This window comes from Eleutherodactylus coqui, chromosome 7 (genome assembly GCF_035609145.1).
Source record: "Eleutherodactylus coqui strain aEleCoq1 chromosome 7, aEleCoq1.hap1, whole genome shotgun sequence".
Classification (NCBI taxonomy): domain Eukaryota; kingdom Metazoa; phylum Chordata; class Amphibia; order Anura; family Eleutherodactylidae; genus Eleutherodactylus; species Eleutherodactylus coqui.
Genome location: NC_089843.1, coordinates 44,135,041 through 44,207,129, shown reverse-complemented (window position 1 = coordinate 44,207,129; position 72,089 = coordinate 44,135,041). Strand labels below are relative to the sequence as shown.

Here is a 72,089-nt window from a genome sequence, read left to right as displayed (position 1 = left end):
AAATAGGAAAAGTTAATGGGTCCCAACTCGATTATTCAATTCTAGCACAAAAGAACTAGCGTCCAAATTTTATGTACGGAATCTAATTCTCTCACTTCTTGGTGTAATAGAAACTTGACATTTGGCACGAGCATTGATTGTGTCATAAATAGGAAAAGCTAATGGTTCTCAACTCGATTATTCAATTCTAAGCGCAAAAGAATTAGCGTCCAAATGTTACGTACGGAATGTAATTCTCTCACTTTCCCATGTCATAGAAGCGTGAAATTTGGGACGGGCATTGAGTATGTCATAAATAGGAAAAGCTAATGGGTCCTAACTCGATTGTTTAATTCTAAGCGCAAAAGAATTAGCGTCCAAATTTTACGTACTAAATCTAATTCTCTCACTTCCCGGTGTCATAGAAACTCGAAATTTGGCACGAGCATTGATTATGTCATAAATAGGAAAAGTTAATGGGTCCCAATTCGATTGTTCAATTCTATGTGCAAAAGACTTAGCGTCCAAATTATTTGTACGTAATCTAATTCTCTCACTTAAAATTTGGCATGAGCATTGATTATTATGTCATAAATAGGAAAAGTTAATGGGTCCCAACCCGATTATTCAATTCCAAGTGCAAAATAATTAGCGTCCAAATTTTACGTATGGAATGTAATTTTTTCTCTTTCCGGTGTCATAGAAACTTGAAATTTGGCACGAGCATTGATTATGTCATAAATTGGAAAAGTTAATGGGTCCCAACTCAATTATTGAATTCTAAGCGCAAAAGAATTAGCATCCAAATTTAATGTACGTAATCTAATTCTTTCACTTCCTGATGTCATTTTATATAAAGGAATCGTTGCATGGTTGCCTCCACGTGGTGTTTCCTGGGTAACGCAAAGAATCATGCAAAATGGTGAACATATTTTTTTCCCGGTATCTCTAAAGTAACCACGACTTCATAAGATTTTCCATGTGAACACCAGAAAAATACCAGTACCAAATTAACTCGGGCGAATCGGGTATATCAGCTAGTGTATAATATGTGGAAGTATATCTAGGAGTCTAATATTTTGGCATAAACCTTTGTGTCACAATTCAATAAGGATATGGAGCGAAAGTTCATTAGGGTAGTAGGGTCCTTTCCTAGTTTGGGGATACCTATAATAGTTGCTTGCAACATTTCAGCTGGTAGTTTGCCCTGTTGTATTGCAAGATTGAGTGCTGGGGTGAGAGCCACACAAAACAGTTTAAAATATTCAACTGAAAACCCGTTGGGGCCTGGTGCCTCATTGTTTTTTAAGGACCCTATTGTGTCCCAGACCTCCTTTTGAGTTATTGGGGTGTTTATGGACTCACTCTGTTCTAGTGTTAGTAAAGGAAGTTTCACTTTCTGTGGGAACTCTGCAATGTTTTCTGGAGTGGGTTGAAGGGTGGAGGGGTCTTCTATTAGATTGTATAAGTTATTATAGTAATGTCTAAATTGATCTGCCTTTTGGTCTGGATGAGCTTATTTAGGTTGCTTTACCATTGGAACTAAAAAAAAAAGGGGACTTTTATTTAATTTATTTTCTTTTTAACCATGTTCACCAGCAGATGCAATAGTTTGTTCAATAAACCATATAATGTGGATCAGGATTAGAGATGAGCGAGCACCAAAATGCTCGAGTGCTCGTTACTCGAGTCGAACTTCCCGCGATACTCAAGGGTTCGTTTTGAGTAACGAACCACATTGAAGTCAATGGGTGACCCGAGCATTTTTGTATAGGACCTATGCTCCGCTAAGGTTTTCATTTGTGAAAATCTGGGAAATTCAAGAAAGTGATGGAAATGACACAGAAACGGACAGGGCAGGCGAGGGGCTACATGTTGGGCTGCATCTCAAGTTCCCAGGTCCCACTATTAAGCCACAATAGCGGCAAGAGTGCCCCCACCCCCAACAATTTTTACTTCTGAAAAACCCTCATTAGCAAGGCATACCTATGCTAAGCACCACACTACCTCCAACAAAGCACAATCACTGCCTGCATGACACTCCGCTGCCACTTCTCCAGGGTAACATGCTGCCCAACCGCCCCTTTCAGTAATAGTAGCAGTCAAGACAGGCCCCAGTAACAATTCCGAAGCAGCAGTATAGGGGGAGCACAGTATTAGTTCCATTTCAGTAGTAGTAGCAGTCTGGACAGGCCCCAGTAACATATGACTAGCAGCAGTATAGGGGGAGCACAGTATTAGTTCCATTTCAGTAGTAGTAGCAGTCTGGACAGGCCCCAGTAACATATCGCTAGCAGCAGTATAGGGGGAGCACAGTCTTAGTTCCATTTCAGTAATAGTAGCAGTCAAGACAGGCCCCAGTAACATATCACTAGCAGCAGTATAGGGGGAGCACAGTATTAGTTCCATTTCAGTAATAGTAGCAGTCAAGACCGGCCCCAGTAACAATTCCGAAGCAGCAGTATAGGGGGAGCACAGTCTTAGTTCCATTTCAGTAGTAGTAGCAGTCTGGACAGGCCCCAGTAACATATCACTAGCAGCAGTATAGGGGGAGCACAATATTAGTTCCATTTCAGTAGTAGTAGCAGTCTGGACAGGCCACAGTAACATATCACTAGCAGCAGTATAGGGGGAGCACAGTATTTGTTCCATTTCAGTAGTAGTAGCAGTCTAGACAGGCCCCAGTAACATATCACTAGCAGTATAGGGGGAGCACAGTATTAGTTCCATTTCAGTAATAGTAGCAGTCAAGACAGGCCCTAGTAACAATTCCGAAGCAGCAGTATAGGGGGAGCACAGTATTAGTTCTATTTCAGTAGTAGTAGCAGTCAAGAAAGGCCACAGTAACATTCCCGTTGCAGCAGTTTAGGGAGATAACAGTCTCTTTCACATTTCAGTAGTTGCAGTATAGACAAGGCCCCAGTTATATTTATGTAGCAAAAGTGTAGGCCAAACCCACACACCTTGCTGTAGCATGAGTGCAGGCGAAGCCCATAAAAATTACTAGGATTACACTGTAGGCGAGGGCCCCAAAAAATTGGTGTACCAACAGTACTTATGTACCTCAGAAAAATTGCCCATGCCCAACCAAGAGGGCAGGTGAAACACATTAATCGCTTTGGTTAATGTGGCTTAATTTGTAACTAGGCCTGGAGGCAGCCCAGTTAAAATAAAAATTGGTTCAGGTGCAAGTTTCAACGCTTTAATGAGAATTGAAATGTATAAACATTGTTTACAAAAGTAATATGACTGAGCCTTGTGGGCCTAAGGAAAATTGCCCGTTCGGCGTGATTACGTCAGGTTTCAGGAGGAGGAGCAGGAGGAGGAGGATGAATATAATACACGGATTGATGAAGCTAAGAGGTCCCCGTTTTTGATGGTGATAGAGAACGATGCTTCCATCCGCGGGTGCAGCCTACGTATTGTTTAGGTACCGCTGCTGTCCACTGGTGGAGAAGAGAAGTCTGGGGAAATCCAGGCTTAGTTCATCTTTATGAGTGTAAGCCTGTCGGCACTGTCAGTTGACAGGCGGGTACGCTTATCCGTGATGATTCCCCCAGCCGCACTAAACACCCTCTCTGACAAGACGCTAGCCGCAGGGCAAGCAAGCACCTCCAGGGCATACAGCGCGAGTTCAGGCCACGTGTCCAGCTTTGACACTCAGTAGTTGTACGGAGCAGAGGCGTCACGGAGGACGGTCGTGCAATCGGCTGCATACTCCCTCACCAACCTTTTACAGTGCTCCCGTTGACTCAGCCTTGACTGGGGAGCGGTGACACAGTCTTGCTGGGGAGCCATAAAGCTGGCAAAGGCCTTGGAGAGTGTTCCCCTGCCTGCGCTGTACATGCTGCCTGATCTCCGCGCCTCCCCTGCTACCTGGCCCTCGGAACTGCGCCTTCTGCCACTAGCGGTGTCGGATGGGAATTTTACCATCAGTTTGTCCACCAGGATCCTGTGGTATAGCATCACTCTCGAACCCCTTTCCTCTTCGGGTATGAGAGTGGAAAGGTTCTCCTTATACCGTGGGTCGAGCAGTGTGTATACCCAGTAATCCGTAGTGGCCAGAATGCGTCTAACGCGAGGGTCACGAGAAAGGAAATCCTAACATGAAGTCAGGCATGTGTGCCAGGGTACCTGTACGCAACACATGGCTGTCCTCACTAGGAAGATCACTTTCAGGATCCTCCTCCTCCTCCTCCTACTTAGGCCACACACGCTGAAAGGATGACAGGCAAGCAGCATGGGTACCCTCAGCAGTGGGCCCGGCTATCTCTTCCCCCTGCTCCTCCTCAGGCTCCTCCCCCTCCACCTCCCCCTCAACGCGCTGAGATATAGACATGAGGGTGCTCTGACTATCCAGTGACATACTGTCTTCCCCCGCCTCCGTTTCCGAGTGCAAAGCGTCTGCCTTTATGCTTTGCAGGGAACTTCTCAAGAGGCATAGCAGAGGAATGGTGACGCTAATGATTGCAGCATCGCCGCTCACCATCTGGGTAGACTCCTCAAAGTTTCCAAGGACCTGGGAGATGTCTACCAACCAGGCTCACTCTTCTGTAAAGAATTGAGGAGGCTGACTCCCACTACGCCGCCCATGTTGGAGTTGGTATTCCACTATAGCTCTAAGCTGCTCATAGAGCCTGGCCAACATGGGGAGCGTAGAGTTCCACCGTGTTGGCACGTCGCACAGCAGTTGGCGCACTGGCAGATTAAACCGATGTTGCAGGGTCCGCATGGTGGCAGCGTCCGTGTTGGACTTGCGGAAATGTGCGCTGACCCGGCGCACCTTTCCGAGCAGGTCTGACAAGTGTGGGTAGCTTTTCAGAAACCGCTGAACCACCAAATTAAAGACGTGGGCCAGGCATGGCACGTGCGTGAGGCTGCTGAGCTGCAGAGCCGCCACCAGGTTACGGCCGTTGTCACACACGACCATGCCCGGTTGGAGGCTCAGCGGCGCAAGCCAGCAGTCGGTCTGCTCTTTCAGACCCTGCAGCAGTTTGTGGGCTGTGTGCCTCTTCTCTCCTAAGTAGTTACAGCACGGCCTGCTGACGCTTGCCCACCGCTGTGCTGCCACGCCGCGGGACAGCGACTGCTGGCGACGTGCTGCTGCTGACACATCTTGATTGCGAGACAGAGGTTGCGGAGGAGGAGGAGGGTGGTTTAGTGGAGGAAGCATACACCGCCGCAGATACCAGCACCGAGCTGGGGCCCGCAATTCTGGGGGTGGGTAGGACGTGAGCGGTCCCAGGCTCTGACTCGGTCCCAGCCTCCACTAAATTCACCCAATGTGCCGTCAGGGAGATATAGTGGCCCTGCCCGCCTGTGCTTGTCCACGTGTCCATTGTTAAGTGGACCTTGGCAGTAACCGCGTTGGTGAGGGCGCGTACAATGTTGCGGGAGATGTGGTCGTGCAGGGCTGGGACGGCACATCGGGAAAAGTAGTGGCGACTGGGAACCAAGTAGCGCAGTGCTCGTCTCGAGTAATGAGCATCTCGAGCACCCTAATACTCGAACGAGCATCAAGCTCGGACGAGTATGCTCGCTCATCTCTATCACAGTTGAAAATGAAATGTCAGTAGAGATGAGCGAGCACCAAAATGCTTGGGTGCTTCATCTTTTCGTAATGCTCGAGAGCTTGTTTCGAGAAACGAACCCTATTGAAGTCAATGGGCGACTCGAGCATTTTTGTATGGGACCGATGCTCCGCATAGGTGATGACTTGTGGAACACCAGAAAACATCAGAAAGTCATGGAAACACTACAACAACATATAGGGAAGGGCAGGGGTAGCATGCATGGCTGCATCTGAGGCTCCCAGGTCCCACTATTAAGCCAAAATGGGGGCAAGAGCCTGGCGGTCACCCCCCTAACAATTTACTTGGGACAAACCCTAATTAGCAAGGCACACGTGCTGGCACATCTTAGCTAAGCACCACACTACCTGCAACCAAGGACAATCACTGCCTGTGGGTGACACCGCTGCCTCTTTTCCTGGGTTATATGCTGGAATTGCTGTCCAACCCTCCACACGACCCTGCGCCCTGAGCGCACACAAAATTTTCCCTGCCCAGCATTCAGCTGGCCTCATGCCACACGCTCGCTTCATAGCCACACCACCCTCATGTCTATTTATAGGTGCGTACTGGATGTGGTGGAATCGGAGGCACACACTGCAGAGGGTTGGCAGGGCTAGGCAGCGACCCTCTTTGAACGTGTGGGCAACAGCCCACAATGCTGTTGAGAATTGATGATAAATTGATGTATGATCATCATTCCAATCCCATGCCACCACTGTCACAAAATTGCCAGAAGCCGCAAACGTGGGCATAAAGAGGACTCAGGTGCCAGCACTTCTACACATCTCCACAATGCAGCAATACTCTGTGTGGAAAGAAGATGAGCGGGCCCAGGGTCAGGCTCGGTTCCAGCCTCCACCTTGTGTGACCCAAAGTGCCACGAGTTACATAACAATCGGAAATGCATGTGTCCCCACACAATTCATTCTGTGTAGGTGTCAGATAGCAATGGGAAGTCTTTGAGTTCCTTAGGCTCACTTATGCTGTCAGTGCACAAAGATGGTATTACACAGGAAGAAATCAGAGTGCCCAAACATGGCAGAGTTTCACCCAGAGTTTTTCCAAAAGGCTGGAAAAATTAGTTGGATAACAGTATAGGCAAGGGCCTGAAAAATTGGTGTACCAAGAGTACACCTGAAAAATTGCCCAACCGCAAGATACTGCTCGCTGTTGCTTAATTTGTAACAGAGCCTGGAGGCAGCCCTGTGAAAAAATTGGTTTCTATTAAAGTATAAATACTTTTGAAACTTTGAAAAATTGTAAAAAAACTTTTAAACAGAGCCTTTTGGGCCACAGAAAAATTGGCAGTTCAGCGTCATGATATGCTGTTTTAGGAGGAGGAGGAGGAGTAATAATATCCGAGAGAGATTCAAATAGATGATACAAATGAATGAGTCTGTTTGTGTTATATCACCCACCAAATATGGTGTTAAAAGCTACAGATGAGCAGGCGGTATAACAGTCTTTATGGATGATCGATTGACACTGGTATTGGTGATACTTCTATGGTTAAAGTGTTGTACAATAGTGAGATTTATACTAGGCAACGTTTACATTCATCCTGATATGTCAATATTTGATCAAATATTCACGAACAATTAGACTGATCTGTGACAACATTGAGGTGGATAGTGATGAGCCAATTATGATATTTGGTGACTTTAATGTATAAAGATTTGAGAGAGCAGCACTCCAGGGATTTTCAATGAAATAAAAATCTTTATTGCCCCACAGAAACAACGTTTCAACTCTCTGCTGAGAGTCTTTGTCAAAGACAGGACTTGACAAAGACTCTCAGCAGAGAGTTGAAACGTTGTTTCTGTGGGGCAATAAAGATTTTTATTTCATTGAAAATCCCTGGAGTGCTGCTCTCTCAAATCTTTATGCTGTTTAAACGAAGGTCCAGGATCCAGGACCTTGAATTGAGCGTGCACTGGTTATGAGGACTGTCCTCCCTTTTATACCATAAGGTAAAGAGTGTGCTGTGATCCGTTCAACATTTTTGGATTGCTATTATTATGGTGACTTTAATGTAGATGTAATGTAGTCACTCCCAGCTGTATCCTTGTTGTATCCTAAGTTGTATGATAAAATCAGTATTACCATTATAACCATGGGGATGGTATCTGTACAAGTGAGCTATATGAAGTGTTAGCTTAATCAAGTGTTTCACGCAGTTAGAAATGGCAGTTTGACAGGGCAGGAGACAGGTAGGTCACCAACTCTGTCTGAATGCCTTGCGCTTCACAACTTTAATGCTGTCACCCATATCATCATCTTTGCTGTTAGCTTTAGAACCTGTTTCCAAAGCCTTCCTTCCTGACTTCCCCACTTCCTATCCTGTGAAATCCCAATCCTCATCTTAGGTAACTTTAACATCCCCACCAATGACCCCATCTCCCCATCTGCCTCTCAGCTTTTATCTCTCACCCCTTGCTGTTGGGGTCCTCCTGGGCTCAGTCCTTGGCCCCCTCCTCTTTTCCGTCTACACAACCCCTATTGGACAAACCATCAGGAGATGTGGCTTTCAATACCATCTCTATGCTGACGACATCCAGTTGTACACCTCCTCCCATGCCATCACAGCAACATTCCTCCAAAATGCCTGCAACTATGTCCTCTCTTTCTAAAACAGAACCTCTCAAAAACTGACCTACTGGTGTTTCCGCCCTCTGCTAACCGACCTCATACTGACATCTCCATCTCAGTGTGTGGCACACCCATTGCTTCCCTGCAGCACACCCGCTGTCTTGGGATTATTTTCGACTTCAATATGTCCTTTACTCTCGATATCCAATCTCTCACCTGAACATGTCAGCTGCACCTCAAGAACATCACAAGAATCTGCCCCTTTCTCACTGTAAACACGCTAAAAATGTGCACTTTTGCCCTATCTACTCCCGACTCAATTATTGCAACTCATTGCTAATCGGCCTTCCCTGTGCCAGACTCTTCCCCCTCCAATCCATCCTGAATGCGGAAACCAGGCTCATCTTCCTGTCTAGCTGCTACTTGGAAACCTCTGTCCTGTGCCAGTCACTGCACTGGCTACACGTCAAATATATAATTCAATTCACACTCACTACCTTCACCCATAAAGCTCTTCATAGCACCACACCACCCTACATTGCCTCCCTCATCTCAATCCACCACCCAGTCCGCACCCTCCGCTCAGCTAATGAAATTAGTGCCCCTTTACCTGTTGTATCACCCCATTATCTGTAGTATGTAAGTTCATTGGAGCAGGACCCTCACCCCCATTGTTTCTATCAATCAATTACTTCATGTAACAGTGGTTTTTGTATCTTTGTTTCTTGTATCTGTTCTCCTCTGTTTTGAAAGCGCTGAGGAATATGTTGGCGCTATATAAATCAAGATGATTATTAGATGCTAAATTACATTTACATTCTCTTAGCCTTAGGCATCGTTCAGACGAGTGCTGTTTTTGCACTGCTAAGCAGTGTGAAAACAGTGCTCCTGAAAATATTGCGTGAATGGGTGACTTAAAGCTCCCTGAAGTTGCCCATTCACACGATCCAAGGCGTATGCTTCGTGCTTTCAAGGCTCCAATCATAAGAGTCTATGGAAAACACACAGCACAGATAGGACATTTCCTATCTTTGCGCACACCTATATTTCAACAGTTTATTTGTTTATATTTTTTACAGCCCCAATATACGACTTGACCAGTAAGAGGCCTAGGCTGCAAGTACAATACTTTGCAATTGTTTAGTATTGCAGTATATTATGACTGTCAGCTTAATGCTGACAAGCTTCCTCTGGCAAGATCCAATCGATGTACAAGGGTAACAGATGTGTGAACTATTATTAAAATCCATGATAGCCCATCAGCACCTTGCAATCTCATTAAGGGATGCTGAAGGGTATGACAGTGCCTCTATCAAACCCCTTTGCTGCTGTAGTTCATACCTAATGGGATAAATGGCTGGGATCAGAGTTATCTCTCATTCCAGCCATTGTAGTTGTTTGTGAGCTGTAAAATGCATCTGATATCTGCTGCTGATTGTGCATGCTAAGCTCCCGAGCCCCTGCAATCAGTGTAGTGTACAGCATAGTATGTTGAGTCCCATCTGTCCATGACATAGTCAGGAAAAAAGTATTTAGTCAGATACCAATTGTACAAGTTCTCCCACTTAAAAAGATGAGAGAGGCCTGAAATTGACATGATAGGTAGACCTCAACTATGAGAGACAACATGAGAAAACACATCCAGAAAATCACATTGTCTGATTTTTAACAAATTTATTTGCAAATTATGCTGGAAAATAAGTATTTGGCCACCTACAAACAAGCAAGATTTCTGGGTCTCACAGACCTGTAACTTCTTCTTTAAGAGGCTCTTCTGTCCTCCACTCATTACCTGTAGTAATGGCTCTGTTTGAACTTGTTATCAGTATAAAAGACACCTGTCCACAACCTCAAGCAGTCACACTCCAAACTCCACTATGGTGAAGACCAAAGAGCTGTCGAAGGACACCAGAAACAAAATTGTAGCCCTGCACCAGACTGGGAAGACTGAATCTGCAATAGGCAAGCAGCTTGGTGTGAAGAAATCAACTTTGGGAGCAATAATTAGAAAATGGAATAGATACAAGACCACTGATAATCTCACTCGATCTGGGGCTGCACGCAAGATCTCACCCCGTGGGGTCAAAATCATCACAAGAACGGTGAGCAAAAATCCCAGAACCACACGGGGGAACATAGTGAATGACCTGCAGAGAGCTGGGACCAACGTAGCAAAGGCTACTATCAGTAACACACTATGCCGCCAGGGACTCAGATCCTGCAGTGCCAGACATGTTCCCCTGCTTAAGCCAGTACATGTCTGGGACTGACTGAAGTTTGGTAGAGAGCATTTGGATGATCCAGAAGAGTATTGGGAGAATGTCATATGGTCAGATGAAACCAAAGTAGATTTGTTTGGCAGAAACACAACTCGTCGTGTTTGGAGGAGAAAGAATGCTGAGTTGCATCCAAAGAACACCATACCTACTGTGAAGCATGGGGGTGGCAACATCATGCTTTGGGGCTGTTTTTCTGCAAAAGAAGCAGGACGACTGATCCATATACATGAAAGAATGAATGGGGCCATGCATCTTGAGATTTTGAGTGCAAAACTCCTTCCATCAGCAAGGGCACTGTAGATGAAATGTGGCTGGGTCTTTCAGCATGACAATGACCCCAAGCACACCGCCAGGGCAACGAAGGAGTGGCTTCGTAAGAAGCATTTAAAGGTCCTGGAGTGGCCCAGCCAGTCTCTGGATCTCAACCCCATAGAAAACCTTTGGAGGGAGTTGAAAGTCTGTGTTGCCCAGCAACAGCCCCAAAACATCCCTGCTTTTGAGGAGATTTGCATGGAGTAATAGGCCCACATACTAGCAACAGTGTGTGCCAACCTTGTGAGGACTTACAGAAAACGTTTGACCTCTGTCATTGCCAATAAAGGATATATAGCAAAGTATTGAGATGAACATTTGGTATTGACCAAATACTTATTTTCCACCATAATTTGCAAATAAATTCATTAAAAATCAGACAATGTGATTTTCTGGATGTGTTTTCTCATGTTGTCTCTCATAGTTGAGGTCTACCTATGATGTGAATTACAAGCCTCTCCCATCTTTTTGAGGGGGAGAACTTGTACAATTGGTATCTGACTAAATACTTTTTTCCCCACTGTAATTGTTGTGGCTTATAAACAGTCGTCTCCAGTATTTGAGCCCTCTAAAATGTACATATGCTAATAGGATATATGTAACAGGGTTATCTTCATAAAACAATCATTTTAATTGTTAAAACTCATACAATAAGCTTAAGACATAATTAGAGCTCTTTGAAAATAATGGACACAAAAGCAAAAACAACAACAACAACAAAAAAAAACAATGGCATTCATCTTCTTGTATATTTATCTGAGGGAAAAAATGATGGTTTGCAGGAATGCAGTGAAGAAAAAAATCAGAAAAAATATGCTGTGTTACCAAGGCAAGAGTGATCCCTTAAGGGGTTAAATAGTGAGTAAAAGATCAACAACATGCAGTAGCAATGTGATCCTGAGGATCCTGCTTACATCTTCCTAGTATGTATGACATGTGAGGGCATATGACTGAAACACATATGATATTCATATCTCAACTTGATGAGATGATCTTTAAAAATCAGTTTATTTTGCAAACATTACTATTCTAAGGGAACGAACACACCATGGACTCCAGCTGTAAGAAGATTTACTGTTCCCATGAGCTTGATGCCAATAATCTATTTGACAGCTACTTGTCTGCACATGCTCCATACTCATTTACTAAGGAAATAACACTAAATGTCTTAAACACATTTTCCAAGGCATTTAGCACAGGTAAGTTAATCATTACTCATGAAGCATATTGTTCTGTGTAACATATGTATGATATTATACCATGTACAATGTAAATATGGTCATCTATTTCCCCAGAAAAAAAATGTCATTGGAATTTTAGAAAAAAAACACACTTTGCATATTAACGTTTGGTCTTTACACCTTTTTTGGCAAAACTGAAGTTGGATAAATTTACTACTGATTTTCTACAAAAAGAACATCATTCACATCACTTTTAATTTAAATTTTTAATGTTATATGTGAGCTCATTTTCTGCAGAACAAGTTTTTATGTTTTTCATTTTATCTATAAATATAAGCGTGAAAGCCATCACTGACTGACTTACTGACTTGCCACTAATTCTCTAACTTCCCGATGTACTACAAGCACAAAATTTGATACAACCATTTCTTAGGTCCTAAATAGAAAAAGTAATGGGGTCACAACTTGATTATTCAATGCTAAGTGTAAAAGTATTGGCACCCCTGTGTAATGTACCTAATCTGAGTCTCTAACTTTCCGATGTAACTTTTATTTAAATATTTGCTAAAAGCACACATTCAGGGCACATGTGGCACGTATTCAGCACACAAAGGGACTGGGTGTGCTTAAAAAATAGAGTAACGGACAGTACATACACTCGGCACACTGTCAATAAAACCTGGATTACCCCTATATGATGGAAATTGGTGTAATGCAAGACAACAGTACCCTATAATGTAAAGAAGCATATTGCGGTTAGTTACCTGCCTGGTAGCACACAGTTTCTCTACTCGTAGCTGGTAGTGGGGATTTGGGCAAAAGCTATCTACCCTAATTGTCTTGCGTGTGATGATAACTATAAAGCAACTCCCTATTTGTGTTGCTGATAATCCGATAGGAGAACTTCCAACCCATCTAGAGAGAGTAATAGACCCAATCGAATAGATACAAATCAGGCTTGCCAATAGAAGCATCAGTTCTCAGAAAATATATCTTTGGATGGGATAAAGCTATAGAACATCAAATACTTTCACTCAATCTTGGGTAAGTAGTTCCGAGCCTAGGTAAGTATCTTACATAGAGATGAGCGAGCGTACTCGGAAAAGCACTACTCGCTCGAGTAATTTGCTTTATCCGAGTATCGCTGTGCTCGTCCCTGAAGATTCGGGTGCCGGCACGGAGCAGGGAGCTGCAGGGGAGAGCGGGGAGGAACGGAGGGGAGATCTTTCTCTCCCTCTCTCCCGCCCGCTCCCCCCCGCTCCCCGCTGCGACTCACCTGTCAGCCGCAGCGGCACCCGAATCTTCAGGGACGTGCACAGCGATACTCGGATAAAGCAAATTACTCGAGCGAGTAGTGCTTTTCCGAGTACGCTCGCTCATCTCTAATCTTACAGGCTCAGGTAAGTGTTACCAAGATCAGGTAAATATTTCTCAGGCTCAGGTAGGTACCTCCAAGCATTGGAGAATACTAATCAGGCTCATGTAGAAAAGTGCAAAAATTTCCAAGCTCATGCAAATGTTTCTCTGGCTCCGATAAATGTCTCCAAGCTCAGGTGATTGTTTCTCAAGCTCAGATAAGTGTTTTTCAGGCTCAGATAAGTGTTTCAACGCATTTCTCTGCAGATGAAGTGGTTTATCAGGAAATTAGAGAAAAGATGCCTAGTAGTTGTCTGAGAGTAGGTCTGCAAACAAAGTTGCAGCAATATCCTAGACTAAAAGCCACAATGTTCTAGGAGAATAACCACCTATCTCTAACTTATATGCTTGAAGGTGAATGCTTTGTAGGATGGGAGAGAGGACTGATGGTAGCTACTAATAGCCAGGAAAAATGTTATGGCTGTCCATCCATCAACTCTCTTGGTAAAACAGAAGTTGGAAACTAGATGTCTCCTAAAAACATTCCTAAATAAATGGAGCAGCTACCTAGTCTATTTGCCCTTTCCCCAATGTAGAATACTAGCAGAAATAGACATTGCATTCCCTATCAAACTCCAGGTTCCCTCTATAATAGTGACTGAGGAGAGGGTGGTTCTCTGATGTCTAATCTCCTTAATTAGTGGTGAGCGCGATTGCCCTATCGAGAAGTTCCCCTTGATAAGGAAAATAAAAAGACCTGTAGCCTTGATGGTAGATTAGGGCATATGAGGCTATATAGATTAACCTAGGTTATGCAGTGTGTTCTACAATGCCCCCGGGTGGAATAAGTGTACGCAAAAAACAATCAAGGATGAGCAGGTATAGCTAGCAGATTATGGTAACATTGAGCTCCCTTGAGACTTAGTACATTAAAGTTAATTCTTTTAGCACATAGCCACATTATGCACATTTTAATTTGAATTAAACATGTGGTTTAGAGAATCCACTTTCAGCTACCCTATGTTACTGCTCGGCGGCTGCAGGTCCTTCCTGGGTGGCAGGGCACTGGGTCCCATGGTCAGGGCGCTTTCCCCTGGCTTGTTGTCCAGCTGTTGGGGGCTCGGGTGGCTGGTCGGCGAGGTGCTGTTGGTGCGCAGCGCGGTGTGCACGCTCGCGGGTCCGGGCGGCGCCATGTGCACACCTGTAGTCAGCCCCGTGCATTACCACCTTTTAAATTGGAGCTGTGGGAGTGAGTGTCTCCCTTTTTCTGCCCCTGGGCAGAGGCTTATGTTTTTAAGGCTGGCAGTGACCTGCATTCACTGCCAGTTATTTGGTTTCCTTCAGTGTGCTAGCATCCTGCCTCTGTTGGTCTCCAACGTTGTCAGTTTGTTCTGTCATATCTGCCAGGTTCTCCCATCTGCCTTGGTCTGCTTGTATTTTTCTGTTGGCTGTATCATCTGCCTATCCTGTCGGTATTCTACCTTGTTACACCTTGGTAAGCCAGTGTCCTCTCTCGGTCCCTAGTGAGAGTAGGGACTGCCGCCCAGTTGCCTGACTGGGATTAGCTAGGAGTGGAGGCAAGTAGGCAGGGACAGGGAGTTGCGGGCAAGTTCTAGGGCAACCCGGGCTGGCATACCAGTGGGTAGGATACCATAACATAATAACTGGCCCTAAATTACCCTGTGGGTTTTGTTTACCTTTCCAGTGGAGACTATGAGTGTCCTTGCTAGTCAGTTGCAGGATCTAGTGGGCATGATCCAAGACCTGTTCGGTCGTATGGTGGCCCAGGAGCAGCGAGCGTTGGCGCAGGTTTCTGCCGCCCCGTCTATCCCTGAGCCCAAATGTGTCTTCTCCCCAAGGTATTTTCAGAGAAGAGAAGAATGTTTTTTGTTTTTCAGCAGGCATGTAGACTGTATTTTCGGATGTGGCCCTGTTCCTCCATCTCAGAGTCCCAGAAAGTGGGATTAATTATGCCCCTACTTTGGGGTCCCCCCAGACATGGGCCTACTCCTTACCCGAGAGTTCGGCTTGCCTGCAGTCAGTGGATTGTTTTTTTTGGGAACTAGGGGGTATTTTTGATGACACGGATCGGGCAGGGTTGGCGGTGTCACAGCTTATATCTTTACGTCAGGGGCAGCAGTGGGTAGAGGACTATTGCTCTGAGTTTAGACAGTATGCTGGTTAAACCTCCTGGAACAATAATGCCCTCAAAGATGTGTTTTTGTTCGGTCTTTTTGATGATGTCAAGGATCTACTTATTTCTCATCCCACTCCCGTAACACTCAATGAGGCAATGGAATTGGCAGAAAAAGCTGACAGGAGGCTGAGATCTAGAACAGAGGAACATCAGGCCTGTAAAACTAAGGAATCTTCCAGACCCGCTTCCACTTCTTCCAAGCCAACTCCTGGTACCGAGCCTATGGAAGTGGACCAGCTAAGGCCCAAGGAATGACAACGGTTCAGGATGACTCACCGTCTTTGCTTCTACTGTGGGAAAGCCGGACATTGTGTAGCGACCTGTCCTCAGAGACATCTGTAACAGCTGTCTGGACCGGAGGAAAACTACAGATCCTAGGCGATTGTCGGGAAGATCGCCTAGGATCACATGTACTCCCTAAGTTGTTGGTGCCTTGTCAAGTTGGATTCCGGAATTTTAGTTGATCCAGGCAAGCCTTCATTGATTTGGACGCTGCCGCCAATTTGATTAATTTTAATTTTTTCAGACCTCTGATGACTGAATTCTCAGCGCTAAAGTCCCCCATACACTTCTCTAGCATTGACTCTACCCATCTGTCTGCTGAAATTGTCTAATGAAGGACTCCCATTCCGCAGTTCCCTGTGGGTGTTCTCCACTCTAAGAATCTGTCCTTCCTGATGATGGAAAGGATGTCCATAGATGTGGTGTTGGTATGCCCTGGTTGGCATTGTACAACCCCCAAATTGATTGGTCCACCCGGGAATTGACACATTGGGGGTTGTCCTGTCGTAATCACGTAACTACTGTATCCATGTGCTCAGCAGATACCCTAATTATCCAAAAATATTTGTCTGATTTTCAAGAAGTATTCTCCAAGAAACTGTCTGCGACTTTGCCTCCTCATAGGGAGTGGGACTTTGGTATTGATTTGATCCCCTACAGTCCCATCTTTAAGGGAGCCATTTTAAATTTGTCTGGCCATGAGCACAAAGCCCTTAAGTCCTATATCTCAGAGTCTCTGGCCAAATGATATACCAGGCGATCCAGGTCTACTGCCGGGGCAGGTCTCTTCTTTGTGGAGAAGAAGGATGGGACATTGAGGCCTTGTGTGGATTATCAAGCTTTGAATAAAATTACAGTGAAGAACCAGTGCTCCTTGCCCCTGATTCCTGACTTACTGAATCAGGTAGTAGGGGCCCACTGGTTTTCCAAATTGGACTTAAGGGGTGCTTCCACCTAATTCACATTTGAGAGGGAAATGAGTGGAAGACCGCATTTAACACCCCGTTAGGACATTTTGAATGTCTGGTCATGCCCTTTGGACTTTGTAACGCCCCCGCTGTATTCCAGGGATTTATGAACGCGGTCATCCATGACTTCCTGGGCGTATTTATGGTCATATATCTGGATGACATTCTGGTGTACTCCCCAGAGTGAGATTCCCATGTGCAGCACCTGAGGTTGGTTTTGACCGTTTGCGTGAATACCAACTTTTTGTCAAATTGAAAAAATGCATTTTTGGTACTAAACAAGTGTCGTTCCTGGGTTATGAGATTTCACCCACGGAGATTCAAATGGAATCTAATAAACTGGCTGCAAACTTCCGATGGGTCAGACCAGACAACCTAAAAGCTCTCCAGCGATTTTTGGGTTTCATAAATCTGTACCGCAAATTCATTAAAAATTACTCAGTTATTGCCGAACCCCTGACCGATCTTACCAAAAAGGGGTCCAACTTGGTAAGATGGTCATCAGAGGCCCTAGAAGCTTTTAGTCGTCTAAAAAGAGTGTTTTCCACTGGCCGGTGTTAGTACAGCCGGACGCGCAGCAACCGTTTTTTATTAAAGTCGATGCGTCCGAGGTGGGGGCAGGGGTGGCTTTGTCTCAGGAGGTCAGAGGAAGATCCGGGTATAGTCCACGTGTGTTCTTTTCACGGAAGTTTAATTTGGCGGAACATCATTACGATGTGGGAAACTGTGAGTTATTGGCAAGCAAGTGGGCTATAGTAGAGTGGCGACACCATCTTGAGGGGGCTAACCACCCCATTACCATGTACACTGATCACAAAAACTTGGTATATCTCGCCAATTCTAAAAGACTCACAGCTCGGCAGAACAGATGGGCGTTATTTTTTGCCAGGTTTAATTTCATCAAGACATATATTCCAGGAGAGAAGAATGTGAAGGTGGATGCCCTGTCACAGAGTTTTGGGGCACCAGAGAGTGAGACTATGACTCCCAAGAATATCTTGACACCTGGGGTGGTAGTGGCAGCTATAGAATCCGACCTCGTCCTTCAACTACAGAACGGTCAGCAGGACACTCCCTCGGGGGCTCTAGAGGGCAGATGGTTTGTGCCAGTGACCTTGCATCTCAGACTCATTGAAGAATCTCACTCATCAGTTTTCGCAGGCCATCCGGGGTTCAGGGTACTCTGGATCTTTGTTCAGACATTTCTGGTGGCCAGGCATGTCTCAGGAGATCCGCAACTTTGTTAAGGGATGCTCTGTCTCTACACGCAGTAAAAGTTGGCGGCGGCGTCCGGAGGGGCCTCTGAGACCGTTACCGGTACCTTCTCATCCGTGGTCGCAGTTATCAGTAGATTTTATCACTGATCTAACGGGATCTCAGTAGTACATCACTATTTTAGTGGTTGTAGGCCGTTTCTCAAAAATGGCATATTTTGTGGCATTAAAAAAGCTACCTTCAGCAATAGAATTTTCCAAGATTTTTGTGAAAGAAATCATATGTCTACAGGGGGGTTCCCGAGAACATTGTATTGGATCGCAGGGTTCACTTTGTTGTGCAGTTTTGGCCAGCCTTCTCTAAAAACCTGGGAACGTCACTATTAGTGATGAGCGAGCACCAAAATGCTCGGGTGCTCGTTACTCGAGTCGAACTTTTCGCGATGCTTGAGGGTTCGTTTCCAGTACCGAACCCCATTGAAGTCAATGGGCGACTCGAGCATTTTTGTATATCGCCGATGCTCGCTAAGGTTTTCATTTGTAAAAATCTGTGAAATTCAAGAAAGTGATGGGAACGACACAGAAACGGATAGGGCAGGTGAGGGGCTACATGTTGGGCTGCATCTCAAGTTCCCAGGTCCCACTATTAAGCCACAATAGCGACAAGAGTGGGCCCCCCCCCCTCTCAACAATTTTTACTTCGGAAAAACCCTCATTAGCAAGGCATACCTTAGCTAAGCACCACACTACCTCCAACAAAGCACAATCACTGCCTGCATGACACTCTGCTGCCACTTCTCCAGGGTTACATGCTGCCCCCCCCCCCGCACGACCCAGTGTCCACAGCGCACACCAAAGTGTCCCTGCACAGCCTTCAGCTGCCCTCATGCCACATGCTGGCCTCATAGCCACACCACCCTCATGTCTATTTATAGGTGCGTCTGCCATGAGAAGGAACCGCAGGCACACACTGCAGAGGGTTGGCAGGGCCAGGCAGCGACCCTCTTTAAAAGGGGCAGGGCGATAGCCAACAATGCTGTACAGAAGCAATGAGAAATCCAATCCTGTGCCACCTCCATCAGGAGCTGCACATGTGGGCATAGCAATGGGGAACCCATGTGCCACACACGATTCATTCTGTCAAGGTGTCGCATAGCTCAATCCACACTGCAAGGGGAAAGCCGTCTGCGCTCTGCCCCCTACCCAAGTCAGTCAGTGTCTTTGTGCCAGACAGGTCAAACACCGTGATGGGAGCTAAGTTTGCACCAACAGCATAGGTGGGTCCTAGGGAACCCAAGACATGAACCAAAAATTGATCTGACCGGCCAAACATGGCAGACTTGCACTGCGGCCACGACATAGGCCTCGGCCCCCAGCTTCAGCAATCCTAGGCAGGAAGCGGACTTTCACTGCACCCAGCACATAGGCCTCTGCACAGACCCTCAGCAATCGCTGGCCTACAGCGGACTCCAATGCTATCGTAGCTGTGCACGTCTCATTAGCGCTGTATTGCTCCTGTAGTTTGTCCCAATGCAGTGCCCCAGATAGTAGAGCTAAGGTCAGATTAAATACAGGTGGGCTTCGGCCCACACTGCATGCCCCAGTCAGACCGGGTTTTTTTATAAATAGTCACAGGCAGGTACAACTCCGCAATGGGAATTCCGTGTGCACCCACAGCATGGGTGGCTCCCTGGAACCCACCGGCAGTACATAAAAGAAATCCCATTGCAGTGCCCAGCACAGCTGAGGTAACGTCAGGTTTAATGCAGGTGGGCTTCGGCCCACACTGCATGCCCCAGTCAGACTGGGGTTCTTTATAAATAGACACATGCAGTTACAACTCCGTGTGGACGACAGCATAGGTGGGTCCCAGGAAGCCACCGGCGGTACATAAATATATCCCATTGTATTGCCCAGCACAGCTGAGGTAACGTCAGGTTTAATGCAGGTGGGCCTCGGCCCACACTGCATGCCCCAGTCAGACTGGGGTTCTTTATAAGTAGACACATGCAGTTACAACTCCGTGTGGACCGACAGCATGGGTGGCTCCCTGGATCCCACCGGCGGCACATAAATAAATCCCATTGCAGTGTCCAGCACAGCTGAGGTAACGTCAGGTTTAATGCAGGTGGGCTTCGGCCCACACTGCATGCCCCAGTCAGACTGGGGTTCTTTATAAATAGACACATGCAGTTACAACTCTGTGTGGACCGACAGCATGGGTGGGTCCCAGGAAGCCACCGGCGGTACATAAATATATCCCATTGCATTGCCCAGCACAGCTGAGGTAACGTCAGGTTTAATGCAGGTGGGCTTCGGCCCACACTGCATGCCCCAGTCAGACTGGGGTTCTTTACAAGGAGACACATGCAGTTACAACTCCGTGTGGACCGACAGCATAGGTGGGTCCCAGGAAGCCACCGGCGGTACATAAATATATCCCATTGCATTGCCCAGCACAGCTGAGGTAACGTCAGGTTTAATGCAGGTGGGCTTCGGCCCACACTGCATGCCCCAGTCAGACTGGGGTTTTTTATAAGTAGATTCAGGCAGGTACAACTCCCTATTGTGAAGTCCGTGTGGACCGACAGCATGGGTGGGTCCCAGAAAGCCACTGGCGGTACATAAATATATCCCATTGCATTGCCCAGCACAGCTGAGGTAACGTCCGATTAAATGCAGGTGGTCTTCGGGCCACACTGCATGCCCCAGTCTGACCGGGGTTTTTAATACATAGACACTGGCAGGTACAAATCCCTAATGTGAAGTCCCTGTGGATCCACAGCATGGGTGGCTCCCTGGAACCCCTCGGCGGTACATAAATGTATCCCATTGCAGTGCCCTGCTCAGCAGAGCTAAAGTCACATACAATGCAGGTGTGCTTCGGCCCACAGTGCATGCCCCAGTCAGAGTGGTAATATGTACCTTAACAGTAACCGCGTTGATGGGAATGTGGTGGCGACTGTGCACCTAGTAGCGCGGTTTTATTTAGTTGGTTTTCGGAATGTGGCCAGGATTAAATGGGCCGTGGCGGGGGGATGGTGGGGGGGCTCTCTTGTTGTGTCGGTAAAGGTGAAATTCTTGGACTGCCACCAGACGGACCAATGCAAAAGTATTTGCCAAGAATGTTTTCATTGTTGGAGGAGGAGGAGGATGTTTTTGAGGCACTACGTTTTTGAGCCAGGAAACAATTATGCGCACAGCAGAGACGCAGTAACTGGAGACAGTGACAGGCAGGCCAAATATAGTATTTTTAAAAACTTTTTGGGAAAAAGCCCACTGCATATATAGCCTGTATACCTCTTTCCCTGCCTCACCAGTACTGCCCCTATACTCTGTAAAATGACTGCAGACTGAGGACGCTATGGTCTGCACGCCCGATATACAAAAAAAAATAATTGTGCAACACTGCTAAAAGCAGCCTCAACAGTACTGCACACGGTCAGATGTGGCCCTAAGAAGGACCATTGGGGTTATTGAAGTATTGAAGACGAATATAACACCTATCACTCTCCCTTTAGCAGCTACAGCAAGACAGCACTTTCCCTGATCTCTGTTAGCATGCATCTGTGGCGAGCCGCGGGCGGGGCAGATTTAAATACTCCGGTGTCATCTGATCTCCCCAGCCACTCACTACAGGGGGGTGGGATAGGGCTGGAATGTCACAGGAGAAAGTTGTAATGCCTTCCCTGTGTTTCTATTGGCCAGAAAAGCGCACAAATTTCTCAGGGAAGAAAATTAAAGTGACTCGAACATCGCGTGGTGCTTGTCTCGAGTAACGAGCATCTCGAACATCCTAATACTCGAACGAGTATCAAGCTCGGACGAGTACGCTCGCTCATCTCTATTAGAGATACAAACTTAATTAGAGAGACAGTGTATTCTTTTTATTCCTCCCTGTACTCCTCCAGGTTTCAAAAAACATCGGAACAAATTATGCAATGTCTGTCAACTATAGTCGTACCCTGTGTGTCATGCAAGCATCAGGAATTTTTGGTTGCTTTGGTGAGTCTGGAGGAGTTACAGGAGACAGTGGTCTCTTTACAAAATAATAAAGCTCCAGGCATAGATGTTCTGTTTGCAGAGATATAAAAAGAAATTTGGAAAGCTGTCGCCCCCATGCTTATTAGAAGTATTTAGTGAAGCTACATGTAAAAGAGAGTTACCCTCGTCTATGAAGGAAGCCATAATTACTATTATTCTTAAGCATGGAAAAGACCCCCTACTGGTTGACTCCGAGAAACCTAGCTCCTAGTTTAACATGGATGTTAAAATAACAGAAGAGGTGTTGGCGGGCTGCCTTTTTTGGGTTATTTCAAGTTTTATCCACCCGAATCAGAGCAGGTTTACACCATTGAGATCTACAACAACCAATATTTGTAGGTTGTACCTAAATCCACAAATACCAGCAGATACCATGAGAGAAAGAAAAATGTGTTCATTAGACACAACTAAGGTATTTGACAGCATTTAACTCCTTCAGTGGCATACCCGAAAATTTTCAGTGACTAGCACCACTGCCCACAGTAATATAGCATGAAAGATTTCTGGGCTATTTTACTATTGGACTGTGCAGAACACAATGCAATAAGCTGGGGCATTGTGTTTTGCACACACACAACCTGCACAGTCCCACAGAGAACCAGTGCAGGGCTTTAAAAAAAGAAGTGGGAAGATATAATCAATCTACTGGCAATTTCCCGCTTCTTTTGTTAAACTCCTGCACTGTTTACACAATGCCATGGAGACCATCAGCTTGTCAGAAACCGTCCGATGGTCCCCATGGCAGGGAGAGCTGGTGATTAGCTGTCAGATGATAGCTGGGCACCAGCTCTTACAGAGAAGAACAGAGAAAACTTCCAATCTCCGCTTTTTAACCCTTTACATGCAACTGTCTGTGCGACCGCAACATGTAAAGTGCTGCCCCCTGCAATGTGATCAAGGGCTTCTGGTGGGTCTCTGTGGTACCCGGAGACTTGAATATAGCCTCTGGGTCTGCCAGCTAAATTAAGCTATAACGCTCAGACTCTTTCTGAGTCCCATAGCCTGTCTAATACCTTGCTATGCCTCAGCATAGCAGAGTATTACAAGAATAAAAAAAGTATCATGCAAGTCCCCTAAAGGGACAAAAATTTCAGGGTTATAAAAGTAAAAAAAAAAAGTTAAAAAAAAATTATAAAAAAAAATTAAAATAAAGACGTCATAACCCCACATTTGTCCCTTTACTTTGTAAAAAATCAAAAATAAAGCTACACATGTGGTATACCTGCATTCATAATGACTCAAAGAAGGAAGTTAGTACATAATTTAATATGCTTGAACTATAATTCACAGAGGCAGAGGGATACAAAGGAAAGGCTTTTCAACAAATATTCACTGGGTGTATCCCTTAAAATATAACTTTTATTAACAAATATATATAAAATGTTTGGGCCTCACAAAAAACAGACAAAACAAAACAAAACAGAAACAGAGCAGTAGATAGAACCCTGGAAAAGAACCGATAAAAAATCTACGAAGCTGATCCCTCCAAGGTGGTACAGGAGTGTACTGATGGATAAGACACTACCGACTCACTATATCAACCGCTCCAAAATCAATTCAAATCTATTTAGTGGACCATATCGAGGTCTACCCTTATAGAAAGGGTGGAAGCGGAAAAAAATTCCACCAAGTGGGTGGTTTACAGTCAGCTTCTAGTGGTGGCGAGCCCCTGGGTTCGTCCTATGTCCCATAAGCTAGACCAGGAGCAAAATGAGCAAGCGACCCAGTAGAAGCCCCAGAGCTCTGAAAATGACGTCCCGGTAAGAGACAAGTGCGGTTCTATCCAGAGGAATGCCCTGTTCAAGTAATAGTAGCGGGCAAGAAGTAATCCCAGAACGAGAAACCAGCAGAAGTCTATGATTGGCCTCTATCCACAGAACTAGATGAAAATTAGTTCTGAATACACGGACACCAATCAATGCTTCCGCTGAGTACCTCCGAGAGATAAACACAAGTGGCTGATAGACTATAAGCCACAGGTTATCAATCCAGAAATACAATAGATTCTAATGAAACAGCAGGAGAACCACATTCAACGATATGATGGGTTCTCATGCAACGTGTGGTTTTTTTTCCCTCCTGTCTACCATCAAGACAGGAGTTGCTGTTCTTTCTCTCTTCTTCCCACTTTGCTCTATCTCTAACCGGATTGGGTTTTTTTTTTTTGTTTTTTTTTAAACCTTTTGTTTTGGAGCACTCTCCATTTATTGTGGAGACCCTGTTCTGTTTGGGATATTGTTTCCAGGATATCACTTTATCCTAGCACCTTCTAGTGAGGAATCAGTGTAACATTTTTAACACTCATTTCTCCATAGGTGTTGCAATCATCCTGGTTAGTTTTATTTCTATGAGCATACTCCTTATTTTTCTGGGAGTCTTTCTATTATTGGGGGAAGTGGTATTTTGGTACAATTTTTCTGTTATGGGCAATTTATCATCTATTCATTTGCCCATACGGATAGGTACCCCCTATTTTACTATATAACAGCATAGCTTACAGCATAGGGCATCTGCTTAGGTTAATCCAATTATACATGAGATAGATATTTTACTATCAAGGACAACTATTCTTTTTCCGTGTCTTATGACACTATCAAGCATTAAGGTTCCTGATGAGTCTGTATGAGACAGAAACGCGTTGAACCAGTCTGAACCAACCTTGAAACAATTTTTCAAAATATCCCTTTTTTTGCTAGGAGAACCCAGTCTGACTGTCCACTGGTGTTCTGAACTTGTCTTTTATTGGTCTTTGAAACCACACGTTGCATGAGAACCCATCATATCGTTGAATGTGGTTCTCCTGCTGTTTCATTAGAATCTATTGTATTTCTGGATTGATAACCTGTGGCTTATAGTCTATCAGCCACTTGTGTTTATCTCTCGGAGGTACTCAGCGGAAGCATTGATTGGTGTCCGTGTATTCAGAACTAATTTTCATCTAGTTCTGTGGATAGAGGCCAATCATAGACTTCTGCTGGTTTCTCGTTCTGGGATTACTTCTTGCCCGCTACTATTACTTGAACAGGGCATTCCTCTGGATAGAACCGCACTTGTCTCTTACCGGGACGTCATTTTCAGAGCTCTGGGGCTTCTACTGGGTCGCTTGCTCATTTTGCTCCTGGTCTAGCTTATGGGACATAGGACGAACCCAGGGGCTCGCCACCACTAGAAGCTGACTGTAAACCACCCACTTGGTGGAATTTTTTTCCGCTTCCACCCTTTCTATAAGGGTAGACCTCGATATGGTCCACTAAATAGATTTGAATTGATTTTGGAGCGGTTGATATAGTGAGTCGGTAGTGTCTTATCCATCAGTACACTCCTGTACCACCTTGGAGGGATCAGCTTCGTAGATTTTTTATCGGTTCTTTTCCAGGGTTCTATCTACTGCTCTGTTTCTGTTTTGTTTTGTTTTGTCTGTTTTTTGTGAGGCCCAAACATTTTATATATATTTGTTAATAAAAGTTATATTTTAAGGGATACACCCAGTGAATAATTTAATATGCAGGGCACACGGGATGGGAAAAAAATTAAAACCTGCCAAAAATAGCTAATTTAGTCTATCTCACAATACAAAAAAACGGAATAGAAAGCGATCAAAATGCTGCACGGATCAACAAATGGCACTAATAAAAAGTACAACTCATCCCACAAAATAAAAACCCTTACACAGCTCTGTTGTTAAAAAATATATGCTGGAGCTCTTTGAATGCAGTAATAAAAAAAATAATCTTTTTTTTTTTAAAGTGTAAAAAAGTAGCAAAAAAGAAAAAAAACTATTACAATTTGATATTGGCATAATCATACTGACCTGTAGAATTACTTTAAGGCCTTAGTCACACAGGCGTTTTTTCCCGCGATTTGCGGATCGCATGACGGATGCGCATCCGCAAATCGCGTGACCGGGCCGAAAAATCGCCCAAAAAAACTGCTCCTAGCTGCGTTTCAATAGAAACGGGCCGGAGCTGTCCAGCGCATTGAATTCAATGGAGCCGGCAATACAGCCTGCTCCATTGAAAGCAATGGGCTGCGGGCGATCTCACGATGAATTTTCTGGAAATTCATCCAGAAATGTGTAAAAAAAATATATATATATATATGACAGCTGAGAGCTGCCCCTGATTGGTCCCTGCGCTGAGCCAATCAGAGGCAGCACTCACTCACCCATTCATGAATTGGTAAGTGAGAGCTGCCTCTGATTGGTGAGGCTGTGACCAATCAGAGGCAGCTCATTCAGCAGGCGGGGATTTTAAATCCCTGCCTGCTGAATACTACTCAGAGCAGTTCAGGAGAACTGCCGCCGGCCGCGGCTGAACTCCGTCTGCCGGGACCAGGTGAGTATATATATATTTTTTTTGTTTTTACACATTTCTGGATGAATTTCTGGGAAGGGCTTATATTTTTAAGCCCTTCCCGAAAATTAGTTGTGCGATCGCCGGCAGCCCATTGCTTTCAATGGAGCCGGCTGTATTGCTGGCTCCATTGAATTCAATGGGCAAACATCGTTCTTCTCTGCCACAGCTGTTACAGCTGTGGCAGAGAAGAATGATTTGTCTTCTATATGTTCTCAATGGGGTCGGCGCTGCTGCCGCCGGCCCCATTGAGCGCATATAGAGAAGAGAACAGGAATCGCAGATCACAGATAGGTGCGATCTGCGATTTCTGCTCTATAATTTATCGGACGAGCTGCATAAAAAGCGCTCATGTGTCCGATACCATTGCAAAGCAATGGTTTTATAAAATCGCCGGACGCATGAGCATGCGCAAATCGCGTGGAAAAATGCCCGTCTGACTGAGCCCTAATACATTATTTATACTGCTCAGAGAATGCAGTGAAAAATAAAAATAAAAAACATGCCAGAATTACAGATATTGGTAATCTTGCCCCTAGAAAAATAATGGAATAAAAAGCGATCAAAATTTTACATGTTCCTAAAAATTAGATAAATGAAGACTAGAGTTCATCCCTCTGGCAATGAAAAACAAATAAATAAAATGAATATGGCTCTTGGAATGTGATGATACAAAAGCAAACCTTTAAGAAAAAAAAAATGTTTTAAATGTACAAAAATAGCAAAACATAAAAAAACTGTATAAACTTGGTATCCCCGGAATCGTGTTATCACCTTATTTATTCTGCAGGCTGCAAAAGGAAATTCAAATAATAAATGGCAGAATTTCTCTTTTTTCCTCAATCTCTCTACAATTTTTTTACAAAAATTATACGATACATTATATATACCCCAAAATTATGTCATTAAAAATACAACTTGTCCCGCAAAAAACAAGCCCTCATATGGCCGTGTAAATGGAAAAATGAAAAGGTTATGGCTCTTGGAATATGACTGGAAAATTAGTTGAAATTAAATGATTGGCCCATTTGAAAAACCTGCCCTGGTAGGTTGGACAGGGCGGTACGAAACTCGCCACTGAACCGGTTAATGGATATTCTTGTGAGAGGTGATGACTAAAATGGGATTTGGTCCCACTTTTATGAGCTGGACACAATTATTGTACACTTATGTTAAAGCTTGTGTGGGTGTAAACGTAAATAATGCTAACTCTTTGGGTTACATAGGGAAACATGTCAAGGCTGCCCTCTCTCCCTTTTATTATTTATAATGGCAATTGAGACCCTGACAAGTAAAATCATATTGCACCCAGATAAAGAGGGATTTTAGAGAGGAAACAGTAAGGAGAAAATTGCATTATAGGCAGATGATATTTTGTTATTTCTCGGAAACGCTGGAAGATCATTAGAAATAGTTATCAACACAATCAGAGAATGTGGCTGCTATTCTGGGCTTGGTACAAGTCCACAGCAATGCCATTAGGTAGCCTAGATTTAGCAAATAATATAGAACATGGCCCGTTGATTTGCACACTTGTGTTTAAATACTGGGGCGTGACTTTATCAAGAAATATTTCGGATTATGTTGAAATTAAATTTAGACCCCCTATTGTTGAGATTTAAGAAGAAGCTAGAAATCTGGTGTAAACTCCCCCTGTTGGTGGAATGGAGAAGTAATTTAATAATAATTATCTGGATGCCGAAACTGCTGTATCTGTTGCATAACTCATCACATTGGATAATCTAACGTTCCTTCCACAAAGTAAATAGTCCATTTAGGGGCCTCATATGGTGGTAAAAAGATGCATGCATACAAGCTGGAGACACTTTACAAGACTAAAAAAAAGGGTGTTTTACCTCTACCCAAACCCATGGCATGCTTCCTGGCCTCGCTGATGTAACGCTTTAGGGTATTTTGAAAGTACATATCTGTTTGAGGCCTGCAGATATAAGGGAAATGCCCAATGTTTTCCTACAGCCTTGCTAATGCATGAAATGTAGTGGAAGGTTAGAGGCATTGCAGGGATTGAGGGCTGTACACAATGCACATCTATTTAGGGTATCCCCTGTTTACCAGATCTTAACAAGTTAAAATATTTAAGATGTAAGACTAGAGATGAGCGAGCATTGTCCTTAGCGAGTACCTGCCCGCTCGGAAGAAAAGATTCGGGTGCTGGCAGGGGGCGGGCAGCAGCGGGGGAGAGCGGGGTGGAACGGAGGGAAGATCTCTCTCTCCCTCTCCCCCCCCCCCCCCCCGCTCCCCCCTGCTCACTCCCGAAACTCACCGCTCACCCGCCACCGGCAGCCAAATCTTATCTTCCGAGCGGGCAGGTACTCGCTAAGGACAATGCTCGATCGAGTAATTGCCCTTAGCGAGTATGCTCGCTCATCTCTATGTAAGACGTGTCTCACAAATATTGTCTGGCTATATAATGAAGTTGTTTTACGAGCTACAAGCTGAGTGTATGAGGCCTGTGTGGCAAATGGAATAATGTTGGGAAAGTGGCCCTATGTACGGTAACAATGGTATAAGCAGAGGATTTATACACACAATACATAAAGTAATCAGTCATTGTGCACTACAGTGTAATCTGCTCACAGTGACTAGTGAAGCTTTCCACAGCTCACCATTAGGCTGCCTGTTCACGGGCATAGCGATATCTATATGTCACCGGCAGCCGCCGCCGGTGAGCAGGAGACAGCTGACGATTCTCCGCACTGAGCCTATCTGAATCGCTATGATTCTCCGCTCGTGGACGCCGTGGCTGCACTCTACATAGCAATGCGGAATCATGCCCGTGGACATGCAGCCTTAGGCTGGCATGGTAAATTCTAATCTCGCATGTGAATTACACAACAGGACCTACTTTAGTTTTTCTGTTTTGCACCATTGAAAACAATCAGTTAATACAACATGTAAGTTCTGTGTGTCGTGCATGATATTCTCATGTATGTAAAAATGTGTTCTGGAACATGAACATCCATGGGCAGCTGCAGCTTATACATTCAGGCTTGCTGTTGGCTACAGTCAGGTTATGTTTTTCAGTTCACTGTATGCGTGATCTAATATAAGGAATCACAACAAGCTATCAGAGCTCCATGTTCAGTCACTAGTCCGTACTGTAAAATGAGACCTTTATTCTGATAGGTTCTCCAAGTTTTTATACATATACATATGTGGTATTGCTGTAATTGTAAGGACCCATATAATGAGGTTAACAGGTTTTTTTTTATGGAACTGTAAAGTGTTAAACAACAGTGGAATACTCTGCTGCAGTCTTATTGTTGCTTGTATCATGACACACCCCAAAAAGCCCTACCAAGACCCCATTGCAGCCCTACTGAGATCACCACAAAAAGCCCTACTGAGACCCCGTTGCCCCTTAAGCCTGGAGCCAGCGTGGTTCCCCTGCACTGCTGACCAGAGCTGAAAGCTGATATAAAATACTGAATCAATAAGCTTTAGTTTGCTGATTTGCAGTCAGCACATACAGTAGGACACATGATGTTTTATCACTTTTCTAAAGTACATAAACCATGACTGGTAATGGAAGTAGTAAAACATCACATGTCCTGCTGTCTGTGATGGCTACAAAAATCAAACAGATTATTGATTCAATTACAGCACAAAAGAATGGAGTAAGGACCTCATACTATATATACCTTTATTATACAAAACGGAATCCATATTCACATATTAGGAACAACACATTTAAATTTTTTTTTTTTTTTAAAACTATCATATGTGGGATCACAATAATCGTATAATACATAAAGTACAGAAAAGAGAGGCTACATGCAATATATTTGTTAACAAAGTATGGATGTATAAATGTACAAATAGCAAAAAAGCTATAAAACATAGCATTTAACCTCTCTATAAAGACTTCTGAAAAACTTGTAATAACATGGTTGCAAACCAGCAATAGGTAAATCAAAGGCATTAAAAGACCCACCCATGATATACAAACACCCGTGGGATGACACTCATCATATAAGGTATAGGATAAATAAATAGACAAGGTAAAGGCTATGTACAGTCTTTTGACAAAGTGCAAGTGCATAGATATACAAATGATAGAAAAGTATTGCAAATCTTGGCAGTAAACTTCTGTCTCAAAAACCCCTAAAAAGTCTAATAATATGATTGTCAACCATGAACATGTCAGAAGCATACAGGGAACCTACCTATGATACAGAAACACCCCAACGCGTGTTTCAACCTCTTTGTCAATTAGTAATTCATGTGGCGGAGCAAGGAGTTTGTGCATCAAGGGTTGTAGAATAATTTTGGTTGGCAGGTGCCAGGTGAGAAGCTGATTATAGAGGGTCCTTGTACCTGATCACAAATTCCCTATTCCACTGTGTCCATTGAAGGCAATGTGTGTCAGTGGATAATAATGATAAACCTCCAGAACAAGTGCTGCTCTTCACTGAGACTCTCTGTTCTGACTAAGAGAACTGGCTTCCAACTAAGCAACTCAACTTGCTCCAATAGGGTATAGGTAAATATTTTTTTTTAGATCTTTTCATATTCAGTCAATTGTGGGATCATTATTGTGAGTATACATATTACCAGTGTTTTTAGGTGTATGTATGTTACATCCTATTCTCCATGGAGAAACAGATAACTATTAGGGCATGACCAAGATTTCAGTAGTAAATGACTTCACAAGAAACAGATATGTTTAATGCTTCAGACATACTTGTACTTCTAATGAATGATCTGTTTATTATCTGTAGACTATCATATATGAGGAAATATTGTCTCCTAGAGGCTTATTGCCATGCTTGTGATTATCCATTAGCTATGGATGACATTCATCACATAAAATTGTATTAAAAATCATGATGGTATGGCACAGGACTGACTGGCATCATGGGAGCAGGTGGGAAGTACAGGTTGGCTTTATGTGGATTAAGGCACTGAACAGTACATTTCACATCATATATAATATATACTGACAACACTACACTTCTGGCTGAAAACATCTGAACTGACTCATGCTGACATTTCAAGAAGGAAGCAAGAACATGGGATCGCGACTGAACATCGAGAAAATAAATATGATGATGACCTCTGAAAATAGAATATGCAGCATAAACATACACAATGAAGGAATGGAGACAGTCCAGAACTTTGTTACTTTATTTGGTTCCAAGATTGACAGAAATTGGGACACAACATTTGAAATCAAGAGATGATTACCCTGTGTATAGAAAACAACAGCAAGCGTAAATGTTCAATGGGAAATAAGTATCTGAGCACAGCAACTAGCCAGGCCAGTCAGTGTGATTGTCATCTCCATAAACACTAATGGTTGTGCGAAAAGGATAATCAAGCAGACAGAAGAATGATCAATGCCTTCCAGTTGTGGTGTTGGAGGCAACATATAAGCACCCCATGAATAGTGACAATCAGCAGCAAAGTTCTGGATCCACCCGATTTTTGGCATTTTTCATATCTTTTTAAACATTCTAACAGTTTATTTGTTTATATTTTTATAGCCCCAATATACGACTTGACCAGTAGGAAGCCTAGATTGCAAGTGCAATACCCCCAATTGCTTAGTATTGCAGTATATTATGACTGTCAGCCTAATGCTGACAAGCTTTCTCTAGTAAGATCCAATTGATGTATAAAGGTAACAGATGTGTGAACTATTATTAAAATCCATGCTGCCATGATAGCCCATCAGCACCTTGCAATCTCATTAATGGGTGCTGAAGGGTATGACAGTGCCTCTATCCAACCCCTTCACTGCTGTAGTGCATATCTAATGGGATAAATGGCTGGGTTCAGAGTTATCTCTCATTCCAGCCATTGTAGTTGTTTGTGAGCTGTAAAATGCATCTGATATCTCCTGCTTATGGTGCATGCTAAGCTCCTGAGCCCCTGCAATCAGTGTAGTGTACAGCGTAGTATGTTTAGTCCCATCTGTCCATGACATAATTGTTTTGGCTTATAACCAGTGGTCTTCAGTATTTCAGCCCCTCTATAACGTACATATGCTAATAGGATACATGTAAAAGGGTTATCTTCATAAAACAATCATTTTATTTGTTAAAACCCATACGATAAGCTTAAAACATAGAGATGAGCGAGCACCAAAATGCTCGAGTGCTCGTTACTCGAGTCGATCTTTCAGTGATGCTCGAGAGTTCGTTTCGAGTAACGAACCCCATTGAAGTCAATGGGCGACTTGAGCATTTTTGTATATGACTGGTGCTCCGCTAAGGTTTTCATTTGTGAAAATCTTAGCAAATCACCAAAGTCATGTAAAAAAACAGAAATGGATAGGGCAGGCAAGGAGCAACATGCAGGGCTGCATTTCGGGCTCCGAGGTCTCACTATTAAGCCACAATAGTGGCAAGAGTGAGACCCCCCCCCTGCACTGTCAGCATAAAGATCGTTCTCCTCTGCCACAGCTGTAACAGCTGTGGCAGAGAAGAACGATGTTAGCTCATTGAATTCAATGGAGCCGGCAATACAGCCGGCTCCATTGAAAGCAATGGGCTGCCGGCGAGCGCGGGATGAATTTTCGGGAAGGGCTTAAAAATATAAGCCCTTACCTGAAAATCATCCTAAAATGTGTAAAAAAAAAAAAAAAAAAAAATGTATATTCACCTTTCCGCTGCAGCCGGAGTTCAGCCGCGTCTGGCCAGCTGTTCTCCTGAATTGCTTTCTGTAGTATTCAGCAGGTGGCGATTTAAAATCCCCGCCTGCTGAATGAGCTGCCTCTGATTGGTGAAATTCATCCAGAAATGTGTAAAAAGTAAAAAAAAAAAAAATACTCACCTTGTCCCAGCAGACGAAGTTCAGCCGCGGCCGGCCGGCAGTTCTCCTGAACTGCTGTGAGTAGTATTCAGCTTTTATTTCCTTTATTCAGATTTTAAATCCCCCACTGCTGAATACTACTCACAGCAGTTCAGGAGAACTGCCGGCCGGCCGCGGCTGAACTTCGTCTGCTGGGACAAGGTGAGTATTTTTTTTTTTTTACTTTTTACACATTTCTGGATGAATTTCAGGGAAGGGCTTATATTTTTAAGCCCTTCCCGAAAATTCATCCCGCGCTTGCCGGAAGCCCATTGCTTTCAATGGAGCCGGCTGTATTGCCGTCTCCATTGAATTCAATGGTCAGTGCTCGTTTAATCGACCCAGCCACTCACTGCAGGGGGGTGGGATAGGGCTGGAACTTCAAAGGAGGAAGTTGTAATGCCTTTCCTGTGTTTCTATTTGCCAGAAAAGGGCACAAATTTCTCAGGGAAGGAAATGTAATGGAGTCGAGTACCGCGTGGTGCTCGTCTCGAGTAATGAGCATCTCGAGCACCCTAATACTCGAACGAGCATCAAGTTAGGACGAGTATGCTCGCTCATCTCAATTAAAACATAATTAGAGCTCTTTGGAAATAATAATGAATATATTCATCTGAGAAAAATATGATGATTTGAAGGAATGCAGTGAAGAAAAAAACAGAAAAATATGCTGTTTTACCAAGGCAAGAGTGGTCCCTTTAAGGGGTTAAATAGTGAGTAAAAGATCAACAACATATATTAGCAATGTGATCCCGAGGTTCCTATTTACATCCTCCTAGTATGTATGACATGTGAGGGCATATCACTGAAACACATATGATATTTATAAAGGAGGGACCTGATGAAATTCTCTATAAACCTCAGTTTATTTTACTAACATTACTATTCTAAGAGAACAGACACACCATGGACTCCAGCTGTAAGAAGATTTACTGTTCCCATGAGCTTGATGCCAAGAATCTGTTTGACACCTTCTTGTCTGCACATGTTCCATACTCATTTGCTAAGGAAATAACACTAAATGTCGTAAACTCATTTTCCAAGGCATTTAGCACAGGTAAGTTAATCATTACTCATGAAGCATATTGTTCTGTGTAACATATGTATGATATTATGCCATGGACAATGTAAATGTTCATCTATTTACCCAGAAAAAAAAAATGTCATTTGAATTTTAGAAAAAACACACTGGGGCACATTTACTTTTGTTCGTTACACCTTTTTTGGGCATTTTGCATAAAGTATTAAGTAGCTACTTAAGTACTAATTAGGTGTACAAATGAAGCCTTTGCTGAATGCAGCTATTATTCCTTAGAATAATAGAATTCCTTTTTACACGAAGGTTAGCTCACTTAGGTCACCTGCAGACGAGAGGGTCGGATCCGGCAGCGAGAATTCTCGCCGCGGGACCCGACCCGAGAGCCTGCAGGGACGAGCGCGTACTCACCCGCGCCTGGCGGCCCCGGCTCTTTCATGTGCCGGCTGCGGCGCAGCCGGCGCATGCGCAGACCGGAGCCGGCGGCCGGGTGAGTGCGTGCCCCGCACAAAAATAGGACATGCCGCGGTTTGTTTGCCGCGCGAGATTTCGCGTGGCCAAACCGCGGCCGTCTGCATAGGAGTGCGTATTGTAATGCACTCCTATGCAAACTTTCAGTGGCGGAAATCCCGCGGGAAATACCGCCGCGGGATTTCCGCCCGTGTGCAGGCGGCCTTACTAGGTCGGCTCAAGTGATCTTTCTTATAAAGGCTTAGAAGTCACCTATTTGTTTAAAACCTGTTATTTAGAAGTCGCTGATTTGTATTATGTATTTTTATGTATTTTGATTTCAAGTAATTTACCTTTGATTTGTTATATGTGGGACCTGTTTTCCCATGGAACCCATGTTTTAATGAAGGAAGTGTGGGAGAAATTTGACCAACTGCGTAATTTTTCAAACTGATAAATTTGGATTATTTTGTCTCTCCACATCTCAATGGGTGGGGGGTTTGATTTTCCCCAGCAAAGGGGGATTTGGGCTTTTGCTGCCGCTATCATAAAAGATAGGAGCTCGTCTTTGTTTGGGTTGAAGGACTCTTGTGGTCTATTGAGAATAATTTTGTCGGGGGTTAACTGTATTTTCCTTTTTAGGATCTTTTCCATTTCTCCCTCCACTTCCTCCCAAAAGGGTCTGATTTTATTGCAGTTCCACCAGATATGTAGATACAATCATGTTTGTTCTTGGCATCTCCAACATTTATCTGATACTGCCAATTTATATGTGTACAGCCATTCAGGGGTTTTATACCATCTTGATAGTAATTTGTAATGATTCTCTTGTAAGCGTACGCACGTGGAGATCCCATATGAGGTTCTAAATATTGCCTTGATTTCTGTGTCTGATATCTTTATGTCTAATTCCTTTTCCCAGGAAGAAATGAAGGTGGGTCTACTTATAGCACAATGCGTCGTAAGCATCTTAGTCAGAGCGGATATTGTCTTGTCGACCAGTATTTTATTTTAAAATTTGAGATTATTGCCGAGAGATGAGTAATATGTAAATCTTATAGGTCTCTTTTCGGTGCCAGTGTGTGTATTATGGAGACAGGGTCCTTATGAATAATATGCTGTAAGTCTCGGAGTGAATACTCCTCAAAGATGTTCCATAAATTTTCCGGTGTTCGGATCTCCTGTTGATTGTTAATGAATGGGAGTAGATTTAGAGGTGTATTAGGTGAGGGAGTCTTTGCTAGCAATTTATGGGTTGAGTCCCAGGTCTCGCAGATGCCCCGCAGCAAGATGTTATAGTCTTTGGACCTGTATGATCTCGCGCTTGGGAACCACATGTCCTTTTGGAATTCTTTCCCATATGCTAACTGGATTAGTCCTCTTAATTTTTGGTTGTTTGTTGGGAACATTAGAAGTCACAGTGGCCTCCAAGTCCTTTAAATTATTACTAAACCTTCACAGAAAAGAACTTTACTGATAATTAAAATTTAACCTTTATTTATATATGTCTAAAAGAGCCGTACAGGTACATAAATAAAAAGATTTCCTATTAAACCTACTTGTCCTTAATGTATAGTGTATTTGGACAAACAATAGTGGTTACTTGTCCTTATTTTTCGAGACCCAGAACCACTTTGTTCTTCTACCCACATAGTAAAGGGTGTCGTATGTTTTTAAATCGACACACTCTCATGTGCTGGTAATGTAACTCTGTCAGTTTGTACTCTCTTTTTCGTATCAAGCAGTGAAGCAGAGTAGTTTTCATTGGGTAGTTATTACAATTCTCAGATGACTGCTCCACATATATTTTTTTGTGGAGTCAGACTTATTCAAGAAATGGAGCTTCAGTTTATTTTATTCCATCATATCATTCCATCAACACGTTTCTATAACACTGACTGTACGTGTTATTTCATCAGGATGGAAACTATTTGGTTATATCGGATAGATTTCTCAAGAACCGCACATACCCTTGATAATATACTTCAATATAGTGTACTCCACACCCCTATTCAATGGGATATGACTCACTAGTTAGGTGTATCAGCTTCTCTTTAGTGGCATATCAGGCATTCAGTGCATAGTGCATGCCAGTGATAACAGCCGAACACTAAACTATCCCTAAATAGCCCACATTTACGGGGCATACAAAATAAAGAGTCAATACTCTAGCCCAGAGTTTAAGGGTATAGGTAGCAGCCAGACTGGCCGCGATGTTAGCGTAGCAGCCGACCTGGCCGCAATGATAGAGACAGGTCGGCTGCTACGCTAACATCGCGGCCAGTCTGTTATCACTGGCATGCACTATGCACTGAATGCCTGATATGCCACTAAAGAGCAGCTGATACACCTAACTATTGTCTGTCATTATCAGCACAGATAATTGAAATAAATTTGACCACTTATTTTGGTGTCCCAAAAATAGAGGACTCTAAAAGCAGTGAGTCATATCCCATTGAATAGGGGCGTGGAGTACACTAAATTGAAGTATATTATCAAGGGTATATGCGGTTCTTGAGAAATCTATCCGATATAACCAAATAGTTTTCATCCTGATGAAAAACAACGTACAGTCAGTGTTATAGAAACGCGTTGATGGAATGATATGATGGAATAAAATAAACTGAAGCTCCATTTTATCTGAGAATTGTAATAACTATCCAATGAAAACTACTCTGCTTCACTGTTTGATACGAAAAAGAGAGTAAAAACTGACAGAGTTACATTACCAGCATATGAGAGTGTGTCGATTTAAAAACATACGACACCCTTTGTTATGTGGGTACAATAATAAAGTGATTCTGGGTCTCGAAAAATAGGGACAAGTAACCACTATTGTTTGTCCAAATACACTATACATTAACCCCTTCCTGCTGCAGGGCGCAAGTTTACGTCCTGGCAGCAGGGTACTTCCAGCAACAGGACGTAAACTTACATCCTGGAGATAGCACGGGATCACATATGATCCCGTGCTATCCCGCAGCGGGAGCTGGCTGTCAGTCACAGCCGGCGTCCCGCTGCAACAGGTGGGGGGGCATCGGAGATGCGCCCCCCCCCCCCCACTGTTAACCCCTTCCCTGCCGCGATCTAAGTAGATTGCGGCGGGGAAAGAGTTCACAGAAGGAGCGCGCTCCCTCTATGTCTCCGGCCGGCTCTCGTGATAACATCGCAAGAGCCCGGCCTGTCACCATGGTAACAGGACGCCAGACACTGGCGTCCTGTATTGCCTATGCCTATGATCGCTGTATAAGCTGACAGCGATCATTAGGGCAGTGGTTAAAGTCCTCCAGGGGGACTCAAACAGTGTAAAAAACAAAGATTAAAAAAATGAATTTAAAAAATGTAAAAAAAAGAGTAAAAAAAACCAATTTTTTTATGCTTTTTCTCAGATTAGCATAAAAAAAGGTAAAAAAAAAATAAACCCCCACATATTTGGTATTGTTGCATCCGTAACGACGCGTACAATAAGTTGCACATGCTTTTGACTGTGCACGGAAAAAAACGCAAAAAAAACGCTAAAAAACTGAGGCAAAATGCTAATTTTTAGCATTTTGCCTCACTAAAAACGCAATAAAAGGACTTTGAATGCAGTGATTTAGAATAGAAGATTTCCAAAAAAGGGTTTTAATGCAGAAAAGTGGGAAAACCTAAAAAAAATGTAAGAATTTTGGTATCGTTGTAACCGTACCAACCCGCAGAAAAAATGGAATGTCTCATTCATGCTGCATGATTAATGCTGTAAAAAAAAAAAAAAATCTATGGCAGAATTGATGCGTTTTCTCTCCCTGCTATCATTAAAAAAAAAAAGTTTTACAATATATTCTATGTACCCAAAAGTGGTGCCGATAAAAACTACAGTTCGCCACGCTAAAAACAAGCCCTTATACGGCCGTGTCGACGGAAAAATAAAAACGTTATGACTTTTGATAAACGGAGAAGAAAATCCGCCAAAAATTGTTGCGTCCTTAAGCCCAAAATAGGCCATGTCATGAAGAGGTTAAGGACAAGTAGGTTTAATAGCAAATCTTTTTATTTATGTACCTGTACGACTCTTTTAGACATATATAAATAAAGGTTAAATTTTAATTATCAGTAAAGTTCTTTTCTGTGAAGGTTTATTGGGAACATTAGCTCAAGCCATCTGTTTAAATTTATTGCATTATAATATTCCGTGATGTCCGGTAATTAGAGATGAGCGAACGTACTCAGATAAGCACTACTAGTCCGAGTAATGTGCCTTATCCGAGTACCGCTGTACTCGTCTTGAAAGATTCGGGGCGCTCCGCTGCTGACAGGTGAGTCGCAGCAGGGAGCGGGGCAGAGCGGGTGGGAGAGAAGGAGAGAAAGATCTCCCCTCCGTTCCTCCCCGCTCTCCCCTGCATCTCCCCGCTCCGCAGCGCGTCCCGAATCTTTCAGCACGAGCGGGGAGGTACTCGGATAAAGCACATTACTCGGACGAGTAGTGCTTATCCGAGTACGTTCGCTCATCTCTACCGGTAATCCTACTCCTCCCCACTGTCTTCTTCTAACCATTAAAGAGTACACAAGTCTGGGACGTTTGTATTTCCAAAAGAAACTTGAGAGAAGTGAGTTTTTTGAGGAAGGATTTTGGCATGTGAATTGGTACCATTTGCAATTTGTAAAGAATCTTGGGTAATATATAGGTTTTAATGAGATTCTTTCTACCAAACCAAGATATAATAGGGATATTATATGATGATAGTAGAGATGTTTTCTCGGTTAATAAAGGTAGAAAATTGAGTTCAAATAGTTTTGAGAGGTTATTTGTTATTTGTATGCCTAAGTAGTCGATGGAGTGTTCTGCCCATGTATACGGGGTACTACCTTTTAACTCTGCTACTCTGTGTGAGGGTAACAAGACATTTAATAAGATCAAATTGTTTTTATTAACTTTCAAATTGGAGAAGCCACCATAAGTCTCCAGTAACCAGTTTAAGCTGGGAAGGCCCTGCTGAGGGTTTGAGATAAGAAAGAGAACGTCGTCTGCGAAGGCAGCCGTTTGAATGTGGTCTCCACCTATCTTAAATCCCTGTATCTCTGGGTTTTGTCTAACAGCCTGCAGCAAAGTTTCCAGGGTTAGAATAAACAATGTAGGAGATAACAGGCACCCTTGGCATGTCACATTTGTGATGTGAAAAGGTTTGGATAAGGTATTGTTTATTTTTAATCTAGCGTGTGGATTTTAATATAGTAAAAAGATTGCATCAATTAGTTGGGGGGGGGGGGGATTGAATTTGTACAAGACAGCTCTCATGAAGACCCAATCTACTCTTTCAAATGCTTTTTCAGCATCAATTCCTAAAAAGACCAGAGGGTAGAGATGAGTGAGCACCAAAATGCTCGGGTGCTCGTTGCTCGAGTCGAATGTTCCGCGATGCTCGAGGGTTCGTTTCAAGTAATGAATCCCATTGAAGTCAATGCACGACTCGAGCATTTTTGTATATCGCCGATGCTTGCTAAGGTTTCCATTTGTGCAAATCTGCAAAACCTACGAAAGTGATGGAAACGACACAGAAACGGATAGGCCAGGCGAGGGGCAACATGCTGGGCTGCATCTCAGGTTCCTAGGTCCCACTATTAAGCCACAATAGCGGCAAAAGCGAGCCCCCCCATAACAATTTTTACTTTGGACAAACCCTCATTAGCAAGGCACATCTTAGCTAAGCACCACACTACCTCCAACCAAGCACAAGCACTGCCTGCGGGACACACCGCTGCCTCTTCACCTGGGTTATATGCTGCCCAACCCCCCCCCCCTGCACGATCCTGCGTCCGCAGCACACACAAAAATGTCCATGCGCAGCCTTCAGCTGCTTTCATGCCACGCACTGGCTGCATAGCCACATCCCCCTCCTGTCTATTTATAAGTGCGTCTGACATGAGGAGGAACCGGAGGCACACACTGCAGAGGGTTGGCAGGGCCAGGTAGCGACCCTCTTTTAAAGGGGCGGGGCGATAGCCCACAATACTGTACAGAAGCAATGAGAAATCCAATCCTGTGCCACCTCCGTCAGGAGCTGCAAACGTGGGCCTAGCAATGGGGAATCCATGTGCCCACACAGTATTCATTCTGTCAAGGTGTCGCATAGCTCAATTGACACCGCAAAGGGAAAGCCATCTGCACTCTGCCCCCTACCCAAGTCAGTCAGTGTCTTTGTGCCAGATAGGTCAAACACCGCAATGGGAACTAAGTGGGCACCAACAGCATAGGTGGGTCCTAGGCAACCCAAGACATGAACAATTAATAAATCTGAGCGGCTAAATATGGCAGACTTGCACCCCACCGACGTCATAGGCCTTGGCCCACAGCTTTAGCAATCATAGGCAGGAAGCGGACTTTCACTGCACCCAGGACATAGGCCTCTGCACAAACTCTCAGCAATTGTGGGCCTAGAGCGGACTCCAATGCTAGCGTAGCTGTGCACGTCTCATTAGCGCTGTATTGCTCCTGTAGTTTGTCCCAATGCAGTGCACCGGATAGTAGAGCTAACATCAGATTAAATACAGGTGGGCTTTGGTCCACACTGCATGCCCCAGTCAGATTGGGGTATTTTATAAATAGTCACAAGCAGGTACAACTCTGTAATGGGAATTCCGTGTGCACCCACAGCATGGGTGGGTCCCAGGGAGCCACCGGCGGTACATAAATAAGTCCCATTGCAGTGCCCTGCACAGCTGAGCTAACGTCAGATAAAATACAGGTGGGCTTCGGCCCACACAGCATGCCCCAGTCACACAGTTTTTTTTTTTTTTTTTTTTTGGGGGGGGGGCAGATACGTAGAACACCGCGATGTGAAAACTTAGTGCAGCCATACTATGCACAGACCCCTGTAGTATTCCTGTAGCAAACGTATAAGCTGACCCCAATAACAGTTATTCTCTAGTTACAGTATAGACAGACCCCAGTAACATTTTAGTTGCAGCAATATAGACTGACCCCAGAAACATTTATGTAGCTGCATTATTGGCAGACCCCTGTTAAATTTCTGCAGCTGAAGTATAGGCAGACCCCTGTATCGTTAATGCAGTTACGCTCCTTTCCTTTGGCCCAAACAAGTTTCTCCGATAACTGTGGTAATACGAGAGAAAATACATGATGCACATTGCTGACCTCCTGACCCCAAGTGGAAGGAGGAGGTGGCTTTACAAGGCCAAGACAGCATGACCAGGACCTGTTATAGTCTATGTGGGAACCACATTAGTGGGCCCAGGTTCAGGCTGGGTTCCGGGCCTCTACAGTGGATTTTGCCTCCATGGGCAAAATCAAACCTTCAGATCCGCATAACAGCCAATGGACCAAAGTAAAGCCACAGAATAAAAGTGGAAGCGATAACAGCTATGTGGAAAAGCTAATATTTTCTGAGACAAGAAGGGCATTTGATAGCAATGAAAAGGAGATTCTAGGAACTAAACGTCGACACTCCTCCTCATCTCAATCAGAAATATGGAAAGGCTTCATTCATATGTTTTCTGTTGACCATTGCAAAGTGTTAGCAATGCTAGTTTCTGGCTATACCACTCATCTTTGTCAGTATTACCAAAGATGATCACAAGTAAAGGCCTCTGTGCAGGGCTGGGGACAGAGTAGCAGCAGGCACCTATCGTTGGTGGAAGCTGGCCAGCTGAGAGCCACATACTCCCGGTCTGGTTCAAAGTGTTAGCAATGCACGTTTCTGGCTATACCACTCATCTTTGTCAGGAATTACCAAAGATGATCACAAGTAAAGGCCTCATCAATCAGTCCAAAATCAGTCCGGGAGTATGTTGATCTCAGCTGGCCTGCTTCCACCCAGGATATGTGCCTGCTGCTACTCTGTGTCCAGCCCTGCAGGGATGCTGTGTTCTATAGTCGGCTCTATTCCTACCTCAGCTGTACAAATTCATATGTAATTATTATCTGCACCAACAAGATGGAAGCCGCTATTGCTCTACCGGTTGGCTGAAAGCTTCAGCTAGGGATAATCATGGAATACGACCCCGGTTGAATGTAGTTGGTTTGCGGAACTGTGGCCAGGATTAAGAGAGGCGGGGTGGGGGGAGGGGCAGGCATTTCTATGGTGCCGTTTTGGGTGAAATTCTTGGGCTGCCACATAAGGGACCAAAGCTTAACCATTTGCCAAGAATGTTTTCATTGTTGGAGGAGGAGGATTCAGAGGAGGTGGCATTACAAGGCCAAGACACCATGACCAGTACCCGCTATAGTCTGTGTGGGAAGCACATTATAGGCAGACCCCAGTAACATTCCAGTAGTAACAGTAGGGAGAGACCCCAGTAACATTGCATTTGCAGCAGTTCAGACAGACCCCAGTAACATTTCAGTAGTAACAGTAGGGTGAGACCCCAGTAACATTTCATTTGCAGTAGTATAGACAGACCCCAGTAGCATTTCAGTAGTAGTAACAGTATAAACAGAATCCTTTAACATTTCCATAGCAGCAGTATAGGCATAGCCCAGTATTAGTAACATTTTATTTGCAGCAGCATACACAGATCCCAGTAACATTTCAATTGCAGCAGTATTGACAGACCCCAGTAACATTTCAGTAGTAGTGACAGTATAGACAGACCCCCTTTAACATTTCCGTAGCAGCAGTATAGGCATAGCCAAGTATTAGTAACATTTCATTTGCAGCAGCATACACAGACCCCAGTAACATTTCATTTGCAGTAGTATAGACAAACCTCAGAAACATTTCAGTAGTAACAGTAGGGACAGACTCCAGTAACATTTCATTTGCAGCAGTATAGACAGACCCCAGTAACATTTCAGTAGTAGTAACAGTATTTACAGACCCCTTTTAACATTTCCGTAGCAGCAATATAGGCATAGCCCAGTATTAGTAACTTTTCAGTTGCAGCAGTATACACAGACCCCACTAACATTTCTGTAGTTACAGTATACACAGACCTCAGTAACATTTCAGCTGATGCATTATTGACAGACCCCAGCAACATTTCAGTAGTAGTAACAGTATAGACAGACCCCTTTAACATTTCCGTAGCAGCAGTATAGGCATAGTCCAGTGTTAGTAACATTTCATTTGCAGCAGTATACACAGACCCCAGTAACATTTCAGTAGCAACAGTAGGAACAGACCCCAGTAACAGTTCAGTTCCAGCAGTTCAGGCAGACCACAGTATTTCAGTAGTATCAGTAGAGACAGACCACATTAACATTTCCGTAGTAACAGTGGGACAGACCCCAGTAACATTTCCGTAGTAACAGTAGGGACAGACCCTAATAGCATTTCAGTTGTAGCAGCATAGACAGACCCCAGTAACATTTCAGTTGCAGCAGTATAGACAGACCCCAGTAACATTTCAGTAGTAGTAACAGTATAGACAGACCCCTTTAACATTTCCATAGCAGCAGTATAGGCATAGCCCAGTATTAGTAACATTTCATTTGCAGCAGTATACACAGACCCCTGTAACATTCCAGTAGCAACAGTATAGACAGGCCCCAGTGACATTTCAGTAGTATCAGTAGGGACAGACCACAGTAACATTTCAGTAGTAACAGTAGGAACAGACCCCAGTAACATTTCTGTAGTAACAGTAGGGACAGACCCTAGTAACAGTTCAGTTGCAGCAGCATAGACAGACCCCAGTAACATTTCATTTGCAGCAGTATTGACAGACCAGAGTAACATTTCAGTAGTTGGAGTATAGACAGACCACAGTAACATTTCAGTAGTAGTAACAGTATAGACAGACCCCTTTAAGAATTCCGTAGCAGTAGTATAGGCATAGCCCAGTATTAGTAACATTTCATTTGCAGCAGTATACACAGACCCCAGTAACATTGCATTTGCAGCAGTATTGACAGACCCCAGTAGCATTTCAGTAGTAGTAACAGTATAGACAGACCCCTTTAACATTTCCGTAGCAGCAGTATAGGCATAGCCAAGTATTAGTAACATTTCATTTGCAGCAGCATACACAGACCCCAGTAACATTTCATTTGCAGTAGTATAGACAAACCTCAGAAACATTTCAGTAGTAACAGTAGGGACAGACTCCAGTAACATTTCATTTGCAGCAGTATGGACAGACCCCAGTAACATTTCCGTAGCAGCAGTATAGGCATAGCCCAGTGTTAGTAACTTTTCATTTGCAGCAGTATACACAGACCCCAGTAACATTTCAGTAGCAACAGTAGGAACAGACCCCAGTAACAGTTCAGTTCCAGCAGTTCAGACAGACCACAGTAACATTTCAGTAGTATCAGTAGAGACAGACCACAGTAACATTTCCGTAGTAACAGTAGGACAGACCCCAGTAACATTTCCGTAGTAACAGTAGGACAGACCCTAATAACATTTCAGTTGCAGCAGCATAGACAGACCCCAGTAACATTTCAGTTGCAGCAGTATAGACAGACCCCAGTAACATTTCAGTAGTAGTAACAGTATAGACAGACCCCTTTAACATTTCCATAGCAGCAGTATAGGCATAGCCCAGTATTAGTAACATTTCATTTGCAGCAGTATACACAGACCCCTGTAACATTCCAGTAGCAACAGTATAGACAGGCCCCAGTGACATTTCAGTAGTATCAGTAGGGACAGACCACAGTAACATTTCAGTAGTAACAGTAGGAACCGACCCCAGTAACATTTCTGTAGTAACAGTAGGGACAGACCCTAGTAACAGTTCAGTTGCAGCAGCATAGACAGACCCCAGTAACATTTCATTTGCAGCAGTATTGACAGACCAGAGTAACATTTCAGTAGTTGGAGTAAAGACAGACCACAGTAACATTTCAGTAGTAGTAACAGTATAGACAGACCCCTTTAACATTTCCGTAGCAGTAGTATAGGCATAGCCCAGTATTAGTAACATTTCATTTGCAGCAGTATACACAGACCCCAGTAACATTGCATTTGCAGCAGTATTGACAGACCCCAGTAACATTTCAGTAGTAGTAACAGTATAGACAGACCCCTTTAACATTTCCGTAGCAGCAGTATAGGCATAACCCAGTATTAGTAACATTTCATTTGCAGCAGCATACACAGACCCCAGTAACATTTCATTTGCAGCAGTATTGACAGACCCCAGTAACATTTCAGTAGTAGTAACAATATAGACAGCCCCTTTAACATTTCCGTAGCAGCAGTATAGGCATAGCCCAGTATTAGTAACATTTCATTTGCAGTAGCATACACAGACCCCAGTAACATTTCATTTGCAGCAGTATTCACAGACCCCAGTAGCATTTCAGTAGTAGTAACAGTATAGACAGACCCCTTTAACATTTCCGTAGCAGCAGTAAAGGCATAGCCCAGTATTAGTAACATTTCATTTGCAGCAGTATACACAGACCCCAGTAACATTTCATTTGAAGCAGTATTGACAGACCTCAGTAACATTTCAGTAGAAGTAACAATATAGACAGACTCCTTTAACATTTCCGTAGCAGCAGTATAGGCATAGCCCAGTATTAGTAACATTTTATTTGCAGCAGTATACACAGGCCCCAGTAACATTTCAGCAGCAACAGTAGGGACAGACCCCAGTAACATTTCAGTTCCAGCAGTTCAGACAGACCCCAGTAACATTTCAGTAGTAACAGTAGGGAGAGACCCCAGTAACATTTCATTTGCAGCAGTATAGACAAAACCCAGTAACATTTCAGTAGTAACAGTATCGACAGACCCCAGGAACATTTCAGTAGCAGCAGTGTAGGTAGACCCCAGTAACATTTCAGGAGCAGAAGTATAGGCAGACCGAAGTAACCTTTCTGTCGCAGAAGTATAGGCAGACCCCTGTAGCATTACTGTGGCAGAAGTATAGGCAGGCAGACCTGTGTGACATTTCTATAGCAAGAGTGTAGGCCAACCCCGGACACATTGGTGTACCATGAGTGTAGACGAAGGCCAGAAAAATTACTTGGATTACAGTGTAGGTGAGGTGCCCAAAAAATTGCTGTACCAACAGTAGAAATGTACCCCAGAAAAATTGCTTAACAGAGAGGGCAGGTGAAACCTACTAATATTTCAGCTTACTGTGTCTTAATTTGTAACAGAGCCTGGAGGCAGCCCTGTTACAAAAATTGGTTCATGTTGAAGTTTCAATGCTTCAGTTAGAAATGCAGAAATATTGTTTGAGAAAAGTTATATGAGCCTTTTGGGCCGCAGAAAAATTGGCAGTTCAGCGTGATGACAGGATGTTTCAGGTGGAGGAGCAGGAGGAGGAGGACTAATATCTTACACCGATTGAGAAAGGTAAATGTCCCTTTTTTTACGGTGATTGAGAAGAGCGCTTTTATCAGCGGTTGCAGCGAAAAGATTGTTTAGCTAACGCTGCTCTCCGCTGGTGGAGAAGAGAAGTCTGGGGAAATCCAGGCTTTGTTCATCTTTATGAGTGTAAGCATGTCGGCACTGTCAGTTGACAGGCGGGTACGCTTATCCATCATGATTCCCCCAGCTGCACTAAACACCCTCTCTGACAAGACGCTAGCCGCAGGGCAAGCAAGCACCTCCAGGGCATACAGCGCAAGTACGTGCCACGTGTCCAGCTTTGATACCCAGTAGTTGTACGATGCAGAGGCGTCACGGAGGATGGTGGTACGATCAGCTACGTACTCCCTCACCATCTTTTTACAGTGCTCCCTCCGATTCAGACTTGACTGGGGAGCGGTGACAGAGTCTTGCTTGGGAGCCATAAAGCTGGCAAAGGCCTTGGAGAGTGTTCCCCTGCCTGCGCTGAACATGTTGCCTGATCTCCACGCCTCCCCTGCTACTTGGCCCTCAGAACTGTGCCTTCTGCCACTAGCGCTGTCAGATGGGAAGTTTACAATCAGTTTGTCCACCAGGGCCCTGGGGTATAGCATCACTCTCGAACCCCTTTCCTCTTCGGGTATGAGAGTGGAAAGGTTCTCCTTATACCGTGGGTCGAGCAGTATGTACGCCCAGTCATCCGTAGTGGCCAGAATGCGTCTAACGCGAGGGTCACGAGAAAGGCATCCTAACATGAAGTCAGCCATGTGTGCCAGGGTACCTGTACGCAACACATCGCTGTCCTCACTAGGAAGATCACTTTCTGGATCCTTCTCGTCCTCCTCCTCCTCCTCAGGCCATACACGCTGAACAGATGAGAGGCAAGCAGGATGGGTACCCTCTGCAGTGGGCCCAGCTGTCTCTTCCCCCTCCTCCTCCACATGCTCCTCCCCCTCCTCCTCCTCTTAAACACGCTGAGATATACACATGAGGGTGCTCTGACTATCCAGCGACATACTGTCTTCCCCCATCTCCTGTTCCGACTGCAAAGCCTCAGCCTTTATGCTTTGCAGGGAACTTCTCAAGAGGCATAGCAGAGGAATGGTGATGCTTATGATTGCAGCATCCCTGCTCACCATCTGGGTAGACTCCTCAAAGTTTCCAAGGACCTGGCAGATGTCTGCATCATTCTGGAACCCCTTTCCTCTTCGGGAATGAGAGTGGAAAGGTTCTCCTTATACCGTGGGTCGAGCAGTGTGTACACCCAGTAATCCGTAGTGGCCAGAATGCGTGTAACGCGAGGGTCACGAGAAAGGCATCCTAACATGAAGTCAGCCATGTGTGCCAGGGTACCTGTACGCAACACATGGCTGTCCTCACTAGGAAGATCACTTTCAGGATCCTCCTCCTCCTCCTCCTCAGGCCATACACGCTGAAAGGATGACAGGCAAGCAGCATGTGTACCCTCAGCAGTGGGCCAAGCTGTCTCTTCCCCCTCCTCCTCATGCTCCTCCCCCTCCTCCTCCTCCTCCTCCTCCTCTGGCCATACACGCTGAAAGGATGACAGGCAAGCAGCATGGGTACCCTCAGCAGTGGGCCAAGCTGTCTCTTCCCCCTCCTCCTCATGCTCCTTCCCCTCCTCCTCCTCCTCAACGCGCTGAGATATAGACATGAGGGTGCTCTGACTATCCAGCGACATACTGTCTTCCCCCGCCTCCGTTTCCGAGTGCAAAGCGTCTGCCTTTATGCTTTGCAGGGAACTTCTCAAGAGGCATAGCAGAGGAATGGTGACGCTAATGATTGCAGCATCCCCGCTCAGCATCTGGGTAGACTCCTCAAACTTTCCAAGGACCTGGCAGATGTCTGCCAACCAGGCCCACTCTTCTGTAAAGAATTGAGGAGGCTGACTCCCACTATGCCGCCCATGTTGGAGTTGGTATTGCACTATAGCTCTACGCTGCTCATAGAGCCTGGCCAACATGTGGAGTGTAGAGTTCCACCATGTGGGCACGTCGCACAGCAGTCGGTGCACTGGCAGATTAAACCGATGTTGCAGGGTCCGCAGGGTGGCAGCGTCCGTGTGGGACTTGCGGAAATGTGCGCTGAGCCGGCGCACCTTTCTGAGCAGGTCTGACCAGCGTGGGTAGCTTTTCAGAAAGCGCTGAACCACCAAATTAAAGACTTGGGCCAGGCATGGCACGTGCGTGAGGCTGCCGAGCTGCAGAGCCGCCACCATGTTACGGCCGTTGTCACACACGACCATGCCCGGTTGGAGGCTCAGCGGCGCAAGCCAGTGGTCGGTCTGCTCTGTCAGAACCTGCAGCAGTTCGTGAGCCATGTGCCTCTTCTCTCCTAAGCTGAGTAGTTTCAGCACGGCCTGCTGACGCTTGCCCACGGCTGTGCTGCCACGCCGCGCGACACCGACTGCTGGCAACGTGCTGCTGCTGACACATCTTGATTGCGAGACAGAGGTTGCATAGGAGGAGGAGGATGGTGGTTTAGTGGAGGAAGCATACACCGCCGCAGATACTAGCACCAAGCTGGGGCCCGCAATTCAGGGGGTGGGTAGGACGAGAGCGGTCCCAGGCTCTGACTCGGTCCCAGCCTCCACTAAATTCACCCAATGTGCCGTCAGGGAGATATAGTGGCCCTGCCCGCCTGTGCTTGTCCACGTGTCCGTTGTTAAGTGGACCTTGGCAGTAACCGCGTTGGTGAGGGCGCGTACAATGTTGCGGGAGACGTGGTCGTGCAGGGCTGGGACGGCACATCGAGAAAAGTAGTGGCGACTGGGAACCGAGGAGTGCGGGGCCGCCGCTGTCATCATGTTTTTGAAAGCCTCCGTTTCCACAAGCCTGTACGGCAGCATCTCCAGGCTGATCAATTTGGCTATGTGCATGTTTAACGCTTGAGCGTGCGGGTGCGTGGCGGCGTACTTGCGCTTGCGCTCAATGCGCTGAGAGACATTGCTGGATGGGGCCGAGGACAGCGGAGGTGAGGGTGTGGGTGCAGGCCGGGAAACGGTAGTGCCTATGTCCTGATAGGGGGGTTGGATCTCAGTGGCAGGTTGGGGCACAGGGGCAGAGGAGTGGTGCAAACCGGAGGCGGTGAACGGCCTTCGTCCCACCTTGTGGGGTACTTGGCCATCATATGTCTGCGCATGCTGGTGGTGGTGAGGCTGGTGGTGGTGGCTCCACGGCTGATCTTGGCGCGAAAAACCTTGCACACCACAGTTCGTTGGTCGTCTGCACTCTCAGTGAAAAACTGACAGATCTTTGAGCACCTCGGCTTCTGCGGGGTGGCATGGCGCGAGGGGGCACTTTGGGAAGCAGTTAGTGGATTATTCGGTCTGGCGCTGCCTCTACCCCTGGCCACCGTACTGCCTCTTCCAAGCTGCCCTGCTGCTGCACTTGCCTCCCCCTATGAAGACCTGTCCTCAGTAGGCTTAGCAAACCAGGTGGGGTCAGTCACCTCATCGTCCTGCTGCTCTTCCTCCGAATCCTCTGTGCGCTCCTCCCTCGGACTTACTGCAATTACTACTACCTGAGTGATAGACAACTGTGTCTCATCGTCGTCGTCCTCCTCACCCACTGAAAGCTCTTGAGACAGTTGCCGGAAGTCCCCAGCCTCATCCCCCGGACCCCGGGAACTTTCCAAAGGTTGGGCATCGGTCACTTCAAACTCCTCCGGTGGGAGAGGAACCATTGCTGCCCATTCTGGGCAGGGGCCCGAGAACAGTTCCTGGGAGTCTGCCTGCTCCTCAGAATGTGTCATTGTAATGAAGTGAGGAGGCTGGGAGGAAGGAGGAGCAGCAGCCAGAGGATTCAGAGTTGCAGCAGTGGACGGCGTAGAAGTCTGGGTGGTCGATAGATTGCTGGATGCACTTTCTGCCATTCATGACATGACCTGCTCACACTGCTCATTTTCTAATAAAGGTCTACCGCGTGGACCCATTAATTGTGAGATGAATCTGGGGACGCCAGAAATGTGCCTCTCTCCTAATCCCGCAGCAGTCGGCTGCGATACACCTGGATCAGGAGCTCGGCCTGTGCCCACACCCTGACTTGGGCCTCCGCGTCCTCGCCCGCGTCCACGTCCTCTAGGAATACGCCCACCCCTCAGCATGGTGTATTACCAGTAGTGCAGAAACAGAACGCTGTAATTAAATGTGCCACTTATTGGCCTGTGGTTGGAGGCTGACTTCGCTTGCAGAACGCACAGCAGAGCCAGGAAAGAATTTTGCCAAGCCTGTAGTGAGACATAGGTGCATATGACTGAGCTAGTGGAATTCACAGCGCAGAAGCAGTCAAGTGTCCAAAGGCCACTAGTAGGCCTTAAGTATTTTGCTTCTATGTTTTTAAAGGCTGAACTGAGACAGCAGACAGATACTGTAGGCAGCGTATATATGTATACTGTTTCCCTCTGGACGGGATGACGGCGGTGATGTAACGGGCAACACAGAGCCAGGAAACAATTTTGTGCACGACTGTAGTGAGACATAGGTGCATATGACTGAGCTAGTGGAATTCACAGCGCAGAAGCAGTCAAGTGTCCAAAGGCCACTAGTAGGCCTTAAGTATTTTGCTTCTATGTTTTTAAAGGCTGAACTGAGACAGCAGACAGATACTGTAGGCAGCGTATATATGTATACTGTTTCCCTCTGGACGGGATGACGGTGGTGATGTAACGGGCAATGTAGAGCCAGGAAACAATTGTGCGCAAGCCTGCTGTAACACTTAGCTGCGTATTAATTAGGACTACTACCCCCAGCAGACACGCAGTACACTGAAGACGGTCACAGGCAGCCCAAATATAGTATTTTTTCCCAAATTTGTTTGAAAAAGCCCACTGCCTATAGACAGTATATCTCTTTCACCTCTCCCACTGTCCCTGCCTCACCAGTACTGGCCCTATACTATGTACAATGACTGCAGACTGAGGACGCAATGCTCTGCACGCTCGATATACAAAAAAAAAATGTGCAACACTGCTCCCAGCAGCCTCAACAGTACTGCACACGGTCAGATGTGGCCCTAAGAAGGACCGTTGGGGTTCTTTCCCTGATCTATGTCAGAATGCATCTGTGGCGAGACGCGGGCGGGGCAGATTTAAATACTCGGGTGACACCTGATCTCCCCAGCCACTCACTGCAGGGGGGTGGTATAGGGCTGGAACATCACAGGAGGAAGTTGTAATGCCTTCCCTGTCTTTCTATTGGCCAGAAAAGCGCGCAAATGTCTCAGAGATGAAAGTGAAAGTAACTCGAACATCGCGTGGTGCTCGTCTCGAGTAACGAGCATCTCGAACACCCTAATACTCGAACGAGCATCAAGCTCCGACGAGTACGTTCGCTCATCTCTACCAATTAGCCCTTTTGGTGGGAAAATTTCTTCCCGACTCCCTAATGGCAATCAGACGAATCTCTGGATCAACCCCTAATAGTTCCTACCTGCTGTATACCCAGATTAACAATTAACCTAAGATGTATATCCTGTAATATCCTTCTGCTCCAGAAAGACATCAAGTCCCCTTTTAAACTCCTCTATGGATTTTGCTATCACCACCACCTCAGGCAGAGAGTTCCACAGTCTAACTGCTCTTACAGTAAAGAACCCTTTTCTGTGTTGGCGATGAAACCTGCTTTCTTCTAGACGTAGCGGATGCCCACTCTTTACCATCGCAGTCCTAGGTATAAACAGATGATGGGAGAGGTCCTTGTATTGTCCCCTCATGTATTTATACATAGTTATTTGATCACCCCTTAGGGCGCTTGTACACGAGCGTAAATTCCACGGCGGGATTTCCCACGGAATTTCCGCCGCTGGAAGCCTGCATAGGATTGCGTTAACAAACGCAATCCTATGCAGACGGCCGCGCAAAATCTTGCGAGGCAAACAAACCACGGCATGTTCTATTTCTGTGAGGAGCTCGCAGGGCTCCGCACAAAAATGTCACTCACCCGCCACCGGCTTCGGTCTGCGCATGCACCGGCTGCCAGGCAAGCCAGCACATCAAACAGCCGGAGCCGCAAGCTTGGGTGAGTACGCGCTGCTCTCTGCAGGCACTCGGGTCGGGTCCAGCGGCGAGAATCCGGATCCGACCCGCCCGTCTGTAGGCGGCCTTAGCCGTCTTTTTTCCAGGGTAAACAATTCCAGCTTGGATAGCCTCTCTGGGTATTCCAGTCCTCTCATTCTATGTATTAGTTTAGTCGCCCTTCTTTAAACCCCCTCCAGCACTGTAACATCTTTCCTGAGCACCGGTGACCAGAACTGTACGCAGTATTCCATGTGAGGCCTGACAAGTGCCTTATAAAGTGGGAGGATAATGTTCTCGTCCCTCGCCCCTATACCTCTTTTAATGCACCCCAAGAATTTATTAGCTTTTGCAGCAGCTGACTGGCATTGGTTATTCTAGTTTAGTCTACAATCCACTAGTACCCCCAGGCTTCATGACATGCAATTTTTTAAAATTCACTAAATATATTGCAATTGAACTCCAAAAGCTGTGTGGTGTACAAGGCAATCTCTAGACATATTTATAGATGAGGCAAATTTATCAGCATCGTGTGACATAGATAAGTTTGTTGTATATTTAAACTGTAAACGGGAAGAAAAGTTAACCAGAAAACCAGCATCAGATGCTCTCATGGAGACACAAAAACCCTAAGGCCGCCTGCAGACGAGCGGGTCGGATCCGGCAGCGAGAATTCTCGCCGCGCGATCCGACCCGAGCGCCTGCAGGGACGAGCGCGTACTAACCCGCGCCTGGCGGCCCCGGCTCTTTCATGTGCCGGCTGCCGCGCAGACCGGAGCCGGCGGCCGGGTGAGTGCGTGCCCCGCAGAAAATTAGGACATGCTGCGGTTTGTTTGCCGCGCGAGATTTCGCGCGGCCAAACCGCGGCCGTCTGCATAGGAGTGCGTATTTTAATGCACTCCTATGCAAACTTTTAGCGGCGGAAATCCCGCGGGAAATCCCGCGGCGGGATTTCCGCTCGTGTGCAGGCGGCCTAAGACATTGTCTCTACTCTTTTAGGACATAGCCACTTTATTCACATTTTAATTTAAATTAGACATGTTGTTTAGAAAATTCTCATTCAACTACCCTATTAGGGAATTCATGGTTAATAGAGGGAAGTCCCCAACTCTAAACCTTCACTAATTGGGTATGGAAACAGCTGCAAAAAGCATCTATATATTTAGTTTTTGTCAAACAGCGGTTTGGAGTGCAACAGCTAATTGGTGTTTGTGTTACCCATTGTCATTATTAACTGTAAAGCTGTGTAAATGTCATAGTTGTGCCTTGATAGCGCTATAGTGCGTCTCATCATTCAGCTAAAGAAGAATACAGCTGTATTTCTCTTTGGGGTACTCAGTGTGACTTTGTATTACAGAGACAGCCCACTGATTTCAATAGACACAATGTAGCACTTTATTTTCTCTGTGGTGGTGATGCTGCAGGGAAATTGAACACTTGCTACCCTACTGATTGCAGATGATCGCTGGGAGACACAACAATGGGACACTGCAATCATCTTATTCTTAGGTAACGCCTCTAACAAAAAGAGGATGATTTATTTGAGGGGTTGTAACAAGATTGCAAGTTATCCCATAGCCACGACATAGGGAATAACCTGCTGATCATGGGGGTTTGAGAACTGAGACCTCGGGTCTTCTCAAGAATTAAGATTCCATGCCCCTCATCCTTCTCACTGTGGGGATACTTGCCCCAATCTCAGCACTCAGCCAGAAATTCATTCATTCTGACATCACTGCAGGGGGAGACGTAACTCCCACATCAATAGGTAGAGGGGAACACAGAACACCATTCATCTCCATGCAATCTTCTTCTCACTGGGGGAGGCACAGTCACCGCTAAGTGCGGAGCACAGGTGATACGGGATCGCTGTTCTTGAGATTGGTAGGTTTCCCAGTGGTGATACTCCTACTGATCAGGAAGCTATCCCGTATTTTGTGGATGGAGGATAACTTGTGATTTTGGCACAACCTCTTTAATGAGAAAAATAATCAAATCAGAAAAAATTCAAATAAGTAAGTAAATGCTGTACAAGTAAGCCTGTGTTCACAGTAGCATCATGGATCTCCTGACCGTCATCATGCATTCATATTCCAATGGCTCCACATGGACCCTATTCATTGTAAATTTCATTTTGAGTTCCATCAAGTTTCTGGTATTTTTAACGGCTCTGCACGCGGCGCCATTCATGCAGTAAAAGTAAGAGAAAGTCTGGCTGAGCTTGGTACTTCTTTAAATATATGAAGATTGTAACGTATTTCTTGCATTTAACCACTTTAGGTATGGTTACTGGAAGAACTGCGATTGATTGCAGTGCTGGTCCCATATTTTATCATCTTCTTCCAATGAGTGACGTACAGGAGATTACCGTTCTAAAATTAAATGATGCCAGCCTGAAGGAAATTAAAAAATGGAGGAATAAAGAACCAGATGCTTTTGATTGGACTCATGCCACAGAAACCTTACAGGAGTTAAAAGGAAAAAGGTGTAGTATTGTCCCCGACACCTTAAGGCTACATGACATAAGTATAGCTATAAACGTATGGCCACACAGGGTTGATTTTACACACCAGATCTTCACACCAATCAATTTGGATTTTGTTCTGGATATGCCATGGAATTCACCTTATAAATTGCAATTGGTGGAATTCACTATGAAAATCCACAGCTTACACTGGCATACTGCAGATTTAAAATCTGCAACACTGGTCAATTCATCCACTTCACACAATGGAAAATCCACTGCATATTTACCCTATGTAGCTGTTCTCTAGAGTTTTTTTTTTTTTTACCTACATTTTATGGGGGTTGTCTAACAGCTGATTTTGATGAGGTTCTTGAGGGCCACATTTAGAGGCCATCTTAGTAATACAATCCCATTCGTCTTGATAAAGAAATATAGTTGATGATGAAATTTTTTGGCCATGCACGCTAACTTTTAATAGCTTGTAAAAAACTGTCTTTTTCATAGGTATTGTCACAGTGTTTTTTGTGGCTTTTTTTGTATTATTACATTAGTAAAATATTTTTTTTTTTTGTTATTGGTGGTGTTTTCAAAGCTTATGCAAAACTACCAAAAAAGGCTTAACCAATATCATGGCATGTTTTTTTTTTTTTTTTTTTAAATGACACAAACCCCCCAAACACCTCCAAAAACTTATTTCTTCTGATCCCAATGAAAAATGTATAAAAAGTTACAGGTAAGTACTCCATCCTCTACACTGCAGCCTCCCTGTCCATGAGCGGAGAATTATAGCGATTTTCCGCTCGCGACCGGCTATTCACAGCATGCTGTGAATTGCCGCGATTCCTCACGGTGAGGCTATCTGTCAGATAGGCTGCCGGATCCTGCTCTCAAGTGGCAGCTCTCCGCCGCGAGATTTTGCAACGCCCGTGGACAGACAGCCTTACAGAGGTTCTGTAAGATAAATGTCCTTTAGAAAAATAGGTCCCCATGTGGGAAACATAACAAGGTGCTCATACTCACATCTACCCACTCCCTGCATGTTCCCCACTAATAGCTCCAAGTCTCTTTGCTGACGTAATGTTTACTAGCTGCGGTCAGCCTATGACTTTCTTCAGCTGCCGGGGCTCAGCAGACGAGCGGGCAGGTACTCACAAAAGGCAATACTCGCCCAAGTATTTGCCCTTAGCGAGTATGCTCGCTCATCTCTAGTAGGGAACTCTTTATTCCCCGCAAAGATGAAGAATTCCTTTGCTGCATCTGTCACAGATGTGGCAGGTGCAGCAGGGAATTACTTTTCCTCGTGGGGATTAAGAAAACATCTGCCGCATGCGACAGATGTGTTCTTTGTCCCTACGGGGACACGGCAGCGGTGGACAGGTAAGTTTGTTCTTTGCTTTTTTACACTAACATTCTTGTTTTTCAGGGAAGAGCTTATACGTAAAGCTCTTCCCTGAAAACAATTCAGGGGTCACGGCAGACCATTGTCTTCAATGGAGCCGCCGGCAGCAGCCGTGGCTCCATTGAAGACAATGTGTGTATTCCCTATGGTGCACGCAAGTCCTATCTTTACAGGCACACGCCTGTAAAACTCGGACATGTGAACACACCATAGCAAATGCATTGTTTCTAATAGAAGCGTGTTCTTGTGCACGCGTATGCACGCACAAAAACACGCTCGTGTGAAGCCACCCTTCACCGCAAGTCAAAATAACAGGGCATCTAACCATTAAATGATATACACACTGTTCATTGCTATATCGAGGTATAGGCCTTCTGCCTGGCACCTGAAAAACCAAACATAGTTCATCTCAGAACTTCAGCCTCATGGTTCCCACAGTTTTCAACATTGTCTATCTTACCCAAGTCTGAAAAAAAAATCTGGGAAGCACTCACCTCTCTCTTACAGAGTTGCTCCAGCTGATGCTTAATGTTTTCATTAACTCCTTAGTGACAAAGCCTGTTTGTGCCTTAGTGACAGAGCCACATATTGGAAATCTGACATGTGTCACTTTAACTCTGTAAAGGTTTTGCATATCCAAGTGAATCTGACATAGCTTTTTCACCACATATTGTACTTCATTTGGGTGGCAAAAATAGACAGATAGAATTTGTGTATATTTATTAAAAGTGCCAAAATTAGAACATTTTGAGAAAATCATTTTTTCACATTTTCAATTGCAATATCACAAATATGTGCAAACATACTGTACACATTTTGGATAAGATATATATTTCCGTCTGTTTACTTTATTCTGGGTGCACATTTAAAAAAACTTTATAACTTTAACATTGCTTATCAATAGAGATGAGCGAGCATACTCGGTTTGGGTGTTTTTGCACTCGAGCATCGCTTTTTCAGAGTAACTGACTACTCGGACAAAAAGATTCGGGGGGCGCCGGGGGTGAGCAGGGGGTTGCTGAGGGGAGTGGGATGGGGGAGAGAGAGCTCCCCCCTGTTCCCCACTGCTACCCCTCGCTCCAACACACCGCCCCCCCGGCGCCACCCGAATCTTTTCGTCCGAGTAGTCAGTTACTCGGAAAAAGCAGTGCTCTAATGCAAAAATACCCGAACCGAGTATGCTCGATCATCTCTACTTATAAACATTTTAAAGAACACTTTGTTTTCCTATACCAAGCCAAGATTTCAAAGGCTCATAAGAGTCAGAATAATAGATACCCCCACAAATTAACCCATTTTAAAAACTACACCCTTAACCACTTAGTGACGGCGCCATTGCCTTTTTACATCCTCACTAAGTGGGCTGTAATCCTAGAAGACGTAAAAACATACATCCTCTTTGGATTAATGCCCTCTTAGCTGAGGGCGTGACAGCTCCATGCTGTTGGTGCCCGCAGGTAGCCGACAGCTTTGAGCTGTCATCCTGGGCTGCAGGCAGTCCCCCACGGCAATGCGCAATAAAGTGAAAAAAAGTTTTTAAAAAAATTAGATATTCAGCTGCCCTGATGGATCGGATTCATCACAGCAGCTGATATTACTCATCTGCCTTGTCGGAGATGTCCCGTGGTGCACTGGTCCTCCGGAACCTGTCTCCACTCTTCATGCGTAGAATGCCGGGAGCCCCGGCAAATTTAAAATCTCCTGGCTCCCGGCTCCTGAAGGAAGCCGGGAACCAGGAGAAGTCACCGGAGACTGCGGTGAGCGGTCCCCGGGCCCGTGATAGCCGCTATCCAATGGAAAAAGTAAAAAAAAGTGCCAGTTTCACCTCCCCTCATGGATCCGATCCATGAGGGTAGGTGAAAATACTCACCTCGGGTCCTCTGCGATGTTCTGGTCTCCCGGGACCCAAAGTCCCCTTCTGCGTGTGCACGAAGCTGTGGGTTGCCAGGATAATTAAAAAAAGCTCCCTGCTCCTGGCTACAAAACTTAGCTGAAAGCCTGGAGATTTCACGGATGGGGGGGCGCGGTGAGCGCTTCCTGGTCACGTGTTCGCCGTTATCCAATAGATAATGGCGATAACGTAAGAGTAAAAAAAAGGTGAAGCTTCATCTCCCCTCACCGATACGATCGGTGAAAGGAAATGAAACTTTTTACTGTAAGCCTCCGTATTTGAACCCCAACGTGACTCTCCTCCGTGAACTTTCCCAGATTCTGCACATACGACCGTTGGCAAAACACCGGACACATGCACAGGATTTGGGGAGCTCAGGAAATTTAAAATCTCCTTGCTCACTGCGATCAACGGTCGCCGAGAGCCTGGAGCAGTGACCTTGTTCTGCGGTTCCCAGTCACATGATAAAAAGGTAGTGATCTACCTTAGGCCGGTATCACATGACCGAATATAAATTACAGATACCGCATGCGTCTGATCGGTAATACGCAGATCAATCGCATTGGATTACAGAATTCCGCTCACATTAGTGGATCGGAATTGCGTAAACCCCTCCCAGAAAACAGAAAGCAACATGTTCTATTTTACCGCGGATATCCGTGACATAGAGCCCATTGTGCTCCATGGTCGCGGATATACCCACAGCCCATACGCAACTATATTGTGTACGGGCTGCGGGTACCCGTGTCATTGCTAAGCGACGGTGCGGCAAATAAAAACAAAAAAAAAGGTGTACTGCGCATGACCGCCCGTGTAAGTACGCAGTTATGCGTAGTACATTACATGGCCATACACAGCGCCACGGCCGGGCTCACAGCAGGGATCCACTGTGGGCCTCCAAAAGTGGATTCCACATAAGGCCATGTGAGCCTGGCGTTATTCAGACCGTGACCTGTAATACGTAATTTACAAGAAGCTCCGGGAACGCTTGCCTTCCTGCAGTTCCAGGAGCAGCTTGTTGAGCGCCTTCTGTTTGAGACCGCAGCACCTCAGTAAGCTTATGGATACTCACAGAGCACCACTTTTTACACCCCATTCCTGCCGATCAAGAAATACCCCACAAAAAGTATGAGAGTAAGGGTATACCAGGTTCTATTGCCCCATGTGCCCACGCCAATCAGCCTCCGTAATTACCCGTCTTCGGAAATACCACACAGTTCACATTATTACTTTTATTTAGGATTTGGGGAACACCAAAAATAGTGGAGGGGGGATTTTTTTAAGGTGTCAATTTTTATTCCGTACAAGTGAGCAATGGGGCCTGGAATTTATTCAGTTGTGCCCTGCAATCCAACGGTTGTTCCCTGCATTATAGGCCTTGCCATGTGTCCTGTAAGTAGATTAGGGACACAATGGGTATGTTTCTGAGCATGGGACAAACAGGGGTATCCATTTTGGGGTGAACGTCTTCATTCCTATGTACATTGTGCAAAAAAACCTGTTTTTAAATTGACAAAATTGCAAAAAAATGAAAATCGTAATTTTTTCCTTCTGCTTTGCTTAGATTCATTCAAATACTGTGGGGTCAAAATATGCAGTACACTCCTAGATTAATTCATTAGGGGTCTAGTTTTCAAACTGGGGTCATTTGTGGGAGCTCTTTATTGTTTTGGCCGCTCAATGGCTCTACAAGTGGGCAATGGGGCCTTGAATTTATTCAGTCGTACTCTGAAATCCATGGGTGCTCCTTCCATTATAGGCCTAGCCATGTGTCCTGTAAGCAGATTGGCAGCACAATGGATATGCTTCTGAACATGGGACAAACAGGGGTATCTATTTTGGGCTGAAAGTCTTCATTTATATGTGTGCTGTACAAAAAAAAGTATTTAATTTGATACAACTGCCAAAAAAATGAAAATTGTAATTTTTTCCTACTGCTTTGCTTAGATTTATTCAAAAATTGTAGGGTAAAAATATGCAGTGCACCCCTATATGAATTTGTTAAGGAGTCTAGTTTTCAAAATGGGGTCATTTGTTGGGGTTCTCTGTCGTTTTGGCCACTCAAGGGCTCTACAAGTGGGCAATGGGGCCTGGAATTTATTCAGTTGTGCCCTGCAATCCAACGGTTGTTCCCTGCATTATAGGCCTTGCCATGTGTCTTGTAAGAAGATTAGGGCCACAATGGGTATGTTTCTGAACACGGGACAAACAGGGGTATCCATTTTGGGATGCAAGTCTTCCTTCATATGTGTGTGGTACAAACAAAGCTGTTTTAAAATTGACAGAATTGCCAAAAAAATGAAAATCACAATTGTTCCCTTTTGCTTTGCTTGAATTAATTCAAAAACCGTGGGTTCAAAACATGCAGTACACCCCTAGATAAATTTGTTAAGGGGTCTAGTTTTCAAAATGGGGTCATTTGTGGGTTTTTTTTTGTGGTTTTGGCCGCTCAGGAGCTCTACAACAGTGCTATGTGGCCTAAAACTCCTTCAAGCTAGATTTTTGTTCTGAAAGACTCCGACTACTTATTTCATTTTGGGCCTCGTTGTACATCCAAACATAAGATTAGGGCCACAATGGGTATGTCTCTAAACATGGGAGAAACAGGGGTATCCATTTTGGGGTGTCAATCCTCATTTTCATGTGCACTATAGGAAAGAAATATGTCTTTAAAATGACAGATTTTCAAAAATATGACATTTTATTTTTTCTCCTCTAAATTGAATTAATGCCTGAAAAAAAACTGTGGGGTAAAAATACTAATGACCCCCCCCCCCCCCCCCCCCCCCTCAGTGAATACATTAAGGAGTGTAGTTTTCAAAATGGGGACATTTGTGGGGGTATCTATCATTCTGACACCTATGAGTCTTTGCAAACTTGGCTTTCTGTAAGAAAACAAAGTGTTCCTCACAATATGCTGAAAAGTAATGTTAAATTTGTACGTCAACTAAATGGTTAAAAAACACGAAAGTTTTTCAAATGTGTATTCAGAATAAAGTAAACAGATGGAAATATATATCCTATCAAAAATTTGTACAGTATGTTTGCACATATTTGAGATATTACAGTTGAAAAAGTGAAAAAAATGTCAATTTTTTCAAAATTCTTCAAATATTGGTACTTTTAATAAATATACACAAATTCTATCGGTCTATTTTTACAACCTAAATGAAGTACATCATGTGGCGGAAAAACAGTGTCAGAATAACTTGGATATGCAAAACCTTTCAGAGTTAGGGCGCCCACCCACTGGCGTTTGCGATTTTCGTGCGTGAAAAACGCTGCGTTCTCGCGGCGTTTTTCCCGCGTTTTTCGCCGCGTTTTCGCGGCGTTTTCGCGGCTTTTCCATTAATTTCCATTGACTTTCATGGGTGCATTAGGAGAAAAATAAGGACACATATGCAACTGACAGTTCCTATGTTAAAAAACGCAACGCAACGCAAAACGCCAGTGGACAGGAGTACATTCAATTCTAATGGCTCTGCAGGAAAAACGCAAAACGCAAAGAAAAAAAAAATCGCCAGTGGGTGGGCGCCCTTATTGTATGTTGAGTTACACATATCAGATTTCCAAAATTTGGCTCCGTCACTAAGGCGCAAACAGGCTTCGTCACTAAGGGGTTAATGTATTCACTGAGCGGTGTCATGAGTATTTTTACCCCACAGTTTTTTTCAGGAGTTAGTTCAATTTATTTTCATATTTTTGCAAGTACTTCATTTTAAAGGCAGTTTTTTTTCTATAGTGCACATGAACATGTGGATTTACACCCCAAAATGGATACCCCTGTTTGTCCTGTGTTCACAAAAATACTCATTGTGGCCCTGATATAATAACTGTATGCACAATGGGGCCCAAAAAGAAAGGAGCAGCCTGTGGCTTTCAGAACAGAAATTTTGCTTGAAGACGTTTTAGGCCCCATAGCACACTAGTAGAGCCCTTGAGTGGCCAAAACGATAGAGAACCCCCACAAATGACCCTATTTTGAAAACTAGACCCCTTGACAAATTCATCTAGGGGTGTTGTGCATATTTTTACCCCACAGTTTTTGAATGAATCTAAGCAAAGCATTAGGAAAAAATATACAATTTTAATTTTTTTAAAAGCTGTTTTTTTTTGTGCAGCACACATAGGAATGAAGACTTTCACGCCAAAACGGATATCCCTGTTGTTTTTCCGTGCTCAGAAACATACCCATTGTAGCCCAATCTACTTATAGAACACATTGGATTTCAGGGCAGAACTGAATAAATTCCAGGCCCCATTGCTCACTTGTGCGGAAAAAAAATTGACTCTCTAAAAATAATCCCCCGCTCCGCGCCTGTTCGGCGTTCCCTAAATCTTAGATAAAAGTAATAATGTAAACTGTGCTGTATGTCCGAAGACAGGGGTGATTACGGAGGCTGGTTGGGATGGGCAAACGGGGCAATAAAATCGGATAGCCTCCTCTCATGCTTTTTGGGGTGTTATTTCTTGACCTCAGAGGCAGTGATGGGGTGTAAAAAGTGTCGCTCTGTGAAGCTTCGTAAGCTTGTGGAGGTGCGGCGGTCTCACACAAACGGCGCTCAGCAAGTTGCTCCTGGAAATGCAGGAAGACAAGCGTTCTCGGGGACTCCTTGTAAATTACGTATTACAGGTACGTCTCCAGGCTCTCAGATCAGGGAGATTTTAAATTTCCTGGGAAATCCTGGGCTTTTGTGCATGCATCCACCATTTTCCTGAAGGGCTCATGCGCGGAAGCCTGGATTGGGTCTGCAGATAAAGATCCCATTGTGGGACAAATCCAGGGACTTTAGTCGTGTAATTTCATCTCCCCTCACGGATACGATCCGTAAGGGGAGATGAAACTTTAACTTTTAAAACTTTTTTAAAGATTTAGCTGTCTTGTGAGGGTAGCTGATTCTTTATATCTATTTAACTTTTTTAATTTAATTTTATATGATTGGCTTTATCAATTGGATTGTGCAGAAAGCATTGCCGTGGGGGCTCCCTGCAGACCCCCATGACAGCTCCAGGTTGTCAGCTACCTCCGGCATGGAGCTGTCATGTACACAGCCCACGTGGCTTTAATCCTCAGGGGATAGATATTTTTACATCCCTGAGGATTAAAGCCCACTTTGCCAGGACGTAAAAAGGCAATGGGGTCGTCACAAAGGAGTTAAGGTTAATGGTTGCAAAATTTCAGCTGCACGATATACATTACAATTTCACAACAATGTGCCATATAATGTAAGTGAATGAGGTTTTAACAAACTCCTTTTACTTGCAGTGAGAAAAAATCTGCAATGGAAAATACAAATATTGTGGATTTCCAAATATGCAGCATGACCTTCAGTAGAAGAGCAACAGATTTTCATCATGGATTTCATTCACTGCAATGCAATGAGTGAAATCTTCATGAAAAACTGAAGCAAATTCTGCAACAAAGTCAATTGAGGATTCTGATGTGGATTTACTCCACAGTGTGTGATAATATCTTATCAGCCCTACTTTTCTGTCCTGTTTTCCTATCTCAGATCGATTTCAGATGAGTGTATTACGGCCACATTTCTGTGTCCATAATTCAAATTTTTGTTCCACCTTTATTTTGGGGTTTGCTGACGTGAACTCAGAGCATCATGGGTCCATATGATGCTACAAGTTCGGGTCTATAAACCCCATGGTCAGGCCGTGACGCAGGTCTGTACTACAGACATACAAATCTGGCTGTAATACACTCATCTGAAAGATCTTTTCAGCTTTCCTTGGATAAGACATATCCAAAACTGACACTTGCTCCACCATTTATCAGATGGCTTAGACTACACAAAATTTTGCACCAAATATTTTGATGCAAATTTGATGTAATTTTTGGTACACAGTGCCAGGGAAGATTTACTATTGAGAATTTAACAGTTTTATGGCACAAAGTCCACCCAATAACAGTCTTACATTCTTAGCGTCACATTTTGTCTGGTCCGGCGGCTCTTGGGTTCTCCGTGCCCACACCATCGGTACTGGTTCCCGAGCTGCGTGGGTGCAGTGCAGGGGAGCCCCGGTTTTAGTGACATCACCTAGCCACCATTATCTGGGGCACCGGCTCCGGACGCCCACTCCCGTGCACAGGGGATGTGCGCCTAGTTAGCCAGGTTCTGAGGACGTGGCAGGTTACCGCCGTGCGTTCCCATTACCATGACTCTCTGGCACGCCTCATCTGTATTTCCACTTGGATCTTTAATCTGCACTCACTGTGCTATGTCTGTATCTTTGCTCTGGACTCTCTGGGTGATGTCTTGGCCTCTGCCTGTCATTTGCAGGCACTGGGGGTTGTTCTCCCAGCACCCTGGGATTGGCTCCTGTTGGTGTCAGGCTCCCCGCCCCAATAAGCTGCTGGGGCGGGAGTTCTGACAGCATTTAAACATTTAGTGTTCCTTTCCCCAGTGCCAGTATATGTTTGGCCTCTCTGCTATACCCGCGTATCCTGTATTTGATGCTCTGTTTTTTGACTACTGCTTGGACCTGACTTCTTTTTCGCCTGACCCCTTATACTGCGTTCTCTCGAGTTGCCGACCCAAATTGCCTAACCTGTTTTGTGTCTAATTGTTTCCTTGTTGTCCGTTAGTCTGATTCCTGCCCCGCATCCCTAGTTGTTGTCCTGGGGTATAGCCCAGGGGGGCAAGTAGGTAGGGACAGGGGTTGCGGGCAGTTTGGCTGGGACTTGCCTTACCTGGAACCCAGTCCTTGACACATTTGCCATGTATTTTAGAAACTTTCAGACCAGTTGTTTTAAAAAAATTAGACAAAAGGGCATAGCTTTATGGACAGGGGAGCAAGGACTAAATGTGACATTGTGTGCCAAAAAGTGTACTAAACTTTTTGTGAAATTTTTGATGCAAATTATGCCAACTACAAGGTGGTATAAACTTAAAGGGGTGGTCTCGCGAAACCAAGTGGGGTTATACACTTCCGTATGGCCATATTAATGCACTTTGTAATGTACATTGTGCATTAAATATGAGCCATACAGAAGTTATTCCACTTACCTGCTCCGTTGCTAGCGTCCTCGTCTCCATGGTTCCGTCTAAATTCGCTGGCAGCTTGCTTTTTTAGACGCGCTTGCGCAGTCCGGTCTTCTCCATTCAGCACGAGCCGCTTCAGTGTGCTCCCCGCTACAGCTCTTCTGCGCATGCGCAGACGAGCTGTCACTGCTCGGGAGCGCGCTGCAGCGGCCATTCTGTACCTTCCTCTGTTAGAGAAAGGTGCAGAAACTGGAGCTGCCCAGCGGAGAAGCCCAGCCCAGCCCAGCAGCCCCGAGAAGCCTCCCAGGTAAGTGATTTGTGGGGGGGGGGGGGGGCTGCCGCTGCGCCGGGCTGCGCCGGGGGGGGCTGTCGCTGTGCCGGGGGGGGGGGCTGCCGCTGCGCCGGGGGGGGGGGGGCTGCCGCTGCGCCGGGCTGCCGCTGCGCCGGGGGGGCTGTCGCTGCGCCGGGGGGGGCTGCCGCTGTGATGGGGGAACTAGCGCTAGGCCGGGGGGGCTGTCGCTGCGCCGGGGGGGCTGCCGCTGTGATGGGGGAACTAGCGCTAGGCCGGGGGGGCTGTCGCTGCGCCGGGGGGGGCTGCCGCTGTGATGGGGGAACTAGCGCTAGGCCGGGGGGGCTGTCGCTGCGATGGGGGGGCTGTCGCTAGGCCGGGGGGGGGCTGCCGCTAGGCCGGGGGAACTAGCGCTGGGCTCCGGAACCTAGCGCTGGGCTCCGGGGCCTTCACCTGGGCTGAGGGTCTAGCGCTGGGGAGGCGGGGGCTAGCGCCTTACCTGCTGCCTGGCGGTGGGCGTCTGGTCGGCGGCTGCGGGGCGTCTAGTCGGCGGCTGCGATGCGTCCGGTTGCCATGGAGACACAGCTGGCGGCGTCTCGGGAGCGCGCACGTCGGGCTGCAGCGAGCGACGGGGAAAGAGGCGGCGGCCATCTTGAGGAAACTTTTATAAGTTGCTGAAACGCTGGAACGGTAAGTACGAACCAGCTAGAAATGTCATTTACAGGGGGGCTTAGTAATGTGTACTTAATGGGGGGGACTGGGCAAAAAAAAAATTTAACTGCTTCCTCGAGACATCTCCTTTAAACTAGTCGGTCTAAAGATACAACCGATTTTTTTTTTATTCAAAAAAGCCACTGTAATAAATTTGGTAAATTAAAATACTCTCATCTAAGTGTGCCTTAGTGTCACATTTAGGTCCTGTCACCTTTTCGTGACACCACACACCTTCCAGTGAAGCCATGCCTTTTTCAGAAACAAAAAAGTTTCTCAAAGTGTCTAACAGCCATAATAAATGGTGCACAAAACAGGAACAAAAGCTTTCTGGCTCAATTTTTACCAGAAAGCTGTCGAATTCTCAAGATCCCTGAATATGTCTGGTGGTGTCTGCCACCAAGGCATCAGCAGCAGATTCTTTTAAAGTGTATTTCCATTTAATTGCTAGGAGATGCCATCACTTGGTGGTCAGGGGAGTCCAGCCTTTTGAACTCCAACCATCCTGAGAATGCAAGTGGCATAATGCTAGTATAGCACTCCCAGCCAAGCCGCTGTGCCAGGAACTATAGGTTCATTAAATTAATGGAGCTAGTGAAAAATAGTAAAGAGTTCACAGCGCCACAACGGTGCTGTAGCTTCTTCAGATTTAGGATTGGATCAAAAAAAGATGTCCTACAATAAATATTAAAACAGAATAAAAGGCAATAAAAGAGTCATATGTACTTCAACATGGTAACAATAACATTTATAAGATGTCTGGCCAAAAACAAGCCTCTCTATAGCTGTTGAAGGAAAAATCAAATGTTATGGGGTTTTATTTGTAATGTGACAACATAAAAAAATCATTATGTGCTTCTATTGTGTAAACATAGTAAAACATAAGAAAACTATATCAATTTGATAACACTGTAATTGTATTGACCCAGAGACTAAAGATCATGTCATCTACAGTACAAAACTAACTAATAATTGGCACAAAATAGGGAAAATAGCAATTCCTAGAAGCATGACATCACTAAGGCCTCATGTCCACGGGCCCGCAGAGGATTCCACCTGGCACACACGAGGTAAAAAAATACAGTATACTCAGCTGTCCGGACACTGTGGGACTCTCCTCTGTTGCGGCTGGATCTTCTTTCTTCTGGCTGGTTGATGCACATGGGATGCTGGTGGCGTGCCAGGCACATGTGCCATGCTGTCTTTTTTTTTAACTCCTGTTTTCTTGCGGTCCTGTGGCACGGACACAGTGTCAGCTGCATCTGTGTTGTGGGGCAGATGGCTTCCATTGTCTTCAATACAAGACGTGTAAGCCATCCACCCAGGAAAACCACACAAAATGGAGCATGCTGCGGGTGTTATCCTGTGCGCCAGGAAAAAAAACGACATCCGCAGGTATTTAATTACCTGTGGGTGCCCAATGATTCCCTATGGTCATAGATCATGCGTGCATGGCTTTTATAATTCTATTTTACCTGTAGACATTGGTCCTAATTGGTCAGAAAACTCCTTAGAGAAAAGAGAAAAACTGAAGGGGTTGTCCAGGTTCTAACTAGGATAGGTCATCAATAGTTGATTGGTGGGATTTGTAGCCTAAGACCCCTGCTGATCAGTTGCTCACTGTTCTGAGGTTTCAGCGTGCTGATCTGGAGGCAGACAGCTCCATACATTTTGCAGTTTGTATTGTAGGCACTATTCCTATTTAAATAATAGGAGAGGTGTCTGTAATACAAAGTCGGATGGCTATAAAGTATACAGAGCTGTCTGCTTCTGGCTCCTTACATCAGCACATTATTGAGGATAAGTCATCTACACTCAGGAATACCGGAAGTGGGTTTGATTGTTTTTAATTCAGTAAGTAATACTCATCTATGTCTTGTAATGTTTATACTTTTCAGTGATGAGTTGGAAGATGAAGAAGAAAAGCTAAGAGGAAAGATTGGCAAGATTTTGAAATGGGACCCAAGCGAAGGGAGCCCTGCAGATGCGTTATCACTGCCAAAAGCCGACATTGTCACAAATATAATGATTCTGGAATCAATCAGCAAGGATGAGGATGAATTCAGATGTAACCTAAGGAAAATGTGCGATGTAATGAATCCTAGGGGATATCTCTTATCATATTCACCTTGTAATGCCTCTTATTTAAATGTTGGAGAAGACAAGTTTCACCTCTTACCCTGTGATGAGAAATTTTATAGGAAGTTATTCAGTGAGGAAGGTTTGGAAATTAAGCATTTGTTTAAGTTTGATAGAGTTATGCGCACTGATGCTATAGACCATGAGGGAAGCATATTTATCATTGCCCAAAAACTGAAGGAGCCGTAGAAAATGAAAAATTCATAGCAATGAATGTATTTCTATGCAGGTTATTTGCTGATATTTGTTGGTTCTGCTGGTTTTGCTCTTGACTATGATTCAGCTATGATTCAATTACGCAAGATATGCTCTATCTAAGATGTATTACACAATTGGGTATTTACATTAACAGATACTCAATGCAAAATAATTGCTTCATAAAAAAAAAAATCAGAGGATAACCCCCCCCCCCTCCCTACCCCACCCAAATACCTCCCTATCTCCCTAATTCCCCCATAGCGACCAACACAAGAAATAGTGTCTGCTTTGTGCCCCTATACTATAATAATACCCCTTTAAGCCCCACATAGTAATAATTCCCCTATGTGTCCACCTACTAAGTAATAATGCCCAGTTTGTAAAACAAAAAAAGTAATGATATCCCTCTATGCTTGCAAAGTAATAGTGTTCCCTTTGTGCCACTTAACAAGGATTTCTGAGGGTTTTTTTTTTTTTATTATTTCAGCACCTCAAGTATAAACATAATAAACAATTGTATACTTAACTCACCCAGCTCCCTAGGGCACCATTCTCACTGGAGCCAATCACAGATATCAGTGCTCAAGCGCTAAAGCTTGTGCAGTGCAGGGCATGACGTGCCATCTTGCCAGCGAGGAAGCAAATTCACATTGACTCGTCACAGATTAGACAGCTTCCATTGACTGCAATGGAAGCCATTCATGCGATTTTCCCCCGCGAGCGGAAAATCACAATTAATTTTGGCTCGTGAGCATGGAAGAATCTTTTAACATAGCATGCTATGGACGGACATTGCTGTCAAATTCGCGACTGGCATATAGCTATGAATTCTACAGCAAAAACTGTCCGTGGGCATTGGACCTAAGTTAAAGGCTATAACCCTTTCACTGCTGAAGAGATGACTTGTGTTCCTCACACAGAGGCGAAGCAATGAGGACAATTAGTTAGAAAATTTAAGGGTATTCAGTGTAAACGTTCCAGGACTGCTGAGCCCTATAGCATGTATAGTGCATAAAGCAAGGCTGTGAAGGGCACATTACACATGGAGCCCACTGAGGGATTTGGGACATATGACACCAGGGGCTTTCTGCACTGATAGGAAGAAGCCATCACAAATTTCTCATTTGTTAAGTTCATGTGAGCAAAGCCCAACCATGTTAATGATGACAGGGCATCCCTAGTCTAGGTGACTGGGTACAATACTGACCTCTTCAATCACTATGAGACAAAGAACAATCAGGACAGCGTTCCTCTCTCTCTAATTCCAATAAAATAGAAGGTGAACTGAAATAACGGAAAAGACTTACCCAGTGTGGGTGGAAAAGCCCCCAAGGTATGAGAGCCCTTCCACACAACACCTCCAAGTCCTGGTAGGCACGTAGTATAAACTGGTGGTGATCCAGGGATGTATTCCACAACTCCCTACGTGGATAGGAAGGAGCCATTCAGAGTCTGTTGTATCCCCAAGTGTATGGGGATCAACTACTCATTTGTATTGCGACGAAACGCGTTGCATAGCTTGTTTGTTTTTTATTCCTCATTAAAAGGATTTTGCATTTTACCTTTACCATATTTTTGTGCTGGGATGGTTCCATGGAGCGCCTAGTCCTTTTTTGTTCTTTGGTTCTTCAATCACTATAGCTACTCCACTCATACTGACCAAAATGCTGCCATGTGATCGGCAACCTAGAACTTGAGTAGATTTTTCCGAACTGATGATTACCATAATTATGCAGCATAATAATAACTTCCAATAGAATTTAATGACCGAACTAGACAATAAAATACTAATCTGCTGCTGAAGATATGGAAAAAAAATATGTGTTTTCTTGCTTACATTTCTTTATCAATGTGCAATCTTAATGCAATAAATTGTATGCAGCAATATATGCAGTGTCAGTGTGTGCATTTATAAATGGACAACAAAATATAGTAAGGTTCTCCAAATACTAGACTTGCCCCAACCCAAACAAAGGACATCCCCTTCATGCAATATGCAATACTCTGAACTTCTTTAAATCATTGATAACTCTATATTCTTTCAGTGGCAGCCATGTGAACAGCACAGTGCTCTAATGCCAAATGAAGCAATTGTGGCTCCTTCACAGCAGGAAATCTCAGCACAATGCGCAGCATCATTCAGCAGCTATTACATGCAGCCAATCAGCTTAGTGAAAATACAGACTTGTCCTTTGTGTATATGACCAAAGAAAACTTTATGCTAATTGTAATAACCTGCAACAAAATGATGAAGGTGATGTAGTGGAGTTGGTGCTAGGAGAAGCTTAACACAAACTGGTAGGATCAGACAAGCCTTACAGTCCGGGTTCTAGCCATACCAGTTCATGTGATGTTCACAGGAGGAAGAGATCCCAGCTGCATGGGGTACATTGAAGGGTTTGGGAAAAAGCCTCATAAATCAGGCTAAGAAGCTATTTTAATAACAGAGTAACCATTTTTTATTTGAACAACAACAGTGTTAGTTGTTTTTCACATTACATTACATCATGTCATCTGTTTGTACAGAAATCAATTTCTATTCCCGTCATGGGAGACAATATTCCATATGATGGTACTCCGTAAAGGCTTCAGGGAGACACTCTCTGCTGCCTCACCCATCCTGCACTGCTTCTTTGCTTTTTCAAGCTGAAAACACACTCCTTTGTTCCTGTCCCCTCTTAAAGACACAACAATCTGAACTAGTTTTTAACATAACAAACCTGGTGCAACATTATGTGAACTTATCGCCTTACAATGCTGCTGTGAATCACAGTACTTCACTGATGGTGAACATGCACTGTATAGCTGGAGGGAGCCCAAGTGGTGAGGTATCCTAATACTAGGAAATAAAAGTGGAGAAATGTTGCTATGTGTAACAACTAGAGATGAGCGAGCACCCAAATGCTCTGGTGCTCGTTGCTCAAGTCATACTTTTCACGATGCTCGAGAGCTCGTTTCGAGTAATGAACCCCATTGAAGTCAATGGGCGACTTGAGCATTTTTGTAAGAGACCAATGCTCCGCATAGCTGATGATTTGTGAAACACTGGAAAACATCCAAAAGTCATGGAAACACCACAGAAACTGATAGGGAAGGT

The 72,089-nt window shown here is 44.8% G+C and overlaps 1 protein-coding gene across 1 annotated transcript; it reads left to right on the top strand.

Moving 5' to 3' along the window:
• Nucleotides 1-34,021: 34,021 nt before the first annotated feature.
• LOC136572410 (nicotinamide N-methyltransferase-like) lies at nucleotides 34,022-70,879 on the top strand. The gene is made up of 3 exons (XM_066572949.1): nucleotides 34,022-34,199; nucleotides 55,184-55,388; nucleotides 68,554-70,879. The coding sequence occupies exons 1-3, from the start codon at nucleotides 34,049-34,051 to the stop codon at nucleotides 68,981-68,983; spliced, it is 786 nt and encodes a 261-aa protein (XP_066429046.1). The 5' UTR covers nucleotides 34,022-34,048; the 3' UTR covers nucleotides 68,984-70,879.
• Nucleotides 70,880-72,089: the final 1,210 nt, after the last annotated feature.

What these genes read in the sequence shown, in the direction of transcription:
- LOC136572410 (XM_066572949.1), top strand. Translation starts at nt 34,049, where the DNA reads ATGGACTCCAGCTGTAAGAAGATTTACTGTTCCCATGAGCTTGATGCC. An exon ending in TTCCAAGGCATTTAGCACAG is followed by an intron (nt 34,200 to 55,183) that starts GTAAGTTAATCA and finishes TAACCACTTTAG; the next exon opens with GTATGGTTACTGGAAGAACT. An exon ending in CAGGAGTTAAAAGGAAAAAG is followed by an intron (nt 55,389 to 68,553) that starts GTGTAGTATTGT and finishes TATACTTTTCAG; the next exon opens with TGATGAGTTGGAAGATGAAG.